The sequence below is a fragment of the Protopterus annectens genome, chromosome 14.part0 (assembly GCF_019279795.1).
Source record: "Protopterus annectens isolate FY-2018-M chromosome 14.part0, PAN1.0, whole genome shotgun sequence".
NCBI lineage: Eukaryota > Metazoa > Chordata > Ceratodontiformes > Protopteridae > Protopterus > Protopterus annectens.
The window spans coordinates 893,478,590-893,550,678 of NC_056748.1; positions in this window are offsets into that span (position 1 = coordinate 893,478,590).

The following is a 72,089-nucleotide window of genomic DNA, read 5'->3' on the forward strand; positions in this document are numbered from 1 at the left end:
CAGATGTATATGGCTCTGTTAGTTCAATGGTAGAGGAAGAGGAACAGGAGAAGCAGCAGGAGTCAAACAGAAAAGGGAGACTATTTCTGTTTAATGTTACAAGAGAAACACATTTCGAGAGGTTTTGCATGAAGATTACAGTGGTGAAAGAATAACCCAGTCCTCTCTGTGTTACACTTTATTTCTTTCTAGACTTAATGCAGTCTAGTGCCACAGAAACATCTAATTAGCTGAATTAATATGATAAAGATAACATTATTTAATTTCTGTGAGTTAATTTTTCACAGCCTTAACTCCTAAATATAATGCAAACCTATCTTTAACTGAAGTGCTTTATAACAGAATGTTTAGTATTTCCATGTTAAATTTTCATAGGTTCATAGGTAGGTACTAGGCTATCGGCCCAAGGGCCTAAGTAAGCCTAGCCAACAAGGTTCCCTGGCTTACACCACCCAAGAAAGTTAATTTCCTGTGCCCCTGTTGAGCAGAGCCACAGAAGTAATCCCCAGGGTGTATTTCCTATTTCCCATCCACTCATCAAGATTTTTCTTGAAGAGTGCTAATGAGGAACTTTGCTTGAGATAGATGAGTAGCTTGTTTCAGAGTATAGGAAGTCTCTGGGACAGGAATCTATCCCTCCAGCATGTCCTGTTTATTGTGGTGACAAGGTTTAGGTCCCTAGAGCGTGTAGCTCGGAGGGATTGGGATTTCTTTAGGTGTAGCATGTCCAACAGCTCTGGATTTAACATAGCCTTATAGGCTCACAGATTTGTAGGTAGGTACTAGGCTATCTGCCTGAGGGCATTTATAAGCCTAGACAGAGTGTGTCAGCTTTCGCCGCCCCATTGATTAATTAACTGATCCTCTGTCAAGCAGAGCCAATGAAGTGATCCCAGGGGTGTATTTTCTGTTACCCATCCACTCATCAAGGTTTGTCTTGAAGAGTGTTAGTGAGGGGCTCTGCCTGATGTAATTTGGAATTTTGTTCCAAAGCAAGGGGAGTCTCTGTGACAGGAATCTATCCCTCCAGCATGTTCTATTTATTGTTGGAGTGAGGTTTAGCTCACTAGAGCGCATGGCTCGCAGTGACTTGGATTTCTTTAGGTGGAGCATGTCCATCAGTTCTGAGTTGGACATGACTTTGTAAGTCAGGCAGAGATCACCTCTGAGTAAGCGATATGCCACTGAGTACAGCCAGAGTTTTTTCAGTTGGGCTGCATAGGACATATGTTTGAGACCAGTAATCCTCTTGGTGAGGTACTTTTGTGGTCTTTCCAGCTGTTGGAATTGTCTTGTGAGGTACATCCCAAATGAGGCATTGTACTCTATGATGGGTCTAATGAGTGACGAGTAGAGGGGTACTATAACCTCTTTATTTCTAGATGCAAACCCTTTAGTAATTAGATGGGCCACATAGAAGGATTTCCTAACTACTTTGGCAATATGATTGTCAAAGGAGAGATTACTATCTACCTGGGTCCCCAAATCTCTTATTACCTCTTCTGTATTAAGGGGGCTGCCACCTATGTGGTAATTCATGGGTGTTTTGTTTTTCATGGGTGTTTTGTTTTTCCCCAAATGGGATGACTATGCATTTTTTGGCATTTAGCTTGAGGCCATGACTTTGACATCAGGTGTCCATCTCAGTAAGGCCCTTTTGGAGGATGTCCATGTCAGCCGGAGAGTCAATTATGGCTCCCAGTTTGCAGTCATCAGCGAACTTGGTTAGCCATAGTCCTCCTGTGTTTGCCTGTACTTCTGAGAAGTATATGCCAAACAGTAGGGGTCCCAGGACCGAGCCTTGCGGGACACCACTTGTGACTGGTTTATAGTCAGACCTGGAGCCCACTATTCTTACCATGTGAGTTCTGTCTGTAAGCCAGATGGCAATCTATCTCGTGATGTAGGGGTTTATGTTCAGGCTGGTGAGTTTCTCTGTAATACCTGAGTGGGGAATGGTGTTGAAAGCCTTGGCGAGGTCAAGGTAGGCTGTGTGAACCACCTTTCCCTCGTCTATGGCCTTGGTGACTGTCTCGAAGAAGTCAACCAGGTTTAGTAGGCATGATCTTCCCTTAACAAAGCCGAACTGGGTTGGGTCAAGTGTTTGGAGGTTCCCAATGTCTTTGTTAATGAGTTCCATGATGATGCGCTCCATAGCCTTGCAGACCAGGCTAGTCAGGCTTATGGGGCGATAGTTACCAGGGTCAGTTGTGGCCCCTCCTTTGTGGAGAGGAATAACCGTTGCTGTGCACCATTCTATGGGCACGTAGCCTGTGGTGAGGCTGAGGTTGAACAGCGTGTTTAGGTGGGGGGTTAGTTCATTCTGTAGTTCTTGCAAGACACAGCCTGGGACACCACCTGGTCCCACTGATGCTGTGTTTTTGGCTTTTGAAAGGGCTGTTTTCACCTGTGCGTCTGTGATTTTTGGGACTCTACACTTTTCCGGTATTGTTGTGGGCCCTTTTGGAGGTGAGAGGGGAGTGATGTTTGCACTGAATCTATCTGCCAGGATGTTGGCGATATCAGTAGGTTCAGTATATTTTGTGCTATTTTGCACTAGTTCAGTGCATATCTGCGAGTTGCCACTTAGATTCTTAACATAGCTAAAGAGGGCTTTGTGGTTATCTTTTGAATCCTTGGCTATTTTTCTTTCAAAGTTAGCCTTGGATGATTTCATGAGGGACCTCAGTTTCTTATTGATACTGATCAGGGATGTCTTTCCTTCTTAGGATTTGCTTTTTTCCTGAACTAGTTTCCTCCTTCTATTTTATACCCTATTTATTGCAGGGGTCCACCAAACTGGTTTCCTTCTCTTAGTGGAGTGAGTCTTGGTTTTGCTAGGGATGGCATAATCTATGCTTCCTTGTAGGTGCTCATAGAGTGCATTTGTAAAGGTTTCTGCATCTTGGGCAGCGTTATCCTTTAGAGTGGCGGCTGTGAAACTTACCACCTCTTTCTTAAGTAAGGTGAAGTTTGCTTTAGAAAAGTTTTTTACTGTAGTTTCCTTGGTTGGGGGTGGTGATGGGGTGTGGACATCCAGAGTGATTAGTTTATGGTCTGATCTAACCAGTGACAGGTTGTGGAACACCTGTCACCCATGTTGGTGATGACCAGGTCCAATATGTTTTCACCTTTGGTAGGGGAGTTTACCAGCTGATCCAGGGTATTTGAGATGATGAATTCCAGGATGCGCTGGGCCTGGAAATTTGTACTCGAGTAATTTTCCCAGTGAATGGTAGGATAATTGAAATCGCCCAATATCAGGGTGTTTGGTAGGACCTTCATATTTTCCAGTGTCTCCAGGAAGGTGGAGTGGTGGTCCTGGGTCATGGAGGGTGATCTGTAGCAGGCCACAATTTGCATTTCAGATTTGCCCGATGTTAGTTGCACATGGATGATATCAGAGGTATCATGCTGCGCCACTAACCTGAAGGTGTAGGTATCCTTGATGAATATGGATACACCCCCTCCTTTTGTGTTTCGGTCCGTGTTCTGTGGCCGAAACGTGTGGTATGAGTTGTAGCCCAGTAGTGATGGGGTGCTCTCTGGAGCCTTGAACCAGGTTTCAGTTACTGCACAGATGTCGACGTTCTCCATAATAAGGAGTGCTTTGAGCGGGTGCATTTTGAGATTTAAACTCCTGGAGTTAAGTAGGATAACCCTCAGTTTTTTGTTAATTGTGCTGTTTACAGAGGTGGGTTTGACTTTTGAGCCTTGCCTAAAAAAGGCACTATGGGGGCAGCAAGAGCCTTGGCCAGTATTCGAAAGCCTAGGGGTGACAGGTGCAAGCCGTCTCTTGCAAAGCAATGCGGCTTGTCGAGCATGTCATCCCAGGCTGACAGACACTGGATCCCCTTTGAATGACACCAGAAGCTTAGCCAATTGTTGAAATTGATCATTTTATTAGGTCTGAGCAAGTGCTGGGCTGTAAGATGCCTTTTGAGTGCTTAGGTTGAGAGTTAGACTCGTTTCAAGGGAAAAACTGAAGAGGAAACTTAGTGGAGCTGGGAATAATTTAACCGTAGCTAACAGGCACTGCCCGGTGCGCAAAACCGTGCAAACACGTTTTTCATAGTAGGGAAATGAAAGAGATTGAAATTAGCCCAAAATGGCCAATAAACTACTAACTTCTGGGCTGGAACCACTCCTCCAGGGACAGATAGGTTGCTCAAAGCTCCCCTCTCTCACAGGTAAACAGAGAAACTTCCTTCTATCCAAGTAAGGTATGGGCAACTCAGAAACTAGTATCACTGCCCTGAATTCAGCACTAGCCTGAAAACTGGACTATACTAGCTTAGAAAGGCAGGAAACAAGGATTTTTTTTTTTGGGGGGGGGTTGTTTTTTGAAAAGATAAGGCAAAAACAGTAAAAAATACACTTAAAACAGCTTTAAATGACTACAAACGATCAGAAAAGGCTATCACACTTTAGTGTGTAGCCTACAACAGTTAAACAAATTATTTAAACAAAAAACAACTTTTTAAAAGTGCAGGCAGTCAAATAAGTACAATATGTAAAAAAAACAAGCTTTTAAATAACAATAAATTCTGGAAAATCTGCGTTTAGGTGGAAAACCGTTAAGTACATCAAGAAAGTACAGAAAACTGATACTTAATCTCTCCAAAGTCTCTCACCTAAGCTAGAAGGCTTGTATCAGTTTAAGGCTTTCTAGTGTTACCAGTAGGTTAGTTACAGGAAAGATGGAAAACAAGCGCAGATGTAGTCTTTTAAACCAGAAAGTTGAAAGAGACGGACAACTGTCCAAATGGTCAATAAACTACAATTTCTGGGCCAAGAACCTCTCCTCTCATGGTAGACAGGCTACTTAGTGCTTACCAATCCCACTGATAAGCTAGAAGGCTTTCCTCCAACACAGAAAGGCTTGCTTGGCTCAGAAGCTTACTAACAGTCCTGGATACAGCAACTCTGTATCTGGACTAGGCTAGTTACAGGAAAGGTGGGAAACAAGTGCAAGTGTGGCTTTTAAACCAGAACATTGAAAGAGATGGAAAAAAAACTACCCAAATAGCCAATAGCTACAATTTCTGGGCCAGGAACCACTCTTCCTGTGCAAGATAGTCTACCTAGTGCATACCACTCCCACTGATAAGCTACAAGGCTTTCCTCCAACACAGAAAGGCTTAAAGTCCTGGAATACAGCAAATTTGTACCTGGACTAGACTAGCAGCAAGTTGAAAGAGATGGTTCTGGGCCAAAACTCACTCTTCCTGTGCAAGATAGTCTACCTAGTGCATACCACTCCCACTGATAAGCTACAAGGCTTTCCTCCAACACAGAAAGGCTTGGGGGCTCAGAAGCTTACTAACAATCCTGGATACAGCAACTCTGTAACCAGATTATATGTTAGGCAGAGATCTCCTCGGAGTAGGTGATGTGCTACAGAGTAAAGCTGGAGTTTTTTTCAGATGGTCAGTGTAGGGCATCTGTTTGAGGCCAGTAATCCTCTTTGTAAGGTACTTCTGTGGCCTTTCCAGCAGCTGCAGATGTCTTGTGAGGTACACTCCAAAAGGGGCGTTGTACTCTATAATGGGTCTAATGAGTGCCGAGAAGAGGGGAACAATGACCTCTTTTTTCCTGGATGAGAACCCTTTTGTGATGAGGTGTGAAACATAGAAGGATTTTCTGACTACTGTGGCGATGTGATTATCAAAGGAAAGACTACTGTCCACCTGGGTCCCAATGTCTCTTATCACGCATTTGGATTAAGTACACTGCCGTTTATGTGGTAGTTCATGGGTACAGAGTTTTTAACAAAGGGGATGACAATGCACTTTTTGTCATTGAGCTTGAGGCCATGCCTCTGACACCAGGCATCTGTCTCAGTGAGGCCCTTCTGTAGGATGTTCACATCATTTGGGGACTCGACTATGGCTCCTAGTTTGCAGTCATCTGTGAACTTCTTTAGCCAGAGGCTTCTGTGTTAGCCTGTACGTCAGAGAAGTAGATGCCAAACAGGAGAGGTCCCAGGACTGAACCCTGTGGTACTCCACTTGTCACTGGTTTGAAGTCAGATTTGGAGTCTGCAACTTTTACAGTGTGGGTTCTGTCAGTGAGCCGGTTGGCAACCCATCTTGTGACATAGGGATTTATACCTAGTTTAGTGAGTTTAGCTATAATTCCAGAATGGGGGATGGTATCGAAAGCCTTGGCAAGGTCAAGATAGGCTGTGTGAACCACCTTACCCTTGTTTATGGCTTTGGTGACTGTCTCAAAGAAGTCAATCAGCATCAGAAGGCATGATCTGCCTTTCACAAACTCGAACTGGGTGGGATCCAGAGTTTGGAGGTTACAATGGCTTTTTCTATGATTTCCATGATGATACGTTCCATGGCCTTGTAGACCAGGCTCGTCAGGCTAATAGGCCGATGGTTCTCAGGATCAGTGGCGGCTCCCCATTTGTGGAGTGGGATAACTGTTGCTGTGTGCCATTCAGTGAGCACAAAGCCTGACGTGAGACTATGATTGAACATGGTGCTTAGGTCGGGAGCCAGTTCATTCTGAAGTTTGTGTAAAACGCAGCCTGGGATGTTGTCCGGTCCCATGGATGCTGTGTTTTTGGTTTTAGAGAGCGCAGTTTTTACATGCATAGATGTGATTACAGGGACTCTGCATTCTTCCTGTATAGATATGGGCCCTTTAGGGGGTGAGAGGGGGGTAAAGTTAGCACTGAACCTATCTGCCAGAATGTTGGTAATATCAGTTGGTTCTCTAATTTTCGTGCTGTTGTGCTGTAACTCAGAACAGATCTGGGTGTTGCCATTGAGATTCTTGACATAGCTATAGAATGCTTTGTGGCTGCCCTTAGAATCAGTGGCAATTTTGTTTTCATAGGTAGCTTTGGAGGATCTTATAAGGGATCTCAGCTTCTTACTGAGGCTGACCAGGGGGCTCCTCCACTCATAGGATTTTACTCTATTTTGCAACAGTTTCTTTCTTCTGTTGTAGAGTTTGTTTATGGCAGGGGACCACAAGATTGGCTTCCTTTTTTTGAGGATAGCGTCTTGGTTCTGTTTGGGATAGTACGATCCATGCACTTGTGTAAGTGCTTAAAGAGTGCACTTGGTAGGATTCATCAACTGTATTGTCCATCTGCATGGGTGTCATGAAATTCACCACTTCTGTCTTAAGAAGCATGAAGTTGGCTTTGGAGAAATTTTTTGCCATGGTTTTCTTAATGGTGGGTGGGGGCGGGATGCGGATATCTAGGGTAATTAGCTTATGGTCGGATCTGACTAACGAGGAGTTAACTTCAGGTGTGGAACACCAGTCACTCATGCTGGTAATGACTAGGTCTAGGATACTGTTTCCCCTGGTGGGGGGTGGGGATAACTTGATCCAGGGCATTGGAATTTATGAATTCCAGAAAGCGTTGAGCGAAGGAGTTGGTACATGAGTAGTTTTCCCAGTTAATAGTGGGGTAGTTGCAATCACCCATTATTAGTGTGTTTAGTTGAGCCCTAATATTTTCCAGTATATCAAGAAAAGAGCAGTGGGAATCCTGGGGCATGGTGGGGGGTCTGTAGCAAGCTACAATTTGGATTGCAGTTTTGCCCAGAGTTAGTTGCACTTGGATAACCTTGGATGCATTATGCTGCGCAACTGGCCTGGAGATGTGGATATCCTTAATGAATATGGACACACCTCCGCCTTTGGTGTTCTGGTCCAGGTTAGATGGCCAAAAAGTGTGGTATGAGTTATAGCCTGGTAATGCAGGGGTGCTCTCTAGAGCCTTGAACCAGGTCTCAGTCACTGCACAGATATCGATGTTCTCCATTTTAAGGAGTGCCTCGAGTGAGTGCATTTTGAGATTTAGACTTCTAGCATTGAGTAGCATTACCCTCAATTTTTGCTTGCCTGTTCCTGTTATGGTGGTGAATCAGTTTTTGCATGCCTGTTCCTGTTATGGTGGTGAATTTGTCATTTGAACCTTGCCTAAAAAAGGCACTATAGGGGCGGCAAGACCCTTAGCCAGTATCTGGAATCCCAGGGGTGACAGGTGCTGGCCATCTATGGCAAAGCATCGTGGTCTGTCAACCATGTCATCCCAGGCAGACAGATACTGGATCCCCTTAGAATGACACCAGAAGCTTAGCCAATTGTTGAAGTCAATCATTTTGCCCTTGTACTACAGTATCATTTTGGGCGATGGCAGGATGCTACTCAGGGCTAGGGTCATACCTGCCTGGGCTACAAGATCATAGAGCTCTTCCATGTCTCTTTTCATGTAGTCCAGGGAGGTACATCTCAGGTCATTCACTCCAACATGGACAATGACAGAGTCATATTTGTACTTGTTGTGGAGTGAACTGAGTGTGTGAGTTACGTGGCAGATCCTGGCACCCGACAGGCAGCTGACAGTAACCTTCTCCTTGTTTAGCCTGGTGAGTGGGACATCAGTGTGCTGAAAATAGAGTCACCTATGTCTAGTGTGTTGGGTATGTTGTTTTGCCTTATGGGCTGTGGTTTATTGGCACACTGAGTCTGTGGGCTATGTGTCATTTTGGTTGTGTTGGAGGTGGAGGTTGCTTGCATTTCTGCTTTGGAGGTCTCTGTTGCTTGAGCAGATTATTATTGAGAGCCTCTGCAAATATTTTTGTGTTTCTATGTGTGGATTTTGGTGGTGTAGGTTTAGTGGGACTATGTGATGAGTGTGGTGTGGTGCAAGTGTTTACCTTCTCCTCTTGACTGTCAAGTTCAGTCTTGATTGGAAAGAGCTTTACCTCCAGTTTGGCTAGATAAGTGCATCTCTCACAGGTTGTGGTGTTGGGTGGTAGCAGGAGAGGGTTGTCTGTGTACATGAGGCAATTGCTACATTGCCCCAAGATGCTCAGACTCATCAGATAGACAGGAGAGAACACTGGGAGCTGACACTTGGACATGACTGAATAAAAAATTACTTTCCTCTAGACAAGTGAGGAAAGTGAGTATAAGAGCTGTTTTTCCTTAAGCAAGTGAGGAAAGTAAGTACAAAAACTGTTTTCCTCTAGGTAAAGAGGAAGGTTGAGTGCTGTAGTAATTTGTAGCTTATTTAGTGCTAACAACAAGTTCTGTACAAGTGCAGAGCATGAATAAGCAAATTCAAGTGCTAAAACTAAGAATCTGTACCTGTATCTTGTGGTAGATAGACTACCTAGTGCTTACAACTCCCACTGATAAGCTAGAATGCTTCCCTCCAACACAGAAAGGCTTGGGGGGCTCAGAAGCTTACAAACAGTCCTGGATACAGTAAATCTGTATCTGGACTAGACTAGTTACAGGAAAGGTTTGAAACAAGTGCAAATGCAGGCTTTTAAACCAGAAAGTTGAAAGAGATGGAAAAACTGCTGAAACTGCCAATAAACTACGATTTCTAGGCCAGAAACAACTCTTGTGGTAGATAGGCTACCTAGTGCTTTCTACTCTCACTGATAAGCTAGAAGGCTTCCCTCCAACACAGAAAGGCTTTGGGGGCTCAGAAACTTACAAACGGTCCTGAATACAGCAAATCTGTATCTGGACTAGACTAGTTACAGGAAAGGTGGGAAACAAGTGCAAACATGGGGTTTTAAACCAGAAAGTTGAAAGAGATGGAAAAACTTCCCAAATGGCCAATAAACTACAATTTCTGGGCCAGAAAACACTCTTGTGGTAGATAGTCTATCTAGTGCTTACCACTCCCACTGATAAGCTATAAGGCTTCCCTCTAACACAGAAAGGCTTTAATGGCTCAGAAACTTACAAACAGTCCTGGATATAGCAAATCTGTATCTGGACTAGACTAGTTACAGGAAAGGTGGGAAACAAGTGCAAATGCAGGCTTTTAAACCAGAAAGTTGAAAGAGATGGAAAAACTGCTGAAACGGCCAATAAACTACAATTTCTGGGCCAGAAACCACTCTTGTGGTAGATAGGCTACCTAGTACTTACTACTCTCACTGATAAGCTAGAAGGCTTCCCTCCAACACAGAAAGGCTTTGGGGGCTCAGAAGCTTACAAACAGTCCTGGTTACAGCAAATATGCATCTGGACTAGACTAGTTACAGGAAAGGCAGGAAACAAGCTTAGAAATTTTTTTTATGGAAAGTGGGAAGGGAGAAAGGAGAAAGAGAAAATTCTAAATTAAGTGGTTTGCCCTTCATCAATGTTCTCTCTGTATTAGGTGGAATGAGCTAGTGACATTATACTGGAATAGAGCTGGGATAGAGCTGATCAGATGGGACAGGTAGGAGTGTCTGAAGTCAAAATATGATCCCACTGTGCTCGGTTGAGTGAGCAAATGAGATAGACCCAGAAGGAGTGTTCAAACACAAATTTACAGGAGGGATGAGCAATTCCAAAGCCACCAAGATTAATACCACAACAAGAACATGGAGGGGGTGGGCAGGAAACTAACTGCAGAGACAGAGAGAGACCGCAGTATTCTATGAAACAATTAAATAGGAAAATAAATAACTACAGAGAGACACAGACCACAATATTCAATGAAACAATTAAATAGACAAAAATAAAATGCAGTACTATCTTTAACAATGCATTGACAGATATTTTAATGTAAGGTGTATGTCTACTATTAAGTTAACATGAAAACATGAATATAGATTATCTTAGAGCCACAAAAACTGTTTTAAAAGTGTGAGAAACAGTAAATATTAAAAAGATTGAATACTTGGCAATTATATGATAATTACTAATATTGCTGAGAATGTAAATGACGTGGAAATGGATTCATGTATGAAAGAAATACTATTAAAAGGGAAAAGAGGGACACTACAGATACTAAAATATAAGCATCTGATTGGTAGTTAATGTATTGTAACCACTTTGGAAGTTTCAGCAAGAATGAAGATACATACTATTTGGGGGTCCTAATAGAGGGATAATGATCTATACAATGGTCTGAGGAGGAACTTTTATTAGTTAAAGGATACACAGAGACTGTTTTTCCCCAACTGGGCTGTTTCCTTCAGTTGTCAAGACCATTAAAGGGAAGCTGTCAAAGAAATTGCATGTTTGTCCTGACACCAATGGACTTCCAGATATATAATGTAAGAAGAATGTCAGATGAGACCTGTCTTTCTAGACAAGATAAGTCTTTTGATAATAGCAGTGACATGATAAACTGGCAAGTCAAGTGTTTTGAAATGAATTGATAGTGAAAATAAGCAAATCCAGTAATAATGTTCAAGTGCCATATCTTGTAGTGTTCCCCTAATGACAGTCATCTGCAATGATGTTGTATTCAGAGCTAGACCACACGTGTTCAGGTAAAATATGGTATAAAGGATCCTGGAAAACAGAAATATCAAACTCCTGTCACATTGTATGACATTTTTGGACAGGGTGATTGATAAGCAAATAAGCAGCATAGCAGAAAGTAAAATGGGAGAATTTCAGATTCAGATCAGGATGCAGCACAACTAACCCAATGTTTTCAGTGAGACAGATAGTTGAGAAAAAGCTAGAGATGAGAAGAGTCTAAATGGGCATTCCAAGACTTGGTGAAAGCATATGACAAGGTCCCAAGAAAGCTGATTTGGGCAGTCCTGCAGTGGCCCAAAGTCCCAGAAACATTGGTAGAATTAGTGCAGGCTATGTATGAGGACCCATTGACTAAAGTATGAGCAGTGTTTGGTTTCACAGAGGGGCTCCCAGTGTGAGTGGGTGTGCACTAGGGTTCAGCTCTGAGCCCACTGCTGTTCATACTGCTAATAGAGTTTAGCAAACAGGTTGGAGGGGACAGATCAGCACAGTTGCTGTATTCAGATGATGTGGCATTACAGGCAGACTGAACAAAACTTCAGCAAAGGATAAGGGAATGGAATGCAAAACTAAAGGCACATGGGATGAAACTGAGTACAGATAAGACAGTTGTAATGGCAGCAAACTGGAGAAATCAGAAGGAGCTGAGAATTGAGATAGAAGGGAAAATAGTGGAACAGGTTAATAGCTTTATGTAACTGGGAGGGTGGTTAAGAAGAAGGGAAGTCTGAATGAGGAGGTCAAAGCTAGAATCAGGGGGCTGCAGCCAACTAGCAGAGAATTTGAGGTGTAGTATATGACAGAATAATGCCAAAGAAGCTGAAAAGTAAGGTGTACAAAACAGTGGTGTGCCCAGTATTTCTGTATGGTATGGAAACCGAGACAGTAAAGACAGAGCAGTTTAGGAGGCTAGAGGTGATGGAGATGAAGTGCCAGAGATGTGTGGTAGAGTGCACACTGTGGGACAGATGAAGAAATGAGAACATGAGAATAGAAGCTACAGTAGTTACAACTGCATAAAAGATCAAAGAGAACAGATGATGGTAGTTCGGGCACATGTACAGAAAAGCAGAAGACAATCTAGTAAAGAAGATTTGGGGCAGTCAGGAAGACGGTAAGAGGAGACAAGGGGTGTCCTACAAAGAAGTGGTTGGATTGCGTGAGAGAAGACCTGCAGCAGACAGGCATGAGCACTGAAGAAGGCAGGACAGTGGCACTGAATAGAGAGAGAGAACGATGGTAACAGCTGACACAGTACCTTGACCCCTGGTAACAGCTGACACAGTACCTTGACCCCATGTAGAAAATGGGACAAAGGGGGATGATGATCCTGGAAAAAGTATGATGGAGGGCAGCACTAGCAGAGTCAGGCAAATACTTGCTGCTATATTGTGTAATGAATAAGTTGGGCATGTTTGCATGTGTGTTGTCAGGGGTCTATGAAGATATTGAACAGAAGCATCTGCTATACATAAGCATCATAATATTATGAGATATGCCAATGTGAGAAGAGAAGAGATGAGAAGAGAAGAGACGAGAAGAGAAGAGAAGAGAAGAGAAGAGAAGAGAAGAGAAGAGAAGAGAAGAGATGAGAAGAGAAGAGAAGAGACGAGAAGAGAAGAGAAGAGAAGAGACGAGATAGAATAGTTAAGACAAGATATAATACTATATTTAGCATGAATATTAATATATACAGTGCATTATTTTCCTTAATTTTACTACTATCTATATGCAGTTATTTTCTCTTACCTGTGTCTTCTTTCATCATTTAACTTCTATCCTTATACACTCAAAGCATAATTAATATATTTTATGTCTTTTGTAGGACTAAATCTCCTCTTCCAGAAATGTTCATCTCAAAACTAGAATCTAAGACTGAACTTTTATAATCTGCTTCAAATGTATCTGTCCTCATGACAAATTGTATTATGTCTAAAGATATATGTATGCTTATGTTAACTGTAAAAACTGCTAATGTTTGTATTTGTACTAGAAACCTATGTAAGTTTTAACTATAACTGTTGAATCTTTTATGTCAGTATTTGTTTTTGGACCTTTTCTCCCCGAGCCTTCACTGAAAATGGGTTTCTGACCCAGTCAGACTTTCCCTGTCACCAAGTGCCAATTAATTAATTAATTAATTAATTAATTAATTAATTGTTTAATTAATTAAATGTCTGGAAGATGCTTTTGATAGCATTAATAGAAAAAGATTATGGGAAATAATGACTAAGTAAGGATATGATGCAAACTTAATTTCATTAATTATGGAATTGTATGATAGGACTTCTATTCATGTCAGAGTATCAAAATAGGACAATATACAAATCAAATAAAAAGAAAAAAGGAGTGAAATGGGGATGTTAATTTGCCACATTTTTATTCTTGATTTATATTGATGTTGGCTTAGGAAGATATAGCTAACAAAAGCAAGATGTACCAAAAATTAAGGCCATTTTTTTTAATTATTACATGCTACGTAGATGATATTAATATTTTAAAGTTTACAATGAGAAAGTTACAGAAACACACTGAAATTTTACAGGAAGATTTAAAAAAGCTTGATCTACATATTAATTAAAACAAATGTAAATATGTGATCTTAATCATAACAAAATTAAATGTGATATTTATTTAGCAGGCAAATTAATGGAGGGTGTAACTAGAATTAAATACATAGAAATAATCTTTGAAGAGACTGGTAAATGGACATTACATGACATGTTTTTGAGCAATAATTTATTTATTTTACATTTGTTGACCGGGTTTTTCCAACTGAGCTGATAGCCCTTTTTCAGCAGAGACTGGGGAGAAAAGCTCCACAGTTATTTATATAAGTAAAGAGAGCACTTCATGTTCCAAAAAACAACATTTGGAGAAAAGCTCCAGGAATTAATTAGTTACAACATATTTATAATGTTCAAATAGCATTTATATTAAATACAGACTCTTAAAATTACGTTTTCAATAAGAAACAAGTATCAACACTGATTCAGAGATAAGATTGTGAATTTGTGATTGTAATGCAGTATAACTGAGATATTTTGGTTAAAGGAGTTACAGTAAGATAATAGTAAATAGAAGTGATATGAGAGTAGGAGTATAGTTAGGAGTAGGAAGTGAGAATGTAAAGGTAGGGCAGAACCTTAGCAGTGGATTAAGGCAGGCAAGTGTGCTGCACTAGGAATAGGAATGATAATAGGTTATGGAGGCTAAGTACAGTGGCAGGACCACTGACTGTGCAGGTATTCTTTTGTGGCCGATTTAAATTCTTTAACATTGTTGAGAGTCCTTATTTCCCATGGGAGTTTGTTCCATTATTTGGCTGGATTGTAGCTGTAAAGGTTGCAGCCACTTTTATTCTTTGGTTGGTGAATTTGTAGTAGGTCTTGGGCTGAGCTTCGAAGAGTCCTAGAAGGAGTATAGTAGGAGATAAGGGAGTATAGGCTGGGACAGAATGAAGGCTGATATAATATGGAATGAATAACCAGAAGCTGGGAGAGAAGAAGCTGATGGGGAAATTTTAGCCAATGTAATATTTTTAGTGAGAGACAGTGATGAGATTTATAATTTTGGTTTGCTGCGAATCTGGCGACTTTGCTATAGGTAGATTCTAACTTAGTAAGGAGTGATGAGTTAAGGTTTGTGAAGATTTGGGAGCTGTACATTAGGCTTGGTAGTAGATAAGCATGTGAGAGGCATATCCTTGCTTTGTTAGTGAGGAACTTTTTATTTCTATATAAGAAGCCCAGTTTTTAGTGTGTTTTACTGATACAATTGTTAACATGTAGGTCAAATTTTAATTGGTCGTCAATTATGACACCTAGAAGTTTAGTGGAAGATTTGACAGTGATAGGTGTATTGTTCATAGGTTCATAGGTAGATACTAGGCTATCTGCCCTAGGGCATTTATAAGCCTAGCCAGAGTGTATTTGGCTTCCGCCTCCCTATTAGATTAGCCTACTGTGCCTCTGTAAAGTAGGCCACAGAAGGTACCCTTTTAAGATTAGTTTACTGCGCCTCTGTCTAGCAGGGACACAGAAGAGATCCCAGGGGTGAATTTGCGATTTCCCATCCACGCGTCCAGATTTCGCTTGAAGAGGGTCAGCGAGGGGCTATGTCTAACATGAATTGGGATTTTATTCCAGAGTGAGGGGAGCCTCTGGGAAATGAATCTGTCCCTCCAGCATGTCCTATTTATTTTTGTGCTGAGGTTTAGGTCCCTGGAGCGTGTAGCTCTAAGGGACTTGGATTTTTTGAGGTGAAACATATCCATTAATTCTGGGTTTGGCATGGCTTTGTACGTCAGGCATAGATCGCCTCTGAGTAGGCGGTAAGCAACTGAGTAGAGCTGGAGTTTCTTTAGTCGAGCTGCATAGGACATCTGTTTGTAGCCCATGATCCTCTTGGTGAGGTACTTTTGGGGTCTCTCCAGTTGCTGCAGGTGTCGGGTAAGGTACATCCCAAAAGGGGCATTGTATTCAATTATGGGCCTGATGAGTGACGAGTAGAGGGGCACAATGACCTCTCTTGATCTAGATGCGAACCCATTTGTGATAAGGTGGGCTATATATAAGGTCTTTATAACCACTTTGGCAACGTGATTATCAAAGGAGAGATTACTATCTACGTTGGTCCCCAAATCTCTAATTACTTCTTCCGTACTTAATGGATTACCACCTATGTGGTAATTTGTGGGCACCTTGTTTTTCCCAAAGGGGATGACTATGCACTTTTTAGCATTTAGCTTGAGGCCGTGGCTCTGGCACCAAGCATCCGTCTCTGTGAGACCCTTTTGGAGGATGCTTATGTCAGCTGGAGATTCGATTATGGCCCCCAGTTTGCAGTCATCTGCGAACTTTGTCAGCCATAATCCCCCCGTGTTAGCCTGAACCTCAGAGAAGTATATACCGAACAAGAGAGGTCCCAGAACTGAGCCCTGTGGGATGCCACTTGTAACTGGTTTGGATTCAGACATGGCAGCTGCAATTCTGACCATGTGGGTTCTATCTCTGAGCCAGTTTGCAACCCATATTGTGATATAGGGGTTGATATTTAAGCTGGTAAGCTTATTTATGATGCCCGAGTGGGGTATTGTGTCGAAGGCTTTTGCAAGGTCCAGGTAGGCTGTGTGGACTACCTTGCCCTCATCTATGGTTTGGTAACTGTTTCAAAGAAATCAACTAGGTTTAAGAGGCAAGATCTGCCCTTAACAAAGCCGAATTGGGTAGGGTCCAGTGTCTGGAGGCTCCCAATGTCTTTGTTTATGAGTTCCATGATAATACGCTCCATAGCTTTACAGACCAGACTAGTCAGGCTTATGGGGCGATAGTTTCGAGGGTCCGTTGTGGCACCACCTTTGTGGAGTGGGACCACTGTAGCTGTACGCCATTCTTTGGGTACATATCCTGTAGTAAGGCTAAGTTTGAACAGTGACTTAATGTGAGGGTTCAGTTCTTCTTGGAGCTCATGTAAGACACAGCCTGGGACACCGTCCGGTCCCATAGATGCTGTGTTTCTTGCTTTGGAGAGGGCAGCTTTCACCTGTGCATCTGTGATGTCAGGGAGGTTACATTCAGTTGGGATAGGCATTTGCTCCTTTGGGGGGGAAGGGGGGGAGAAGTTTGCACTGAATCTGTCTGCCAGGATGTTGGCTATGTCTGTAGGTTCAGTATATTTTGTACCGTTATGCAACAATTCAGAGCATATCTGGGAGTTTCCGCCCATGTTCCTGACATAACTAAAGAAGGCCTTGTGATTATCTTTAGTGTCTAGGGCAATTTTCTTCGAAACTGGCCTTTGATGATTTTATGAGGATCAAGTTTCTTGCTAATACTGATCAGAGATGCCTTCCCTTTTTGGGATTTTGCTCTGTCATGTAGTAGCTTCCTCCTTCTGTTGTATAGCTTATTTATGGCCGGGGTCCACCAGACCGGTCTCCTGTTTTTGGAGGAGTGAGTCTTGGTTTTATTTGGGATAGCACGATCCATGCATTCCTGCAGGTGCTCATAGAATGGATTTGTAAAGGATTCTGTGGATTGGGCTGTATTATCCTCTGGCCCAGGGGCTTTGAAGGATTCCACCTCAGTCTTGAGAAGTGCAAAGTTGGCTTTTGAGAAATTCTTTACAGTGATTTCCTTGGCTGGGGGTGGGGACATAGAGTCCCCATGTTGGTGATGACCAGGTCCAATATGTTGTTCCCTCTTGTGGGAGTGGTGACCAGTTGTTCCATTGCGTTAGAGTTTATAAATTCAAGGAACCATTAGACGAGGGTGTTTGGGCTTGAGTAGTTTTCCCAGTCAATGTTTGGGTAGTTGAAGTCACCCAATAACATAGTGTTTGGAGAGACCTTCATATTCTCCAGTGTTCTTAGGAATGCCAAGTGGGGTTCCTGTAATAGGGAGGGTGTTCTGTAGCAGGCTACAAACTGAAAGGCAGTTTTGCCTGCTGTTAGTTGCACATGGATGGTCTCCGATGCTTCGTGCAGTGCCACTAACCTGGAGGTGTAGGTATCTTTGATGAATATAGATACTCCCCCTCCTTTTGTGCTTTGGTCCGAGTTTTGGGGCTGAAACGCATGGTATGAGTTATAACCTGGTAGTGCTGGGGTGCTCTCAGGAGCCTTGAACCAGGTTTCTGTTACTGCACAGACATTGATTTTCTCCATACTGAGGAGAGCCTCGAGTGCGTGCATCTTGAGGTTTAGACTTCTGGCATTGAGTAGCATTACCTTTAGTTTTTTTTATCCTTGGGTTGTCTATGGAGGTGGGTTTGTCCTTTGAGCCTTGCCTAAAAAAGGCACTGTGGGGGTGGCCAGAGCTTTGGCCAGTATACGAAAGCCTAAGGGTGACAGGTGCAAGCCGTCCCTAGCGAAGCAACATGGCTTGTCGAGCATGTCATCCCAGGCTGACAGATACTGGATCCCCTTTGAATGACACCAATACGTTAGTCAATTGTTGAAACTGATCATTTTGTCTTTATACTGTGGCATCATTCTTGGTGAGGGCAAGATGCTACTCAAGGTCAGGGTCATACCAGCCTGGGCTACATGGTCAGAGAGCTCCTCTATGTCTCTTTTCATGTAGTCCAGGGAGGTACGTCTCAGGTCATTCACACCAGCATGGACAATGACGGAGTCATACTTGTACTTGCTTTGGAGTGACCTGAGTGCTTGCATTATGTGGTGGATCCTGGCACCTGACAGGCAGCTTACAGTGACCTTCTCCTTGTTCAGTCTGGTGAGTGGGACGTCAGTGTGCCGGACAATAGAGTCCCCTATAACAAGTGTATTTGGTGTGTTGTTTGGCCTTAAGGGCTGTGACTGTGAGGCACACTGATTTTGTGAGATATGTGATTTGTGGGTATTGTTGATGGGTGGCTGTTGCTTGGATATCTGCTTAGGAGGTCTTTGCTGTTTAGGCAGATTTTTATTTAGAGCCTCTGAGTATGTTTTTGTGTGTTTATGTGTTGGGTATGCAGATGCAATAGGTCTGTGTGAGACTGGATTTGTGGTGTGGGTGGTTACCTTTTCCTCCTGACTGACTGTGCCAGTCTTGGGTTGAGAGAGCTCTGCCTCCAGTTTGGCTGTGTAACTGCATCTCTCATATGTATTAGAGTTTGTTGGAAGGAGGAAAGGGTTGTCTGTGTACATAAGGCAATTGTAACATTGCCTCAAAATTCCCAGATTCACCAGCTGGACTGGAGAGTAACCTTGAAACTGACCCTTGGACATACCAGATTAGTATAGTGAACTGGTCAGATTAGGGAAGGGAACTGATTTTTCACTTGATCAGGAAGGACCAATCGGGAGCCTAATACTTATGAGAAGTCAAGGAGGGTGTAGTGCTTTAGTTAGTTAGTGTTTCCTTATAAGAGCTGAGCAAGTGCAGGGCTTTAGAAAGAGAATAGAGTGATTACTTTGAGAGTTTGAACAGTTCTAAGGGAAAAAGTGAAGAGCAGACTTTGTGGAGCCTGGAATAGTTTAAACCTGTTTAGGCCGTGCTGCCCGACGCTGCTCAGTGTGCAAAACCATGCAAAAAGAGAGTTGTAGGGTTTTAAGAGAGAGAGATCAAGGAGTTTAGAATTGACCCAAAATGGTCAATAAAACTACAGCTTCTAGGTAGTAACCACTCATCCAGGGACAGGCAGGCTGTTCAGTGTTAACCACTCCCACTGGTGAATACAGAGACTTCCCTTTACCCCAAGCAAGCACTGGCCTTCTCGAAACTTCCAAACAGTTCAGAACAGCAAATCTGTAACTGAACTTTCTTAACTTTCAGAACGTGGGAAAAAAGCAAGATTTTTTTGTTTTTTTTTTTCTTTTTGTTGTAGTTTAAATGTAGCAGAGATACACAAGCAGCAAAATAATTACAACAGTGCAATAAATGACCTCCATACCCTCTCTTGAGAGAGGGTATGGAGAAAATGGATTTAAGATTGTTAAGATTTTGGGGAAGGAAAAGTAAGAGTTTGGTTTTATTATGATTCAGTATAAGCTGGTTATTGGAGAGCCAGGTTTTGACTGAGTTGAAGGAAGACTGAGTAAGTGAGATAAGATCAGTGGGGGTGACAGCAAACTGTAGAGTTATCAGTATATTTGGACCAGTGATGACTGAGGGCAAGGTGTATACAGTAGGTTAGTGAAGATATTAAAAAGTAATGGGCCGAGAATAGAACATTGGGGAAGACCAGTTTTTACAGGTGGGGGGGGGGGGCAGAGAGCCATTTTACAGATTGTTGTCAATCAGAGAGATAGCTAGAAAATCATTCAACAGTTGTGATAGATAAATTGAGGTTAGTCAATTTGCTTAGAAGGAGAGGGTGGGAGACTGTGTCGAAAGCTTTTGAAAGATCAAGGAATAAGCAGGAGACCAGCTTGTTGTTGCCTCTAGCTTCAGAGATAGTATTGATGAAGGATAGGAGGGCAGTAGTAGTACTGTGCTTTGGATGAAAGCTATGTTGTGTGGGGATAAGTAGATTTTATTGTAATAAGTGCAGCATGACTTGCTTGTGAATGCATTTTTCTAGGATTTTTGAGAGGAGTGAGAGGATAGCAATAGGTCTGAAGTTGGGGATTTCTGTGGAGTTACCTCCTTTATGTATAGGTAGAGTGTAGAAGTCCTTCCAGATAGAGGGAATTTTAGATTCAGAGATGGAATGGTTTACGAGAATAGATACAGGAAGAGCCAGAGAGTTTGCTGCTACTTGAAGGAAGTAGGGAGGAATGCTGTCAGCTGATGGAGAACAGGGTTTTAGTTTGCAGAGTAGAGATTTAATGTAGCTGGTGGCTACAGGTTTAAGGGAAAAAGTGGTACTAGAGTTCAGGGAGAGAGAGAATGGTTGGGAGAGATTGTATTGTTAGTAGTTGAGGAGTTAGAAGGTAACATCTTCTTGATAGATTCAATAAAGTGGGAATTGAAGATAGCTGCAGTTTCTTGTGTTGTTTTTGTAGGACAGGAGTTTGGAGAGGAGGGGTTGCCAGGGTGAAGTATTTGATTGAATGCATGCCAAAACATAGAAGGATTAGATTTTTGAGCAGTTAGTGGGTTATGATAGAATTATTTTTGTCTTTATTCATGTGATTTTTTTGTCCAGTTTCTAAGTTCTTTGTATTTTTATAGGTGGATGAGTAGTTTGGATTTTACCCTTATTTTCGGCATTCTGCCCCTAGATTTTATCAAGTTGTGAGTGGCTTTAATTAATCAAGGGGATATTTTGGATTTTATACATACAGTGTGGATGGCTGCTAGTGAGTTAAGGATATCTAGGAAAGTAGCGTTAAATGAGTGTACTGCATCATCTAGAGGCATCTGGTTCAGAAATGCCCCAGTTAATTTTGGATAGGAGGGTATTGAAAGTTTCTGAGTGGAAGTTGGACAAGTTGCGACATGTAATGTATCTGTGAGGGCTGGGGGAATGTGGAGTAAATCAGAGAACTTTTACAGGGGAGTGATCACTTAGGGAGTCTGGTAGAGTTATAGTTTTATGATATTTAAGTGGGTTGGAGACTAATATCCAATCAGTAAGGGAACCGGAATTGTGAGGTTTGTTGGCATGGGTAGGTGTGGAGATTAGCTGAGTAAAGCCCTGCAAGTTAATAGATAGGCTAGAATTTGGTGAGCATAGAGATAACCAATTTATATTAACATCACCGAGGAAGAGGATTTTGTTATGTATATGCTGAGAGTGGTAGGAGAGAAAGCTTTCAAGTATGGAGATGTTGTCCCTTGGAGGAATATAAATACTTGTTATTGTGACTGTAATATAACTGTTAAGTTTAAGGTTGGCAATCAGAATTTCAGCCAGAAGGAAGGATGGGATTTGTTTGTCTAGGAGTTTAAGAGTAAAGTGATTGGAGCAGGCAATGGCCATTCCTTCACCTTTTTTTCTTTTGGCAGTCAAGTATGTTATATCCAGGAGGGAAAATGTCTTTATCAGGAATATGAGTCTTTAGCCAAGTTTCCGTGAGGGTGATAATGTCAGGGGAGTGATTAGCTAGCCAGGCATGAAGTTCACTAACTTTATTTAGTATACTTCTAGTATTCATTGAATAAAAAGATAAGTGTTTTTTGGAGGGGTAGGTTGCCCTGAGTGTGGGGAAGTAGAGTGGTTGTTGGGTGAGGAAGGGGTTGGGCCTAGATTTGGATGGATATCTCTTTATATCAGTAGAGTTTTTGAGAGGATGTGACTTTGAAAGAGTAAGGGGTAATAGTCGGGTATTTGAGTTTACTTCTTGGGTAGTAAGTGGGGTAGGATGAAGTTTAATTTTGGGAAGTAGAGTATTCAGAAGAGAAATGGTTGAGGAGTTTATGAAACAGTGAAGTGGGTGAGGAGTGATATTTGTAGAGGTATACACCTACCCATGCTAGTAAGTTACTTATTGCCAACAATAAATCTAACAACAAAGCTGGTGACTCACTCTTTACCAATGTCATGGGCAGAATCTGGAACAACCTTCCTAAAACACTTAACTCTCTCTCATCTACTCCACTCTTTAAGAAACACCTCAAAGTTCATCTAAAAACACATTGGCTTTGTCCCTGCTCAAAGCCTGACTAAACATTACTTATCCTCCTTTCTCTTCCCCTTTTCCCCAGCCTCCTGGGATACTGCCCAACAGTTTTTAATTATTATAAGCTAACTCTTTAACACTATTTATTCCAGCCTACTCTCTTTCTCCCTCCTTGACTAAGTGATTGTTAAATTGTTTTTCAGATATTGTATAAACTTGTGATGATTGTACCAGATAATTCATGGCTTGTTGTTGCTTTAACCTATACCAAGACTCTGTTACATTGATCCCACTAATAACTTGTACTCTCATTGCAAACATTATTTGCTTATAATGTATCTTAAGCTTGTTTTTTTAAGTATTGTATGTAGTAATCTTCTCATACTTGGAGCTTTTCTCCACGGGCCTCTACTGAAAATGGATATGTATCCAGCTAGACTAGCCCGGTCAACAAATATAAAATAAAAAAATAAATAAATAAATAGTATAGCTCTGAGTGAGGTGTTTAGGAGTTTGTTGGATTTCAAACGAGGTTAGAAAGTAAAAGAATAGTAGTAGAGGCAAGTAGAAGAATGTGTAAGTTTTGTTGGTCATGTTAGTGAGGTGTTAAGTAGATGAAAATTAGGAGTGTCAGGTATTGTCTTATAAGAAAGTAATGAGATTTCAAGGAGGGGAAAAGTTAATAGCAGTAAGTGGGCAGTTCCAAGTGGAAAAACAAATGGTAGAGGTGGAGAGTAATTAGGTGGTGCTAATGGAGGAGGAGTTAATTATGTGTGTGTGGGGGTGAAGACAAGTTCTGATTTGTTTGGGGGAAGGTCAGGGTGGGGTCAGGGGGAGGGGAAATTGGGAGGTTAGCTATAAATGTAATGATATGAGGGGTGGGTGGGATTGGGGGTAGGGTAGTGGAAACTGAGTGAGCCCGAGTGTTAGCAAGCCCTAGGTGGTGAGATGCAGTCAGAAAAACTGATAAGTCATGTAGGGGAGAGTTTGTATTGTAGTCACAAGACCACTTGTGGAGAAATGAAACAGGCTGTTGTTTAGGCAGAATGGCAGAGAATCTCAAGAGGAGAATATGTGAGAGAGAAGCAGCATGTGAGTTTGTAGGCAGGGAAATGCTGGGAGATAGTTTTAAACTGAAACACTGTAAGAAGGAAATGCTAGATGACAGTGGTAGTCAGAAGTACTGCTAATGAGAAAATAAGGGTACGAGAGAAAGGTATGGTGAGGACTGAAGTCCAGTTGAGAGGTAATAGCAGAAGTGAGGAGAAGGGAGGGAGCAGGCAGCTGGTTCCAGTGGCAAGGAGGTAGCCAAGATTTTACAGTTCTACCTAACAAGTACAATATGCTGTATAAAAGGCAGGAAATACACTTAACATGTACAGTCGTAAAAACAGGCAGTTGTAATGCAACTAATTTTTCAGTAGTTTGCAGGATAGTGACTGTTGAGTGGAGACTGCATAGATTAAATGGTAGTAGAGTTGAGTTGTTGGTTGCCCAAGTGGTAATGCAAGCAGCAGATCAGTGATAAAAACAGGCAGTTGTAATGCACCTATGTCTTCAGTAGTTTGCAGGATAGTGAATGCTGAGTGGCAAACATTGAAAGAAAGATATGCAACTTATGTGGATTAGAAAAAAAATAGGAGGAAGAGGGTAAAGCCCTTGCTGACAGTAATAAATGGAAAACAACATTTCTTAAATGCTTATGACATTAAGTATGAGGATTAGATTTAAAAGAAAATTTAATGGCCAAGATTTATAGATTAATTAGAGATCTTTTTAACTTGTCATTATCATTGCCAGAAATTTATTTATAGGAGGAATTTGGAATACCGTTAGAGGAAACAATTCCAGAAATGGCTTTATTGTCAAATTAGATATGAATTATGAAACTTCCAGATCCATATCTGTTGAAAAAGTAAGGATATGAAAAGAAAGAGTGGAAAATGAATTACAAATATGACTCAGTTAATAATATGATAAAGCAAATACTGACAAAATATGGTTTAATATACTTAGAAAAACATTTAAAGACATGCAAATAAATTCTTGCACTCCATACTTAAAGGACCACTATGGGCAAAAGATGAAAAAAAAAACATATTTTATCTTGCCACGAATTACTGCACTTCCAAAAGCTGCCTGCAGCAAAATAAGTACTTATTCCTAATTTTATTTTATTTTTATTTTTTTTTATCCTCATTCCTTTGGAAAGCAAAATCTGTCCCATAATGTTCTATGAGAGTATAGATTGTGAGAATAAATATCCGTACCACTTGTTGTCAGACTACATTTCCATTCATTTAGAATGTAGAACTAAACACCTGAAAAAAAACTGTCAGGTTTGACAGTCTGCAGATCATGTTACATTGACAGGTCTACACTGAGTTTTACAAATGTTGTTCCTACTGATGTACTACACATTCTGTGAAAGAAGCTTTCAAAAGTGTCAACAAATTAATAAGATAAAAAAGACTTTTTACAAAGAGCAGTTTTGCAAGTTTCATTTCCTGGCCAAGTTACTCCTCCCATCTCCCGTCCTTCAGTGAGCTAGAGTCTCACACTTCCAGCTTGGTTAGATTCAACTAATTAGCCAACTTTGCATGATAATATATATCAAACAAATCACAACCTAGTGTGCCACTAAAACTGTTCCATCATATGTTTCTTCACTTCTGAACAGCATTTCCCAGGAATTATTTCTAAAACAAAACACACACATCAATCCAGATTTTAGCCTAATCTACCCATTTCTTAAAATTTGCACAGTAAAATATTTGATTTGAATTGCATTCTGGCTGCTCACATTGTTATCTTTGCATAGTTATTTTGTTATAGCATAACCTGAAGTATATTTAATGCCAAGGTTTACATAACAGTGAAACAGTTCTCATATTTTTTTCTTTAACAATGATCTCCAACGCCTCTGAGGTGAGCCAGTACTTTGTTACTATTGCTTTATGTGGCTTGTCTTAGTTGTGTATTTGTAGTATATCTCTCATCCTCTCATCAACAGTCTCATGGAGAAAGCTTCGAAATCAGATATGAAAATAGCAGTACTAATGTTTTAGTAAGCTCACAAAATAAGACTACGTAAATTAGCATTCATTTTCTTAGGAAAAAAGAAGTCTTTAATTGCAACGAATGTCATTATTCATTCATGAGAATCCAACACCTTTTTCAAAAAAACATTATGGATTGTAATATGTCAGAGCAAAAGTATAAGCCAAAATTAAGGACACTTGTGGGGTGCACTGAAAAGCGACCAGGCACTCCTGCTCATCTGTTCTCCATTACAAATACCTCAAATCAGACAGCAAGTACATACTTCATGACACACATATACTGAAACAGTAACAGCAGCAGTAGCAGTGATACCATACTCCAAACAGGGCACTTAAACAATTTTACTCTTAATCTCTCCACTTCACAATGCATAACATTCACACCACACTTACAGCAGCACACCTCCCCTTTTCTAACATAGTTAACTATTGTGACTTTTATCTCTACACTACTTCAAATGGGAAATATGTAAATTTATGATATAGTTCATCACTAATATGTGCATAATACATAAACATTCCATCTTGATACTGATTTGTTATTATTAGTTTAGCATGGGATTGTACGTATTCATAAATATGTGCTACAGGAAAGTTTCTCACTGGACCTCTATTGTAAATATGATCTGCCAAGTAGGACCAACCCGGTGAGCAAAGTGAATGAACACATAAATAAAGTGCAAGGTAGAAGTCAGAAGGATTCTAAAAACATAGCAGCAACTTTCAGTAATGTGATAGCATGTTAAATGGGGCACACTCCACTTTCACACTATAGTAGAAGAAAGAAAAAAATACAATTGAAGTGCACCACCAGTTCATACACTGTGATAAAACAAACTGCAATATTGCTTAAAAATCCAGAAGAAAGCAAATACCAGTAAAAACAAACAAAAAAACATAAAATGTCCTTATCACCAGAGTTATAATTATTAATATATACTATAGACTAGCATTGCCATTAGATCAACTGAGATTAGATTGCTTCTTTTAGACCATTTGTAATCTGATAAAGTGATAGACCATTTGATCACAACCCATATATATATATATATATATATATATATATATATAGATATATATATATAGATATGTGCGTGCATATATTCATTCTACAAACAACAGTTACAGAGAATGCCAATAGACCAAAGACTGCCAAAACAGTAGAGTTTTCAGTTTTCTCTTCCATTGTACAACCTTGGCATAGGTACACACACACACACACACACACCTATATATATATATATATATATATATGTGTGTGTGTGTGTGTGTGTGTGTGTGTGTAAACCATATAGATAAATAAATACATATATATATATACATATATATATATATATATATATATATATATATATATCTATATATATATATATATATATATATATATATATATATGGGTCTATATTATATCATTGAACGCTTAAAAAAGCGAACGCTGATTGATCGACCTAACTTAAGCGAAAGCTTACAATCTCGAACTTTCAGATCAGCGATTTTTTCCCAGGGAAAAAAATTGCTGATTCAAAACACATACACACAACACATGCACACCAAACAAACAGAAATCCACACACATACACTTAAAATCTGATACCTAACCCTACGCTAAACTATGCACACACCACTAACTACCCACTTACCTTAACCCTAACCCTAAGGTCCGTCACTATCACACATTCACCTCACTCGCTCCCTAACCCTAACTCACTTAAATCCGCCCTAACCCTCATGTCCATTCAATCGCACACACACCTAACCCGAGCCCTAACCCTAACTCACCTAAAGCACCCTAACACTCACATCCACACAATCGCACACTTACCTAAATCCGACCGGTAACTTTCCACCATAACACTGAAAATACCAAAGCAACAGAAACGGACAACCAAATTCTTTCCCTAGGAAAAAATTTGAGTTTCTGCTGCTTCGATATTTTGCAGTTTCGCGAAAATAAGTTTGATCAATCAGTGTTCGCTTTTTTAAGCGTTCGAGGATATAATATAGACCCTATATATATATATATATATATATATATATATATATATATATATATATATATATATATTACTCAAAAGATGTCTACTTGAGCAAGATATGTTTTATGTATACCAGAGTTTCTAACAGTCACTGCATTGTAATGAGAGAGCAATCACTAAATACAGTCTGTTGTATCCAGCAGAAAATTGGCTGAAATTGTGCTGCATGAAAACACATGGTAGTCACAGAGACAAATGTGTCCTTCATGCTTAGAACTAACTAATTTATTTCTGGAGATCCTTCCTGTCTTCCCATGTCACATACTTTTTTTAAGATAACTTCAGTTTTCTCAGGTAATTTATGGTGCTGGTATAGAAACAGTTTGGAGTGAATTTAGAAACTGTGACAATCTGACCACTTGTATAGCTTACATTTTCTTTGTGAGACTTAAAGTGAGAATATTGTATGTATTTCTAATCAATATTTGTTTTGCTAAGCAAGTGCTATGTTATCTAAAACTACATGCATTTCAGTTTGCAAAATTACTTTAACTCACTAGCTGATTTCTTGTAAGTGACAATGGGAGGTGTTAATTTATGTGTCTTATTTACATTTATATGTGGTCTGAAAATAAAACTTTATTAAGATACACTTAAGCTATAGAAGAAAATTATCTGGACTTTCTAAATTACCCAAAAAGGCATCTACAAGTTATGAAAGCTTATGCTGTATGCCTCTGCTTGCCTTTTCAAAAGATTTTAAGCAAAAACTGAACAGAATGAGATAAATGGGAATGTTTTGTCTTGTACATCTAGTAAAGTCAAATAACTTTCTGTAATTTACTTGACATTTAAATGCATGCTCTGGACATTAATATATGTTAGGAGTTCCTTCCATTACAATTTATTATTATTACTTTATTTATTTTATTTTACATTTGTTTACCGGGAAAGTCCGACTGGACATAGGTCCTTTTTCAGCAGAGGCCCGGGGAGAAAAGCTCCTAATACAGTGTATAACTTTTACATCTGACAGTTTTGTTTACAATAATTGGAAAATTGAAAACATCTTCATGGAAAATATTCAGCTAACTGAGTCAAATGGTTTTCAGTATCCAACTTGAGTACCAGGAAAGAATTATGTTTTTAGATTGATTTATTTAATAGACTATTTTTACTCTGTAATATAAACGATTCTGAGTGTGTGAGCTCCCAGTCAGAAGTGTAACCCAATACTACAAGCATCAATATATCAAAAAGTAAACTGCAGTTCAAATAAAAACAGCAAATTCCAAAACTTGTTGTTGCACCTTTAAAACAACCTCCTTGACAAGACATCTCTGCCACTTTACATATTAACACCGAGTCCACTGTTCCTTAAAGAACGAGGAATAATTCAAGATAGCATAAGCTCAGACTTCGTAAATACGTCCCACATTCACAAGTACAGTTTAGGTGTTCTGAAGAGTGAAACTGTGGTCACACTTTTTCCTTAATCCTTGCGACACCAAACTCTTCGTCTTCGTCTGCCTACTTCTACATACTCCTTTGATAGTCTATCTTCTACCTTCTTATTCTTGCTTTTTATATTTCTCTCTTCACTTCTTCTGCACGTCTTTCAGCTTTATGCAAAATGCATTCTCTTTTGTATCGTGAGAGGGTATTGTCACTCTTCTCAGTGATCTGTGCTTTACAGTTAATTTTATTTCTGGGTATACTTCTGATATTAAAGCTGCAAGTAGTTTGAAAACATAGCAAAGGTTATGACATGCTTTTTGACATTTTAGTTTCACTGTTGACTCAGCTTTTCCTTGTGAGCAGGCCCACAAATAATGTCAACTTAGATATTGACAATACTATAAATATGCTAGCAACGTATTGTGGGTAATCAAAAGCCCCTTATGTCTTTATTGAAACAGCTACTTACTTTATGGTTTCATTAACAAACCATCACATTAATTTCCAGTGTTGGGTGTTCCACTTTTCAGACATAGCTGACAATTTGTTTTCTTAGCATGCAAGTCTCTCCTGTTGCAACACTTAGGATGGAAAATAATAGTCTGTATACTAATGTACTTATTGAGACATTATGGGTTTAGCCTTTCAAGATATTATGTAAGGAGTTTTTAGTTTCAAGAAAAATTTCCAATAGATGTTCTTATCCACAGAATTAATTGCAAAATAAGTCACTGTTTGTGTTAAACACTAAAATGTGATGTTTTATGTGCTAATCTGAGATTACTCCCAATACTAAGGGTTTTTTATTATAGCAATAACCCACGCCTGGGTGTGGGTAATGCTGGATTTACCCACGGTTGGTGTGGCTTGGTCATGAGGGTGAAGCCCAAGTGGCCAAACAAAGACAACTGTGGGTAAATCCAGCATTACCCACACCTAGAAGTGGGTTATTGCTATTATACAATGACATTATTTAAGAAAAAAAAAAATTACTTTTCTTAAATAATGGCATTGTATAATGCCTCCTTGCTGCCCTTCTGCAGCTGTCTGGTATTCTGCGGCAGTTCTGATGTACTGCACATGCGTATGCTTACACAGTACCTCAGAGCTGTGGGCAAAAGCAATGGAGAAAGCAAGATCTCTGTTGCTTTTTACAAACTGTCTCGCTATGTTAAAGGAGTTTAACATAGCGAGACAGCTTTAAAAAAAGCAATGGAGAATCTCCGTTGCTTTTTTCAAAGCTGTCTCACCATTTTAAACCCATTTAACATAGCGAGACACCTTTAAAAAAAGCAACGAAGATAGGAAGATCTCCGTTACTTTTTTTAAAGGTGTCTCGCTATGTTAAACCCGTTTAACATAGCGAGACAGAGTGTAAAAAGCAACGGAGATCTTGCGTTCTCCGTTGCTTTAAAAAAAGAGTTATACCAATGGAAAAAGTCCGGGTGACTGGACCTTTTTCCATTAGTATAACTCTAATTTACAACATACACGCTGACCAATAAGCGTGCACATTTTAGAATATTAATGGGGGGTCGTTGTATAATTACATTTATTAGGGAATGTATGATGACGCACTTTAAGATCAACAACTTGTTTATATCACTGTATAACTTATCATAATAGTTCTCCTATTTTATTGTTTTCTACTTGTGCTATGTACCCAGGTCAAAGGTTAAAAAGAGGCCTGGGGCCAGTCCAACTTCCCAGCTAGCAAAGTCAAATAAATAAACAAATAAATGAATAAATAGTCCTCAGAATTTCAAAAGGCACCAACATAAGCTTCACTTGGTACCTGTCTATACTCATCTAAGAATAAAAGATTTATTTTCACTGTAAAAATGTATATCCTGTATGTATCAGTAGAATTACACAAGAAAAAGGTATCAGCTTTTCTATCTGAAATCAGTAGTGAGCTTTCATTTTCTTTACATACAGTGGAACTAAGAAGAAAAGTGTCTTAAAATTGCCTGTACCATTTCAGCATTGAGTATTTTCTGCACGCGTATTAGAGACACCACTGAGTATTTTGTGCTTGATTTTGTATATTACTAATATCCTCTGGAGCCATGACAATATGAAGGTCAGTTGCCTTATGATGTGGAAATTTTTTTTTTTCAGTCATACTTTTAAACTTAGGAAACAGTTCATATTTCATTTTTCTTTCAAAGCTAAAGCCATAAATTGTTTAATTTGCTCTTAAAAATATGCAGCAAAGCTTAGGTTATTCTATAGTTTTCCTTTGTCTTTGGTTACTTAAGACATTTCCAACAATAATTGCCATTTCACTCATAATACTGGAATTTTAATCCCGTATAAACTCATTAGTTTCTTATCTTTTGGAAATATTTCTTGCAAAACATACAGCCATCTGGTTATGATCTAACCTTATCATCTGTTTCATTTCCTTTATTGACAGTTTTGGCAACGTCTTAATATCTGGAAAGACCAATTCTAAATCACTAAACAATCATCCGTTTAAGACTGTTGAAGTAATTTGTAGTTAAATGCAACCATGGATCATCTGCTGCAGCATGGGTTTCTCTGTAACCCATAACCCTTAAATATGTTAAAGGGGGAACAAAAACATTCTAATTTTGTATTAATTTCTTTACATTGTCTAACAGTCCTATCTTCTACTGTCTGAAACTCATGAATGGCGTGAGTAGTTCTGTCAGTTTGTAGAATCTCTTTTCATGGAGATCTGTAACCACAGAATAAATGTTTCTGTGCGTATCGTGTATAACATGCTTAAAAACAGTAAAAAGAATTTGCCTGCTTACCCAGTTATGTGTGTATGCATCTGTGTAATTCAATAGTTGGAAACTGAAACACAATTATTTTCTTTTGTACTTTCTTTCATTGTCTAAATATGTTATTCTCAAGTCTTCCTAGTTGTTTTCAACTAATTATCCAAAGTCTTTACTTATTTTTGCACAGCTGTTAACCAAAGTGACAATGTCCATTTCCCAAGGACAGCTCAGGATTAGTTACTTAGCAACCCTTTATTACACCTATATATGCAGTTCAGTTTTCCATTACCTTAACATATAAAGAATAAATCTATGGTAAGGATGACCACTCTGTTTCTCTGTTCCTGAGGAAGGCTTGAGTACTGTCCCTTTGTTAGTTCCGCGATGACAGTCTGATGTAAAATGACTCATTTCCCCCTATGGGAAAGGTCAACTTACCCTATGCCTTTCATATGATACCATTCCATGCTCTTAACAGTAGTGTATAAATGTTATATATCTAGTACCGATATGCAAAATATGAAAATGATAATAACCCAAAAGGTGTCTGTTACTGGCAGTACATACTCACATGCAGGCATACCTAGCTCAGTGCCGCACACATTACCCACTGAATACATGTAATGAAGACAGTTATTCAGCATTTTACCTTATGGTGTGAGAGATTGTGTAATGCATGGAAACAACAAATAAGAAGTTCATCAAATTTAAAAACATAGTTAAGTCACTTAGTGCAATTGCAGAGTTGAAGAATTAAACTTAGTGGCATGTTCATAGCTTGAAGTGTGTTTCTGTTACATGCATGATGAAAACATGGAACAGTGCCATATACCAAAGTGTTGGAAAATATCATTTTTACACTAGAGTTTGAATTCAAGTTACCTGCCAACCAATAGCCACTCCTTCCTCGGGAGCAGTCATATAGTAAACAATCAAAGGTTTTGTGCTTAGGTCTGTACCCATGTATTCTAGTGACAAACATGAAAATTTATGTCTTTGCAGGGCATTCTATGTCCTCTAATGGTATTTGCATTTTCACACACACTCACACACACTTGCTTATAATGGCTGCCATCATCAAGCTGGAATGCCAAGCCAATATCACCTAGTCATGTGACCCTTATTATTGTGCAAGCCTTCCATTTCTGAGTGGCAATTTGGTCCAACAAGGACTACTATTTCTCTCCTTCAGATGAGTGAGCTGGCGTAAACCACTAACTTTCATCTTATCCTGGCTGACATTTTCAGCATCCTAGCCACTAGATGAACTCAAATCACCTGAGCTGTAGTCACATGTCATCCCTTAATGTCACAGCACTAGTGGTACCTGTTATTCCAGAACCTCTTTGTGTTTCTCATTTTCTATATTATTTAAGGACTAAGTCTTTAAATGTGACTTTATCATCATTATATCTAGTTACTACTTTGAATGTTGAAAAGTGATTTCCCATCATGCATCAGGTGTTTTGTGGATGCCATTCCTACAAGGCATCATTTATATCTGTGGGAATGGGTACCCACCTGGAACTGTTTGTACTTCTACTCCATCAAAAGATAGAAGAAGGAGCAGAAAAATAGATGACACCTATCCTTTCCTCCTGCCTTGTAGTGAAATGGAAGACCTTTCAGAGTCCTACCCAAGAGCAATGCCACATGATTTATTTATTTCCATTTTACTCAGTCAGACTCTCATGGGTTATAGAAAAGGATAACTGTAAATAATTTCATGATCAGTCATTCCTTTTTCATAGCACAGCAACATAGATCATGGAGAAATACTTCATCAAAAATAATATTCCATAATGAACAAAAAATAAGAAAAATAAAAAAAACATAAAATATGCAGCCTGGCACATAAGATTTTCGATATATTTGCTGATATTTGAATCCCATGGCCATCATTATGTGCCTGTCTCCTCTCTCTCCCTATCTTATACATTCAGAGACACTTAGATATGCGCGCGCGCGCGCACACACACACACACACACACACACACACACACACACACACACACACATGCACAAATGCAAATATCCCCCACACACCTACATATATGTGTATAGCACACTGCACAAACACATATTAATTGGTAGACATAACACTGCTTCAGTGGTTTATAGTCAGTAAGCTATTCACTGTTCTGCGGTCCTTATCTGAAAATGTGAGCTGTACAGTAAGTGTGTGCGTGTGTGTGTGTGTGGGGGGTGTGCTGATAAACTGCTTTCTTTATCAATGACTCTCAACTTGTGTAGTAAGACTGTCAGAAGTACTCAAAGTTGTGTAGTAAGACTGTTAGAAGTAGGAAAGCTGGCACACAAATGGTTAATGCGTTATACGCTTATCTCATTTTAATGTGAAACACAAATCCACTTGCACACAGCTGTCTCATCATGTAAAATTATAACAGTTCTATATACTATGCAACAGTTGTAAGTCATCTCATCTTGCTTTCATTCTCTCCCCCTCCCACTGTGTTCTCCTCACACACATTCACACACACACACGCGCGCGCGCACACACGCACACACACACACACACACACACACACACACACACACACACACACACACACACACACCCTATCTCAGTATCTCTTTCTCTCTGTCAGTACATACTAAGGAAGAGCTATTCTACAATTACATAAAATACTTAATTAACAAGCTTGCCTGCATTTTAAAGTTGATGTATGTGCCCTTTTATCAATCTAAGGGTTAAAGAAAGTTCACGAGGTCAGTCGCCTTTCTAAACTCATCTTTAGGAACATAACAAATCTAATAACTGCCCTAGCTGGACATAGTGTTCTTAGTTAATGCTAATAACCAACTTACTCCTTTACAACTTGTCTATTTTTAAACTGCTTGTGGTATTTTGATGGAATCAAAAATAAACTCTCTTACTCACTTGTTCATGTTTTACTAAGGCTGAAAGGTCAGAAATGCATCAACATTAAAATGCTGTTCTGTGATGCAATGAATTTCTAAATCCCAAAGAGTGAAAACAGTATGAAATGTTACCTTAAAGGACTAAGTAGTGACTAGTCATAATATTTATACTTCAGTCTTCTATGCAGCACTAATGTCCCTGCTTCACTCTAACTGGTTATTATTGTTATTAAATTATATTCCTCCCAAAATGGCCTGATGGGAGCTACCATATTGATGTGATTTTGTTTTATATCACTGACTCGTTCTTCCGCAATACACCTTGTTTTCACATTGTGCATGTAATAGTGCTGAACAGGGTGGGCAATATTTGAACATAGCAAATTGCCTGGGATTTTGTGAGGCCTATCGCCAGAGGCAGATGGCCTCCACACCCCTGGAAGGTTTGTTATTTCCTTATAATGCCCACCCTGTCTATTGCTGGCTCAGAAAATGAAATGGGCTATCTGTGAATATCTTTTTGATATGTTTTTGTAGTTATTATTAATGAAATAAGTATTATATATAGGATCTTGGTCTGTAATAGTTCCTCTGTCACAATACTTTCAATACAGCTTTTATTGTGATAGGTATATAATTATGAAAATGTAGTAGTGCCTTCTCCCCCCATTGTTGTACTCACAGACTTACACACACATTAACATATGAACACACAAACACACACACACACACACACACACACACACACACACACACACACACACACACACACACACACACACACACACACACACACATATGAATATTCAAAAAAAATACATATACGCACAGATGTAGAGGCAGATACATACACACACAAGCACACACAATAGATGGAAATCTATGTAATTATTACTGACTAGGAGCTCATGACACCCAGTAACTACTGAAACAGTAAAGTGCAGTAAATGTAATTTCTCTAGTTTCCCCTGTGCTGTGTGACCTGGACTGTTGTCATATATGTTAAAGGTATAGGAGAGCACCCTCTCTCCCCATTATAGCCAGACATTCAGGGCCAACTTTCTTATTTCTAAAACTAAAAATTCACTGTTTTGATACTTCATGTGATGCATTGAGCTTGCTCAGTACGTCATTAGGAAGCCCACAGATAGACAGAAACACACCCCATGGGCAGATGAGCAGATAGAGAGAGACCCTCACAGAGATCTGCACATATAAACACACACACACACACACACACACACACACACACACACACACACACACACACACACACACACACACACACACACACACACACACACACACACACACACACACACACACACACACACACACATACATCTTGGCCAAAATTATATTATATCACAGAGATATGCTTACACACACACACTCCCACAGAGATATGCACGTGCACAGATGCGCACACACACACACACACACACACACACACACACACACACACACACACACACACACACACACCATATCAGTTTTTGAGCACTGTTTAGCAATAACATGAAGTAACAGAAAGGCTCTCTACAGGTATGCAAGTTCTCAGACACACGTAAGTTGTGCTGTAGCTCCACTGGAGTGTAGAAGTGTTTCCATTCATGACCCTCTTAAGACACCTCATGTTCTGAATAATTATTTTGTGGCTGTATAAAACTCTGTAGCTATTCCATCTAAATCTCTCTGCATGGATTTCACTGAGTTACTGAGTCGGTAAGTTACTTTAACTACACAGAGACAATGATTCTATTCGAACAACTTTAAAGCAGGTAGAATTACATTCAGTGTAGGAATCTAACCATATTCCAGGCATATTGGTACATAATATTAATAAGCAGCTTGTGTTTATACCTGAATTTTTACATATATATATATATAAAGTCTTTTTTCTGATGGTTATGACTGGAATGGAAAAAAATCCATACGTATTCATATTTTTAAAGGGGGTGCTAATAGTGAAGTACAACATGATAGACGTATAAGTTTCACATATATCTTTATTAAATATTTTGAAAGACAGAGTATCATGATAAAATCCTACATTTACACTTCCAACTTGGATATTATCTAACATGTTTCCAGCACTCATAACTGTGATAAATTTCTCCAAGATAATAAACATTGTTAATGACTTAGGTCTGCCTTAACCTCAAAGCACTGGTACCTAACAGATTAAACCTCCCAATATATAATAAAAGAATGTTTAGTAGGCAGAACACAGAAGGTTTCAGTCTTGGGATCACCTTCTGAAAACTGACAATCTGCACAGAAGCACCTCAAGTCTCCATGTTTAAACCTACACTGTTACCATGCTTTATACTTTCCTAAAACACAGTTGTGTTAAGTATCAAAATATGCAGATGCCTGTAAAGTGAAAATTGTGATAACCTCTGATAACATTAAAAGAATATCTTGGAAGATGTTGATAAATGGGCAGACATTCAGGAATAAATTTTAATCTAAATAAATATACATAAAAACATGATTTTTGGTACATTCAAACATTCAGAAAGCATCAGTGCTGGAAAAAAAAACTCCTGGAACAAATCTTTCTTTTATACGAGACCTAGGGATTATGGTCAATGACAAATTGTCCTAATATGTAAGGTATCAGCAAGAGACCTGCATTTAATGGCTGCTCTTTTTAAAACAATGGGACTTGTCATAGAATGCAGCTCTAGCTTCCTACATGTACACCCAAATTATGGTAAACACATTGGAGTCAGTACAGTCAAACTATACTACATATATGCATGTTCTTCAGAATTAAATATGCATTGAATGCATGAAAACAGAATATCTTTACTCTCTTAATTATTGACTCATTGTAAAGCCGAAACCATATATATACCTACAATCTTGTGAAGTCTCTGCTCGTGGATGATTTTTGGGTCTGAGCACTGGAGACTGAAATTGTAAACCTGTGAAACAGAGACCTACACATTCACAAACAGACACACACACACACACACACACACACACACACACACACACACACACACACACACACACACACACACACACACACACACACACACACACCAAATGTCATTGTTCACTTCAACAAGAAAATGTTAGCATTGCAAATGTCAGCCAGCTACTAGGTCCATGCAAAAATAGAAGTAAAAAAAAATAGAAAAAAATGAGTAAGTCTCCCTGCATACCCCATGTGTGTGGGGGGGGGGGGCTGCACCTCCCACACCACCCTGGTAATTATATACTAACTCCGAAATCGCACAGTGCTGGGTAAAGGGCATATTTGCCAACTCCAAGAATTTTGCAATCTCAGTAGCTTTTAACTAGCTGTGTAGTTAACCAAATCTTAAAAGTACTGCCAGCCCAAAGTGGTGTGGTAAAAATATATTTTTAATTGTGACAATAAACAGACCGGTTTCGGCAAACAATTACATAGCTTTCCTCAGTGTAACAAAACGTCCACAAATAACCACATAATATATACAACAGTTGATTGGTAAGAGAACATGATTGATCACATTTGCTCATTGAACCCAGGGGGGAATAACCCACCCAATTTAATGATCCATTTTCTTTCTTTGGAATTTAATGTATTGTGCCAGCCAACCTTGTTCCCTTTCTTGGCCAAAATTATATCTATTACAGTAAATCTGAAATTGGCTGTAGGGTGATTCAAAACATGCTTATACGAGGCACTGCTTGCTTTCTTATTTTTGATATCACTAATATGTTCACTAATACGGAGTTTCACAGGTCTCGAGATTTGTCCTACATAAAACGCAGAACATGAGCAAGTGGCCAAGTAAATCAACCATTCACTAGAGCAATTAGCAAAAAACTTAATATCATAAACCTGGCCAGTATTCCTGCTAGTGAATTGCTTGATCTTGTCCACCCAGATGCAATGAGTACAGTTCCCACATGGGAAGCACCCAACCAGATGATCCCCCATAAGTGTTATTTGACGTTGTGGCTGAATGTCCAAGAACCCAGTTTTGTAATGAATAAAAAAAGAACCCAATGTTCTACCTTTCCTATACCCAAAAGGGCATCTGTCAGGTAACATATTGGCAAGCCTGACATCTCCCATCAAGATATTCCAATTATGTTGGATCATTTCTAAAAGATTATGTGTATTGTGCCCATAGGTAGTAATAAATCTAATATGTGATTCCTGAGTAGGGGACCTATCCTTATATCTCATCAGATCCTGTCTACCTAATGAGGATACTTCCCTACAAGCCATGGTAATGGTGCCAGATTTGTACCCCCGTGCCCTGAACCTACCCACCAGATCACGCCTTTGTTGTTCATAGGTATTAAAATCAGAGCAAATACGCTTGATTCTCATAAATTGGTATTTAGGTATGTTGCATATGATATGGGGAGGGTGATGATTAGAGGCATGAAACAAAGCATTGTATTCTGGAAATTTCCGCTATACCTGTGTGTCTGATGTGTGCTCAGGATTCCTGCTTACCAGAACATCCAAAAAAATGATCTGGTTGAGATCAAAGTTGCATGTAAAGTGAATACCCCATTTGTTGCTATTGATGTAATCCAAAAACTCATTTAGAAATGCAACATCAGCTCTCCATACTGGCCAACAGTCATCCAAATAGCGACGCCAAATGTCAGTTTCGGACAAATACAGATTGTGAAGGGGATCGTAAATCAACAGTTCTTCCATATATGCCATAAAAAGATTGGCATATATAGGGGCAAATGAAGCCCCCATAGCAGTACCTTGCATTTGTAAATAGCAACAATCTTGGTAATAGAATACATTCTTGGTTAGTACATGCTCAGTTCATCCCAAAAGAAACGTATTAAAGCCCAGTGGGTAGAGTTCAGATATTGTTAACCAGTGTTCCAATGCTGACAAGCCTGCCCAATGTGGTATATTAGTATAAAGGGCAGACACATCAAGGGTACAAAGCAACCACCCTGGCTCAATTTGGGTGTCTTGCAGGATCTGCAGGAACACCGTCATGTCTTGAATCCGGACCCTATCAAACCTAAGTAAAGGACGGAGATATTGTGTCAAATAGACTGATAGCGGCTCAGTGAGAGATCCCCTACCCGAAACAATAGGCCTACCAGGAGGGTTCTGTAGTGATTTATGGACCTTGGGAAGAAAATATATGTATTGTGGTTTGGGATCACTCACCGTTAGATGTTTTAAAATAGAAGTTGTGATTATCCCCTCCTCCACTGCCAAGTTCAAAAAGGTATCAATCTGTTTTTTGAAACCCCCAGTAGGATCCAGGGGCATACGTATATAATGCTGTATATTGTTCAATTGCCTCTTTGCTTCACTATCATAATTGACCCAGTCCATAACCACTACAGCACCCCCTTTGTCAGCCGGTATGACGACCAAATATTTATTAGACCTAAGCTGTGTTAGGGCCTCTTGTTGTATCTTTGAGAAATTATATAGCATAACGCTAGACCTATTTATCCATATTAGTGAACACATTAGTGACATCAAAAATAAGAAAGCAAGTGAAGAAACTTGTGGCGGCATGGTTCAGACAAATGACCTTGGAAATGTCTAGCACTAGAGAAGTGCTTTTATAAGAAGGGCTGGAAACCACCAATGGGAGAGATGCTTGCTTCACATACAAAATGGATTTTGGATCTATACTACAGACTCTTGGTAGGTTATTGTGTGGTGAACTATCTTGGTAGGTCATGTCCAGAAGGAGATGTGAAGTTGTGAAATGCTAGAGAAGAGGGTCCTGTGGAAGTACTCAAGATGTAACAGAAAACTGAATTCTGAAATTACCATTGCTTAAAATTGGATCGTGTGAAAGTATGCTTATCATTTTAAATTTGTTTTGGAAAGTGAACTTCAGTTTTGCATTTTACTGTAAATAAACTGCACTTAAACTAAAAAAAAAAGTGTTTCCTGTATGTTATATCTGCTACACATTATCTGTACTAATTTCCTGCACACAGTTGTTCTTCTTCTTTCGGCTTTTCCCAGTTAGAGGTTGCCACATAATCAAATTGAATTGTTTCAATGCATTTCTATGAAACAGTGAGACATCAGCCAGAATTACTGCTGGGCTGCCATTCCTAAGACGGGTCAGTGAAATTTTTATTTTTCCAAAGTTGACCCAGTGATCAAGGCATACAGGTAACAACTTGTTAACACTTAATTAATTTTGAAGATAAATATTTTTGTTGTCAGTTTCCAGCACTATATCAAAATAGTAGCTGTAAAGTTTATATAAAAAATGAATGAATGAATGAATGAATGAATGAATGAATGAATGAATGATAGTGTAAAATTCAAACTGTTTAATGGATATGAAGAATTTTTAACTGAAATGTGCCAATGTGCAGTGGCAATTATTTACTTATTTTTCTCTGTATTGAAAGGACACATGCACTACAAGGAGTGTGCTGACTGCACTCTGAAACTGTCAAAATATATTCTTGTTATGCACTGTTCTAATGCCAGAAAAGAACATAACATGTTTTGCTTATGCACCTTTCTGAATTGTTATGCTTTATTCTCAAGTTAGACCATAGTTAGCAGTCACCAAAGAGGAATATTGGAAAGCCATAACAACTATAAAGACTGTAAGGCACTTTGCGTTGCCACACAAAAAAATAAAGGTGTGACCGACTGAAGTGTGTAACAACTTTTACAGCTGTTGATCAGACAAGCACATTTTGCTTCTGGCCAGTGCCTGTGTGGCAGTGCCAGTTGTGTTACAGTGTTAAAATCTATAAAATACTGAAATGTTACACTTTTTTCTCTGTAAGTCAGAGTATATCAGAACAGCTAAAGCTCCATATACGGCATTATGTTCACATTTTTCCTATCCTAACCCACTAGTTATGAGTTCTCAGAATGAATGCAATGACTCCTGATCTTTACTTTCAAAGTATGTTTCTTGATAACAATGTCTTGAACACTGGTTTATGGTCAGAGACTAGATTATAATCCTTTGTGTCATTACTACTAAACCAGTGTTGAAAGTTGTAGAAAAATAATGTTATATCATGGCATAGGTAGTCATTAAGATAAGGGTGGTATTTTATAGTTCTAAATTATTGTTTCTATTGTACGTGTTCTAATTTTGCATATCTATCCTAGCTGAAGTATCTGCATTTCCTGCAAAAAAGGAATTAGTGTCATTGGACTGAATGTGTCTATATGGAGAGTGTCTCCCATATTAAAAATAAATAAATAAATAAATAAATAAACAAATAAAAACCCTATACTCTTTAAAGTGTTATGTTACATAAAGCTATGGATTTTACAAGGAAATTTGTTTGCTTCTTTAAAGCTATTTGACCTCAGCTTGTCTCAGGACTGTACATCTGTTTGTGATTACAGTCACAATTGGAGGCCATCCCCTAATATATGATGGATAGGAAGTTGGATGGGGAGCAGGTTGTCAGAAATAGTTTCAATGAAAGCAAAAACATCAAATTAATTTTGCCAAAACTTTCTTCAACAGTGGAGTTTGCCTTTTCCTCCACTCTTTTGTGACCCTGGAATTGGGATATGTGTATGTTTGTGGGTGTGGTAGTGTCCCACCACATGGAGTGTGCAGGAGGGCTTATCTCCCTGGAAAACAAACTTTACTCAAGATGTTCAACATAAATCCATTGGGTGGACTTTTAATCCAGATAAGAACAAGGCCTGCTTTAGCTCCAGCCTTTAGTCCAGATATAACAAGTCTAGGCCATCAGATGAAGTTTGTAGCAAGGATGTGTAGTCTCAGTGTAAGGAAAATGTCATGTATTTGGCAAATTATTGTACCAGACAGTCATCCTATTGTGATGCACACTTTAATCAAATCTAAACTGGACTACCGCATTGCTCTGTAACCTCAGCTACCTATAAACTTTAATCATTTGTATGTGGTATATAATCATAAGTATGACTTTTGCTCAGAGATTCTTGACACCATTTTATTACTCCTGCATTGTTGATTCTCTAATGGATTCCTTTTCAGTCTAGAATAATCTTTAGCTTCTATACCATGGTTTATTTAGCCCTATCTTTCCTCAACCCTGATTATGTTAAAAAAACTTCTTCCTGTTCTCATGTATAGTCAGTCTGTTCACCCATTTTGTAGATGCTGCTGGGTATCAGGATACAACTCAATTTTTCTGATTGTCAGTTGTTTGTTTATTTGTATCCACTTCTATAGAGTCTATTACTTCCCTGCCTTAGAGACTGCATAGAAGGTCCTTGAAGTCACATTTCTTTCAGAGGTATATAACCAGTGGTCTTGTGAGTCAGTGACAAGCCTCATTGACCGTTATATGCACTCTACAATTATTCATTCAAGGTAATTACAGTCTGCATATATTTATTAATATTGTTTTATTTTGTTTCATATGAATTGTGGTGCTGCGGTAGCGTTGTCGCCTCACAATAAGACGCTGTCTGGTTCGATTCTCAGCTAGAGCGTCTTCTGCGTGGAGACATGCGTGAATGGGCGTACCTTCATTGAAGGTTGTGCGTCAGGGCTGGTAACTCGGCACGTAAAAATCAACTACCAATCATTAGCGGACCGAAGTTCCGCTGTGGCGACCCCTAACTGGGAAAAGCCGAAAGACACAACAACAGCAACATGAATTTTATACATGGTACAAACATACAATTATGCTACTTAATAAATATTATTGGATTTGGCTTCAAAACTATTCGGCTTAAGTTTATGTACTCTTGATGTTTTGGTGTTGCATCAGACTTCTTTTTTTCCCTAAATTTCTCCAGTTTTTCCATCTAAGGTCTCTCTCCTGGTTGTGTAACTTTTCAACAGTTTCTAAAGCCTAAAGGATTTCATTGTTGAACTGGTATTTGAAAAGGAGACTTTCTGGAGACTTTTCTTTGCTAAGATTAGTGCAATTTACATAACCTTTCAGCATTGTAGAAGCTTGCCCCTTCTAGGAGCTCTCCTGATACTGACTATGAACATTTCTATTGCATTATTTGCCACACAGTGACCTTAGTGGAGGAATCTTCTTCTGTCACATTTCAAGATTTTGATAACAAGTTTTTAATACTGAGCACTACTATTGGTTTATTATCTGAAGTTTGATTCTTCCCAGCAATGCATATATAGAAAATATTTTTATCCAACCCTGGTATAGCTGTGCCAGCTAACATCGAGGTCTCTGGCTTTGCTACAGGTAGCATTCATCCTTTGTTACCAATATGTAATCAGATCTGTTTACATCGACATAGATATTAATGCCAATTCCCCTAACATTGCCTTATGTGCATCTCTGATATCTGCAGGAATACATTCCCAGTCTTGGTAGCATTAGATTAACATAATGTGCAGCTTTAGATAACAATTTCAGCCAGACGATCCTTGGTTGGAAATCATATCTTCTGCTGTACAGTAGCCTTTGCGTTGACTATGGGCCAAACATGGTTCATGAGTTATGTTTATTGGCCTTCTCTAAAGTGACACTGGAATGATTACTGTACTTTTTTAGCAAACATCTTCTTGCCTACACATATTTAATTTAATCTGACCATATTCAGGTGCCTTTAAAATGTTCAGCACTGGATTAACTGTGAACATTTTGCACTATTCACCTTTTCTATGTAGTTTATTCACCTTTTTTACATAGTTCCTTCATCCTTTGGTGTATTCACCTCTTGTTCTGTGTTTCACTTTTCAAGTATAGTTATGTTATTGGAACTGCACACTCATCAATGAAGTTTGCATATTTTTCAGCTAGTCTTTTAGAGTTGCATGTCTCTTTTGTTTAAAAAATTCATATAATATGCATTGCTTTTCTTATCTTTCTTGTAAGTTACCTTGAAATTGGGAAGCATTACCACAGAGCTTATCTTTCTTACATATGGGTTGTTTGAATACTGAATTGTTAAAAATTATAATCTGTCAACACCATTAAGTACTTATAATTTTCTAAACAGAAATATGGAATTATCAAACACTCATGTTATGGGTAAAGACTCCGTTTCAATTTGAGAACATCCTTTTTGACCTTTGTAAAAGATTACTTTATCTTGCATAGCAGTTTTGGTTTTGACTCACCATTATGCGTAGTCTCATGGCATTTGATATTTAATGTGAGCTGAAATGAGCTGTGAATGTTTCCAAATGTAAACGCTCTTTCAGGTCACCTAAAGCCTTCTGATGTCTTCACTCCTCTTAAAAACACAATCTTTTTTCATTAGTTCTCCCAATGGAGCAAATATGTTTTTTAAACACCTTTATTGAATTATCACTTGTGACATAGGCAAATTTACATTTATGCAAAAGTAATCAAACTTTATTAACAAATTAACATTAACAAACATCACACTTCGCATATATAGATATATATCATATAACCTAAGCAATATTACATAAATTATTCAATTAATGCACATTTTAAGACAAGAAACATCTTTATTAAACCATCACTTATGATATAAGCAATCATACATTTATATAATTGAAAACAAACCACACAGACACAATCCTGGTTACAAGCATTTTAAATCACAAACCATACTGACACACTCCCGGTTGCAAATATTATACATCACTTATAATCTACCCAATCATTTTCAGTCAAACATTACATACCTCATTTAAGTCCTGCCTTCTTTTAAACCTCATTCCTCCTCTGTATGTATTGTTCCCACAATTCCCATTTTTTTCTTTGTAGTTTGCTCCTTCCCTTTTCTAAAGATCCCAATTCCAGTTGTTTTATCTCAGTTACTATATTCAGTGCTTCTAGTATAGTTGGTTTAGATTTTGATTTGCATTTAGAGGAGTAGTCATGTTGGTGAAGATCATATGAAATGTGCACTCTAGTTTGTCATTCCAAGTAAACACATGGGATTCTTGATATTGTTTCTAGGAGCTAAACTCATGTACTGCTTTGATCTTGTCCTAATCAGGAAGATAACCTCTTGAGAGCACATGAAACCACAAAACTTTAATTTCGCTTTGCTGTTTATACACTTGTCTGTGTCTAGGGCAAGTTCTTTCCAGTACTTTAAGCTGATAACCAATGAACAAACAAAACTGTCACGGACAAGAAAAATCAACCAGGCAATTTTAATAGCAGCTTCCAAAACATATACCACACGTTAACCCAGGTTTCGTCCTCACGTTGAAGGTATCCTCACCTCTTCTGGACTTTTGACTTATGTGGGGTCAAAGATGGGGAAGACTAACCTCCTGGTCCTGACACTCACGCCACGTTCAGATTTCTATAGTTCATCCTCCACCTTTTGTCATAGATAAGAGGGGATATGTCTGTGTTGGTGTATGACATCATAGCTCTCAACCTCGTAGCACAAAAAATCTGGACAAAGCCAAAAATAAAGGTGGGATGAAGCCTCAAAGATTGGGACAATTTTTATATATTGCTTATATCTTATAAACTAAACTAGAATAAAAAGGTCTTGTGTTATTACACATTTACTGAGGGATATGAAGTCTGAAACTCAGATGACTGTCATTATTTAGTGAATTTAATTCTCAGTGAAGTGCCACCAAAAATTCAGAAAATTACAAATTTTAGGAGGAACAGACCAAAAATATGAGGCAAAAATCTGGACATTCTGCAAAAATCTGTACAGTTGAGAGGTATGCGTGACACATTTTGTTTTGTCATAGCTGAGATGGGATATGTCTGTGCTGGTGAGTGACACATTTTTGTCATAGATGATAGGAGATATGTCTGTGTTGGTGCATGACAATGTTTTTTTGTCATAGATGATAGGAGATATATCATCTGTGTTGGTGTTTGACAATTTTTCTTGTCATAGATGAGAGGGGATATGTCTGTGTTGGTGTATGACACAGTTTTTTGCCATAGATGATAGGGTATATGACTGTGTTGGTGCATGACACATTTTTTGTCATAGACGAGATATGTCTGTGTTGGTGTATGAGACTGTTTTTGTTATAGATGATAGGGGATATGTCTGTGTTGGTATATGACAGTTTTTTGTCATAGATGAGAGGGAATATGTCTGTGTTGGTGCATGACACACTTTTTGTCATAGATGAGATATGTCTGTGTTAGTGTATGACAATTTTTTGTCATAGGTGATTGATAGGGGAATATGTCTATGTTGGTATATGACACAGTTTTTTGTCATAGATGAGAGGAAATATACCTGTGTTGGTGTATGACACATTTTTCTGTCATAGATGAGAGGGGATATGTCTGTGTTGCTATATGACACATTTTTTGTCATAAATGAGATATGTCTGTGTTGGTGTATGACATCATTTTTTGTCATAGATGAGAGGAAATATGTATGTGTTGGTGTATGACAGATTTTTTGTCATAGATGATATGGGTTATGTCTGTGTTGATGTATGACACATTTTAATGAGTGAGATCTAAGGGAAGATTGCCCATTTATTTTTTAAAATCTTCTAGCTCATTCAATATTTTCACTCTTTCTGCTCAGAAGTGGATGAAACCTTGCCTTTTCGTCATAAAAAATAACTCTGCATTCTTTTGTCCAGATCTTATCTTTTGGAAGTAGGGGAACACATAATACAAGAACATTTCCATAACAGCACATGAAATGTGACAATTGAAAATTATTTCTGCATCTACAGGGGTAGAGAAATTAAATGTTCAACTGTTTGTCACTGAAGCACCATAATCTTTGCTATGTGTGGCAGACAGTTGGCATTCATTCCACTTAACTCATGCAGGGATGCAAGGTGTAACTGAACAAATCAATAAGACTGCCTTGTGTGCATGACACTTACATATCACTAAGCTTATACAGTCATGATACAGTTGGAATGCTAGGTAAGCATGCACATGCCCAGCATTGTTAGTAGCTTAGTGCCCGTTAAGTTGATGTTAAGGACAACCTTCTGAAAAGTGAATCAGTAAATCATATTTTAACAGACATATTTATTTAGCCAAATACTAGTTAAATTATAATTCGCCAACAACACTGGCATAAAATTAAACATCCCTCAAATCATGCAAGTATTGCCCATAAATCCATAGTCAAGAACATTCTTCTACCAAAACTAGACTATGGACTTCCATTAACTATTCTTCCATTCTACCTATAATATCCAGAGGTTACAAATAAATGAAAATAGAATTGTTAGATTGGACCTTCTAGCAGACACCAGAACACATTGTTGTTTCATACTTTGGGCTCTAAACTGGCTTTCAGTAGCATAGGGTTCCATATATTTAGTTTCTACATTACTGTGCAAAATCCTTCAAGAAGGTTACTGACTCCCACTTAAAACTACCCATCAGAGAATGGGCATATTCAATGAGAAATAGCGAACAGATCAGCAAATTACTTTACTAGCCATGCATTCCTCTCCAATGGTGTTTGTCCTGATTGTGATTTCTCCTAAAATCAAGGCACAGAATTCCCTGCTGGGCTTCAAGGCATCTTTTTCAGAACACCTCTTTAGTGATCTGACTGCAAATACTTTAGAGACAATGGATAACAAACAATAAGCAACTCATAACATCATAATAGCACTGCTATCATTCTTTATTATGTTATTTTTTTTTCCATTGTCAGATATTAATTTTGAATGTGCCTTCAGACCAGCCCACGTACCCAGTTAACAAATAGAAATAAGGAAATAAGGAAAATAAAAAATAATAAAAGTAACTAAATTTAACTTCTTTGTATTGGACCTTCCCTCATCCATCACTGTTCAAACAGAGTTGCAAAATGTATCCATCTTCAAAGATGACATGCCTCAGAGAAAGGAAATTATACTCATTTTCTATCAGAAGCCAAGACTTTTCCTGTATCCAAGATGTGGCTGAACTATTATCAGTGAACTGTGATTCTGCTCTGGTCATATTTCAATTAAATTAAAGCCCAATTCCATGAATCATTTGTTGATGAGTTCTCTTGCTCTGACATTCAGTAGACCACATGCAGCTCTGATCGTTTTGTCTTCCTTTATGGTGAGACAGTAATGATTGTATATGACTGTTCTGTACAGTACAAAGCTATTTAAATTAAAAACGATTCTAGAATTATTTCTGTCATTATTAAAGTTAGATTTTAGAATGTGTACCACATGAACCTATATGAAAATGTGAAGTTTGGCTTCTCCAATTATTGTTAAGAAAAAAAATCTTCATTTTAGGACACCTATGTCATACAAAGACAACTTTTTTAAAAGAACATAAGGACTGAATAGCTTTCCATTTCCTTCTGCATTGTATAGGCTGCCAAACCCGTTTAACCAACAACTTATTTTCTGCCAATTAGTAATGAATTATTTAATTGTCAGTTTAATTGTAAAGAGCCATGCACCACTCTTTCTATGACATAATATTTCCTTGTATGCGAACCAAGCAGCCTATCCTGTGAATTCAAAAATAGTGCCCTTTTCCTCTCATACTTATCTGTTTTTGAAACGTCGTACAGGATTTCATTTTTGAGAGGTTAAATAAAAACAAAAACACCATCACAGTCTGTATAGAATAAAATACATTTAGCCAAAATATTAAATATTATTTTCACCATATTACAGAATCTCAAGAATGATCCTAATCAGAAATTTATATTTAAGCCTTTGAGGTCAGACACTTTCAGTGTGTATTGGGTCTTGCCTCACTGTTCAATAAAAAGTCAGAATAATTACTACTTGATGGACTTTTAGGTACAATCTGTAAAATATAAAATATAAAACAAGTTCTGTAGTCAGTTTCAGTTATATGTCTATGGAAAGTATTATTCCAGTCTTGTCTTTCAGTTATTTGCAGGTGTTCTAAAAATCTTCATATGTAATGACCATTTGGTCTTAACTTCATCAATGCATCTGTATATAAAACCTATCATATAAATCAGGCCTTCTAAATGACAGTGACAATATATCCTGCTATAAAACACTGTTGATTTTGAGATGAACAAATGTCTCTGTACTGTCACTAGGCAGATGGGTATTACAGCAGTGATTGATGTTTAAGGGTGCATATTCTGATGAACTCCGGTATTTTTCATGTGGATGAAAGCAATGAATGATTAAATTATTGGATCCATTTGGTGGTGACTAGTGTTTTATTTTCTTCTTGGTGTCCATTGATAATAAATGTTGTGGGTCTCTAGAAATGAACTCATGTCAAGTTACTATCCTTTTAATATACAAAAATGGTGTCTCCTATTAACTAACTCAGAGAAATCAGTAGTTTCTAATAACACATGACCAATGGACTAACTAAAGAAGCAGTAGACCTGCAGCTGATGCAATTCAACCTGTCGGTACATACCTCTGGCTGTTATATTAGTACACATATAAGGTGGCATGTCTCCTCTCTGTACCTGAGAAACCATCTGATTACTAGCTTCATCAACAAGTAAACCCCTTTCCAAAATCCTAGCATGCATGTCAGACATTTCTTATTATATAGGCTGTTTCAGAAATATTCCAGGCACTGCTTACAAACTAACGTTGTAGACTGTTGTTTTTCATTTCTCTAGCGTACATGCTGCAAAGTATAAAATATTGTTTGCAGTTATAGCTCTAGCTGGAAGATATGATTTCACTAGTTCTTTTCAAACAAACAGGCTCAAGTTCATGTAATGTGTTTTATGCATGAACAAAAACTTTGAATATGCTATGACATCTGACTAGTAACCAGAGTAACAAGTTGAGAATGTGTGCAATATGAGATTAACAAGAACAACAACCTGTCACCAGCATTCTGCACATAAATCAGCTGGCATAAGTCACCTGCAGAAAGTTGCAGGTACAAGGTGTATAACAACAGTCAACTTGAAATAAGGTTAGAGCATGAACAACAATGCCTGTGCCCTTTTCAGGAATTAGATGTTTAGTTCTAGAGATATTAGGTGGAAAAGTGAGGAAATGACCTTCACACTTGATCCCAAAGAGAGCCTTCACAGTCAACCACAGTCACCATGCATGGTAATATTTCACCTCTAAGTGAGACAACAGGCTGAAGGTAAGCATGTGTAACTGTGTGTGCTGTAGGCTGAACCAGTAAAACCTCATTCTTAACTGGATTTACTCATAATCAGCTCTCAGCAGTCTAGTTTTGAATATCATCAAGGGAAGCTTCCAATGCAATGATAGCAAAGCTTGGTGAAGCATCAGATAAGAGACAATGCAGACAATTGCTGACATACTTTTGATATTTCGTATATTGTCATCATGTAATATCATGCAAGAGGAACATAATTCCAAACACAGACCCTTGAGGAGTTCCACAAGACAAGTTTGTCAAGCTAAATGCAAAAAAGCGCAGCTCGTACTCTGTCTCAAAGTTATGAAATTCTGTCCTCCTAGCCACCAGATCAATCCCAGGCCAAGCACTTGTCAAAGTCTGTTCAAAAGAACACCTAAACAACAAATGGCTCTGCACATGCACAACTCCAGGCTAAGCTCCCCTCTGCCTCAGCTACCACACCTGCTCCTTCCCTTTTTCTCCTTCTCTCCCATTTTATCTATGAAGCCCCAGCAATTACTCTCTTTCTGTCGCTCCAGTCTTAGTCTGAATTGTCTTCCTGACTCTCTAAACTCTGTGTGTTTGCAGTTTTAAAACTGATGTGCTGTTACTTTCCTTTCCAAACCAATTTAAAGTTCTTGTTGTGTGAGTTAGAGTGGGCCTTATCCCATGATATTTACTTCCATATATGACAAGCCTAGATTCACTTCATCCACTTTGCGCTGCTAACCTGAAATCTTAGTTTCTGTGTCTGCAACTCTCATGAAACTCACTATATTCTAATTGAGTGCCATATTTACCTGTTTCTAACTGGGCGGCCACAATGGTGCAGCGGTTAGGGTTGCCGTCTCACAACAAGAGGCTCTCCAGTTCGATCCTCACCTGGGATGCCTTCTGTGCGGAGTCTGCATCTCCTCCCTGTGGTCACCTGGGTTTCCTCCGGGTGCTCCAGTTTCCTCCCACATCCCAAAGACATGCTGTAGGTGGATTGGACACTCTAAATTGGCCCTAGGAATGAGTGCGTGCGTGTGTGTGTGTGCCTTCTGTGGAAGGTTGGGTGCCAGGCTGGCAACTCGACACCATAAAACACCACTGCCAATAATGAGCAGACAGGTGATCCGCTGTGGCGACCCCTAACTGGGAAAAGCCAGAAGAAGAAGTAGTGTTCAGCAAAAACACTGCTCCCACCTCATAAATTACAAGTGCTGCAGTTACAGTCATAAACAGATACAGCCATAAAAGACCTGTGTATTATTTGGACAACTCTGTCATTTGATCAATGTTCCCACTATACTCAAGAAATCCTTCTATCTGGCCTAGTTCATTTGTAAGGGAATATCTTCTAGATACAAAGAAGACATCTTATCACTGTACTTTTTTCTTTTCTTATCAGATCCATCATCAAATACAATGCCCCTATTAGGTATGTACAGATCAAAGCAATACTCACCTAGAAAAGGCCCCAGTGATTCTTAACCAAAAAATTGAAGGCCTTAAATCCTTCAACAATCTTAATCAATTAGCACAACTCAATTTATACTTAGTAGCCTATTGGCTGCTCTAAGATGACCTATGTCTTGCCTTTTTTTCCCATGAAGCAGCCAATCCTATTTACCCTTTTATTTCTTCTCAAACCAGTGGTTCTACAAGCACCGTGTACTAGGGGCCTGAATTTGCATAATGAAATAAACAAGATTCGTTGGAGGGATAGGTTCTTATCTCAGCATATTGCCAGCCTATGGAATAAGTTACCTCTACAGGTCATACAAAGTACTACTTTGTGTGCCTTTGAGGTTAGCCTTGATAACTGGATGGGTAGACACAAATTTACACCATAGTTATCATGTACAGCTCAGCTATATTTATGAGGTAGACACTATCAATTACTCAAAGTGTGGCAAGAACTTTTAAAGATGTATACAAATAGGGCTCTCATGGTTCATGTGATCACTTGCATAATAATGTTCCTATGTTCCTTTGTTGTCAGTGGCGATACCACCAGAAATCATCATCTGGAACCTGCCAGTCAAGCAGGAGTAAATGAAAACATTATAGAACTCATTGCTGAAAGCTAAAAGTTTTACTTGATGAAGAAGAATCCCACGATAAACTGAATCAGAAACAGATGAGAGACTGATAAAAATTAAGACTGAACAATGTTTACACTCTTACTCTGAGGAGATCACCCATGACCTTAATAAGGACAGCGTCTATTATGATGTTTTTAAATCCTTCCTGAAAAGGTCAAGTAATTCCTTAGTGGTTTAGTAATCATCTGGTTATATAACTCCTACCTTGTTTAATAGATTTTCTAGAAATAAAAGGTTACAACTCTGCCTATACATGAGAAAGACAGGTCCAAATAAACAGCTTATTAAAGCATGCAAAGTATATAATTGCTTGTAATTAATCCAGAAACGTAAACACGATTACTGTTATGTACAAGTCTACACATTTCTGCCCATAATAATTTCTCAGTTAAAGTAGAAATTCAACAATGATTAAAGTGATTACTTTTTACTCATATGAAATTGCAAACACTCATCAAAGAATGTCAGTAATTAAATAATTTCTTATCTTGGCACTTGTTTAGTTCAGCTTACTGATAAGCAATGGCAAAAACGCTGCACTTAGTTTCCTAATTAAATTTGTAGGAAAGTCACTGCAATGTATCTCCTATCAGAGCAGGCAGAGACGGCATTGTTTGGTCACTGCATTACAACGAAGGTAGACAGACAACTGACCTTGTTGTTTTTGTAGCCTTGCAGGTAAAACAAAATCACTGTCAGATCAGAAAGAGATAACACAATGCAACTGCCATGATATGAAGCTACTTTCATCAATGAACTTTACTTGACCTGGTGAACATTAAAACAACCTTCTGCTGCTAATAAATAACAGAAAGTGAGTACAGTAAATAATCAACCTGAATGTTGGTTAAGGTCTGCTACAGTTTAGCAAGAGGGCAACAAGAGTGCAACATGCTGTTCAAATCTTGTTTTCTTTATTCCAGTCAATAATCTTTTATAAAATTTGAAATGCACATTTATGTTTCCATTTTTTCTGCTGAATAATGCATATTTGTAAAGTAGCATAAAGCTAGCATAGTGCATTTTTATATTAATTTGATTAGTCTCATGTTTGCTGAAAATGTATATATCTATGTACACAAACACATACATAGGTTATTATTGATATCTCATATGCAGTGAATATGACCTTGTAATTTATTAGGAAATGTAAAATTGATTTCATGAAACTGTTTTTTTCAGAATTAGAATTTATATAATTTAACATCTTCTCATCTAAAATATGCTTCAGGGTCAGATCTGAGACTGTGGTATGCCCCATTCTATGTAAATAATTTTATCCATCTCACTGCAATTTACATGCTTCCGTTCTATATTGCAATCTTTTTTATGCTAGCTTTACTGAAGGTGGATGGAAACAAGTCTGCTATATGAGTGAGTGAAGATGTTACTGCAGGACAAGATGCTTTGGGAAAGGAAAATTCAAGCTCATGTATAGGGCAGCTGGATATGCTTCTTTCTTTGAATTGCAGTTGATGCCTACATCTCAGATGTGTAAGTTCTTCAAAGGAAATGTCATGTCTGATGTTACTAATACACTGGAAAGAAAACATGTGCTGTTAGTACCACTTCATATTCAAAGCAGCAGCTATTGTTCTTTTGATGAATCCAGTATCGGTCATTTAATTTGACTGTGTTCTTCAAACCTATTCCATGCTGTACAGACAGGGGCTAGATTGTGGACAGTGACTTATACAGCCAGTACAGTATTTGCTCCAGACTGGTGCATGAATGGAAAGCATGCTGCAGTCCATCACGTATAGAGCAGTATTATTGTTTATGAATGGCACTGTCTGCTATACCGCACACCAACAGTGGTGTGCACTATTAGACATGCATACAGGACAGTAATTGCTCTGCACCACAAGTGTATAGCGCACATAGCATTTATAGACAGATACATAGATATAGATATAGATATAGATATATAGATATATAGATACAGATATATCACAATGGTGCTAAAGGCAGTTGCCATAGCATTGTTGCTTTGTGTCTCATGGGATTCTGTCCTGCACTGGTGGTTCATAAAAGTTTTACTCTTATTAGCCTGGCCTGGACTAGGGAGTGGGTTGGTTTCACGTATTCATATGAACCATAGGAAGTGCAAGGCTACTGAGTCTTGCAATCATTATGCCTTGCTGGTTCTTACCCTGTACTGTACCACCTGTCTGAGCGAGGGGTAGGCCAGTTAAGGCTGGGATGGAGTCATACCCATCCAGTTATCCAGGTCCCATTTGAAGGACAATAGTGCATCACTCTGCATGATCTACAGGGGAAGTCTATTCCAGCTGTTACAAAAGGTAAGTAATGAACCTGTCTCTCCATTTATTGATCTGCTGATCTGCTGAAGCAGGTTTAGATCCCTTGTTCTGGCATTTCTGGGACTATTTGATTTGTAAAGGCACAAAAGATCCTGGACTGCTGGGACCCTGATTGCTCTTAGGGTAATGTATTGATCTCTTCTGAGGAGCCTTTAAGAAACAAAAGAGAGGGGCAGCACTTCTATAATTTTCTGGTAGCCTATAGATTTTAAGCCCATGATCCTCTTTTATGTATCTCTGGTTTTGGCATGGCTAGTGGGGTACATCCCAAATAGGACATTGCATTCTATAACTGGTCTAATCAGTGCTGAATACAAGGTGACAATAACATCTTTAAGAGATGAATGGTATTCACTTGGAGATCAGTTGCACCATGCAGACGAATTTCCTGACAATTATTACTACATGGTGATCAAAGGAGAGGGAAGTATGAACCCAGATTCCCAAGTCCCTAACTAGATTTGAATTTGGAAGTGGGGTATTGTCACTGCTTTAGTATTATATTATACTTAGCCATCCTGCAGGAAGGTTTATCCCAAATAAATAACTGGTGCCAAAATCACAGACTGTAACTAAATGCCAAAAAATGCATTATTATATCCTTCGGTACATCATCTATCTCAGAGAATTACCAAATTGACAATACACCCCTAAGAGATGACCCAATTGTTTGGGATTTGGGAACTTATATGGACAGTGACCTAACTTTTGACCATGTGCCCATTGTTGTAAGAAAGTCCTTCCATACATTGTGTCTAGATCTAGGAATGTCATTGTCCCCCTTTACTCAGCCTAAATAAGGCCAGTCATTAAATAAAATGCACTCTTTGGCATGTATCTGTCCAGACACATGCAACAAGTGGAATGCCTACAGAGACACCTTACTAAAAGGATACAAAGCCTAATTGACATGCACTACAAGGACCATCTCAAAGTCCTGACACTATAAAAACTAAAAAAAAGAAAAAAATTCTATCCGTTTGCTCATTTTTCCACCATTTGCTGTTACTAGAATACTCTGGATTCAGATTTGCTGAATTCAGGACTGTATTGGAGTTTCTGAGTTGCCCACACCTTTCTGTGATAGAGGGAAGCCTTTCTGCTTATCAGTGGGAGTGTTAAGCACTGAGCAGCCTATCTACCACTAGAGGAGTGGTTTCCAGCTCTGAAACTGTGCCTTATTGGACGTTTTGGGCTGCATTCTATCCCTTTTAACTTTCTGCCTTAAAAACACGTGTTTGCGCGGGTTTGCACTTGTTTTACCTCAGCAGATCCTGTTCTGGTGCCCTGCAGACTACAAGAGCAGCAAAAAGGAGAAAGAGAGATTTTGGTTGAATCTAAGTACCTCCGTTTACTTTTTCTTGCTTAAAACTACTTACTGCACTATATTTTAGTCGTTTTATAAATTATTGTATTTATTTCAGTTGCATTTACTGTTTGTTGGCTACATACTCAAGTGTGCTAGCCTGCTCTGTGTTTAAAGTAAATTTATTACTGTTTTAAGTGTTTTTATTACTGTTTTCCCGAAAAAAAAGAAAAAAACAAAATAATTCTATCTGCTCGTTTTCCCACCATTTTCTGTTACTAGAATAGTCCAGATTCAGATTTGCTGAATTCTGGACTGTATTGGAGTTTCTGAGTTTCTGTGATAGAGGGAAGCCTTTCTGCTTATCAGTGGGAGTGGTAAGCACTGAGCAGCCTATCTGCTGCTAAAGGAGTGGTTCCAGCTCTGAAATTGTACCTTATTGGCTGTTTTGGGCTGCATTCTATCCCTTTTAACTTTCTGCCTTAAAACTCCATGTTTGTGTGGGTTTGCATGACACACTGCGCCGCTAAGCTAGGGTAAACTATTATTGGTGACAGAAAGTCTACTATTCACATTTTCCCATAGATCTTGCTGGTTCTCTTCTTTTCTGCACTTAAATTAGCTTATTAAGTCCAGCACTTGTTCAGACTTCCTGTATCAATTACTGTAGCACACAAACTGCTACCAGCACTAAACTTTCCATAAAAGAAACAGTCTTAGTATTTAAGAAATTACACACACCTCCAGAGATGTCCAAAGGTCAGTTCCCTGTGCTTTCGTCTATTAACCTGGTAAACTTGGACATCCTGAAGCAATGTAGTAACTGTCTCATGTACACTGACAACCCTCTCCTCTTACCCCACAACACTCAGACTTGTGAGAGATGCACCTATATATCCAGACTGAAAGCCATGCACTCTCCAGCCACGACCAGAATAGCCAGTCAAGAGGAGAAGGTCAACACTAGCACCACACCACAAGGAACACATAGCCACACACCCCAACAGCTATCACATAATAACACAAAACACACATCCACCTTTGAGGAGGCTCTTAATAAAAATCTACCCAAACAGCAGAGATCTCCATGGCAGAAACGTACATAACCACTGAACCACAGCACACACCATGAGACACATAGCTCGCACAAATAGTGTGCCACACAACCAAAGCCCCTAAGGCAAAACAGCCTACCCAATACACTTGTCATAGGTGACTCAATAGTAAGGCACACTGATGTCCCACTCACTAGGTTGAACAAGGAGAAGGTAATGGGCAGCTATCTGTTGGGAGCCAGGATACGCCACACAATGCATGCACTCAGGTCACTCCACAACAGGTACAGATATGACTCGGTCATTGTCCATGTTGGTGTGAATGACCTGAGATACACCTCCCTGGACTACATGAAAAGAGACATGGAGGAGCTCTCAAATCACATAGCCCGGGAGGGTATGACCCTAGCCCTGAGAAGCATCTTACTGTCACCGAGAATGATATCCCAGTACAAACAAAAAATGATTGACTTCAATAATTGGTTAAGTTTCTGGTGTCATTTTAAGGGGATCTAGTATCTGCCTGGGATGACACAATCGACAGACCTCGATGCTTTGCCAGAGATGCCCTGCATCTGTCTCCTGGGATTCCATGTACTGGCCAAGGCTCTTGCCACCCCTATAGTGCCTTTTTTAGGCAATGTCCAGAAGACCAAAATACCACCGTAACAACTACAAGCAAAGGTAATCTAAGGGTTATGCTACTCAATGTTAGAAGTCTAAATCTCAAAATGCACTCGTTCAAAATGCTCCTTAAAATCGAGAACATCGACATTTGTATAGCAACAGACACCTGGTTCAAGGCATCTGAAAGCACCCCTGCGCTCCCAGGCTATAACTCATACCACACCTTTCGGCGCCTAAACATGGACTGAAGCCCCAAAGGCAGTGGTGTCTCCATACTCATATTCATAAAGGATATGCACACCTCAAGGCTGGTAGCCCAACATAATGCATCAGAGATACTCCGGGTACAACTAACACTGGGTAAGACTGCAATCCAGGTTGTAGCCTGCTATAGATTCCCCACCATGTCCCAAGACTCCCACTCCACATTTCTAAACACCCTGGAAAATATTAAGGTCCAAGCCAACACATTCATACTGGATGACTTTAATTACCCCTCCATTAACTGGGAAAACTACTCAAGTGCCAACACACTTGGTCAACATTTCCTGGAATTCATCAATTCCAATGCCCTGGACCATCTCATTCTTACCCCCACTAGGGGTAGTAACATCCTTGACCTGGTTATTACTAATACAGGTGACCATTGCTCTACACCAATTGTCAACTCCTCCTTGGTCAGATCTGACCACAAGCTAGTCATCATGGATATCCACATCCCACCCACACACCCCGCAAAGGTAACCACCGTAAAAAACTTTTCCAGTGCTAACTTTGGGCTTCTAAAACTGAGGTGGCTAACTTCACAATGTCCATGCAAATGGAGAATAAATGCAGGACTGCTGAATAATACGCCAATGCACTGTACAAACATGTACACAAATGCATGGAAGTGGCCATTCCCAATAGAACCAAGACGCTCTCCTCCAAAAAAGGAAGCCAATCTGGTGGTCCCCTGTCATAAATAAACTGCACAACAGAAGGAAGAAAGTGTTGCAGAACAAGGCGAAGTCCCAAGACTGGAAAAACTCCCTTGTCAGCCTCAATAAAAAGCTGAGATCCTTCATCAAATCCTCTAAAGCTAGCTACAAAAACAAAATTGCAGTAGATAGTAAAGACAACCACAAGGCCTTCTATAATTATGTCAAAAATCTACAAGGCAACTCTCAGATCTGCTCAGAGCTACTACACAATGGTAACTCCTATACTGAGCCAACAGACATTGCCAATATGCTGGCCAATAGATTCAGTGCCAACTTTACACCTCCTAAAGAGACAATCACAATACCTGAAGAATGCCTAGTACCCAGTACTACAGCTGCACAGGTTAAAATCACACTGTCCAAGGCAAAGAATACAGATTTCATAGGACCTGACAATATCCCTGGCTGTGTTCTACATGAATTGCAAAATGAACTGGCACCACACCTGAGTGCCCTATTCAATCATAGCCTCATTTCAGGCTTTGTCCCCACCAAATGGCACACTGCTACAGTCATCCCACTCCACAAATTGGATGCGACTACAGACCTTGGGAACTACCACCCCATTAGCCTGACAAGTCTGGTATGTAAGGCTATGGAGCACATCATCATGGATCTAATAAATAAGGACATATGGAATCTCCAGACTCTGGACCCCACGCAGTTTGGATTTGTTAAGGGTAGATCATATCTGCTCAACCCGATAGACTTCTTCGAGTCTGTCACCAGAGCTGTGGACAAAGGCAAGGTAGTTCATACAGCCTACCTTGATCTGTTCAAGACCTTCGATACAATTCCTCACCCAGGAATCATAGATAAACTCACTAAATTAGGCATCAACCCCTATGTCACAAGGTGGGTTGCAAACTGGTTTACTGACAGAACTCACACTGTGAAAATACCAGACTCCAAGTCAGACTACCGACCAGTCACGAGTGGAGTCCCACAAGGATCGGTCCTGAGTCCTCTTCTGTTTGGCATCTGCTTTTCTGAAGTTCAGGCCAAAACCAAGGGACTCTGTCTGACCAAGTTCACAGATGACTGCAAACTGGGAGCCATTATTAGCTCCACAAATGATGTTGACATTCTACAGAAAGGACTCACGGAGACCAATGACTGGTGTCAGAACCACGGCCTTAAGCTCAATGCCAAACAATGCATTGTCATTCCCTTTTGGAAGAACACAGTACCCATGAACTACCACATCAATGGTAGCCCACTCTAAAGTTGTTATAAGAGATCTGGATACACAAGCTGATAGCAACCTCTCCTTTGTTAATCACATTGCCACTGTGGTCAGAAAATCCTTCTATGTGGCACATCTCATTACAAAGGGTTTAGCATCCAGGAAGAAAGAGGTCATTGTCTCTCTCTACTCTTCCCTCATTAGACCAATCATAGAGTACAATGCCCCATTTGGCATGTATCTCACTAGACACATGCAACAACTAGAAAGACCACAAAAATACCTCACTAAGAGGATCCTAGGCCTTAAACACTTGCCCTATGCGGATAGACTAAAAAAAAAAAACAACTCTTCTCGGTATCATATCGTCTACTTAGAGGTGATCTTTGCCTGACCTACAAAGCTATGTCAGACTTAGCGCTACTAGATATGCTACATCTAAAGAAATCCCAATCCCTCCATGCTACACATGACAGAGACCTCAACCTCATTACCACAATCAACAGAACTTCCTGGAGGGACAGGTTCCTAACCCAGAGACTGCCCATGCTCTGGAAAAGACTTCCCTTACGCATCAAGCAGAGCACCTCACTGGCCCTCTTCAAGAGAAATCTTGACAAGTGGATGGGAAATAGAAAGTTCACCCCGGGGATCATTTCAGTGGCCCTGCTGGACAAAGGCACTGGGAAATAACGTTGGGCGGCATGTTGCCAGGGAGTCCTTTGGGCTAGGCTTGTAAAGGCTCAAGGGGCATTAGCCTAGTACACCCCTATCAACCTATATTCAGTATCCTACAGACTATTAAGAGATGACCTATGTCTGGCATACAAGGCATCTGACCCAGTACTGATAGATTTACTGCACGTTAGCAAGTCCAATGGCATCAGAAATACTTGGCCTAGGGATCTAAACTTCTTCTGCAACATCAACAGAATGGTTTGGAGAGACATGTATATCTCACAGGGGATACTGCTGTTCTGGAATAGACTCCCCGTATTAAATAAAGTTCATCCCTGTCTATATTCAAGTGTAACTTGGATCCATGGATGGGAAACAGAAAATCTACTGCAGGACTGCCCCCCCCCCCATACTACTAATGGACAGAGGTATCTCCTAAATGCTTTATCCCATGCATGGGTCCCCTCAAATTATCTATGGTATGATCCTAGTTATTCCCATTAGGGGTAATATGTAATTATCGATCATGAGATGGGTAGGGTCAATCTCTAGTCAAATAGGATAGGTTAATTCGAGCACAAAAGGGGAATTTGTCTAGGCTTAAAATGGCCCACAATGGCAGCTAGCCTAGTACTTACCTATGAACCTATAAACTATGGGGAGGAGGTAGTCTGCCAAATGCAACAATGTTTTATTTTTCAGCATTTAATTTAAGCCCATTTTTCAATAAACCAGGCATTTATAAGTGTTTGTTCCTACTGGGGGGCTTCTGTGTCAGAGGAGGATTTGACAAAGACTCTCAGTTTGAAGTTATCCACAAACTTGATTAGCCACAGGTCCTAGATTTTAACCTGTAGATCAGAGATGTAAATAACAAACAAAAGTAATATCAGAACTGAGCTCTGAGAGACCCCACTGGTGACCCTCATATTCAGTGATTCTGCACCTTCCACATGTACTGTGTGGGGTCTGTTTTTTAGACAATTAGCTATCCATCTTATCACATAGAGGTATATTTGTAATGCCTTTAGTTTATTAATTATGCTAACATGGGGGATGGTGTCAAATACCTTAATTAAATCAAGGTAGGCAACATGTACAAAGTGACTGCTACTGAAAGCCTGATTTTCCTTATTGAAGATGTTTACTAGGTTCATTAGACAAGATCTGCCTTTTACAAAAACAAACTTCTGTGGATCTAGCCTTATGATATTTGTTAATCAAGTCAAATATAAGCTGCTTCATTTGATGGCCCTGTAGTTTCAGAGGTCAGTAGTAGGGTCACCAGTTCTGTATGCCTTACTTCTTGGACTCAGCCTATAGCCAAGCTCAGGTTAAATAGCAGTTGGACCAGGTTATGTTTATTTCAAACAGTCCCGGTATGTTATCCCATCCTATGGAGAAAGAGTTGTTAGTCTTGGGCAGCAGTTTCAGTAATAATTCTTTGTGATGAAGAAAGATTTGAGAGACACAAGTATCACAGGGCCTTAAACAGTCAACACAGGAGTTCAATTTGCACTAAATGTATTTGTTAATATATTGACAATGCCCAGCAGGTTGGTGTAGGTTTCGCATTATATATGACTCTAAATGGGACTGCCAACTTTATAGATTTGTTTATGTGGCTATAAAACTCCTTTGCAATCTGTAAAGGTGCTGTCTAAGAGGGTGTTGTTTATAAGTGAATCTTGAGACTTCATTAATTTGAGGAGATTTGTAATCTTTTAAAGTGTTTGAATTCCGATATATTTGTTTCATGAGGGTTAGACAATTTGAGGGAAAAGGTTACCAGCTTACAATCTGACTTACTAAGAGAGGGAGTTAGTAGTGGTGTTGTGATAGATTTTTAAGCATCCAGTTAACAATATTTTCTCCTCTATTTGGGCTAGTAACAGATCTAAAATCTTCTCTGCATATCCTATGCTGGAGGTGTAGGTACTCTGGTCAGTTGAAGGGTAGTTAAGTCTTCTTGAATGATAAACTTACTATTTACAGAGAGTTCTCCCATGGCATTTAGGAACCTGACATGAACATCTGGGGTCATGGAAGATGCACTGTAACAGGTGATAAACTGATAGTTGATTTTGTTTAGTGTGATTTGAAGTTCAATGACCTCCAATTGTGGTCTCTGGGAATCTGTCTGGAGGTGACATAGTTTCTGACAAATATGGACAAGCGTCATTGTTGCCATTGGGTCTGGTGCCATGTAAGTCACTAAACTGAGGTATGGAGGGAGTGATTCCTGGGCATTTAAACCTGTTTCATATATGAATGCCTTACAAATGCAGGAGTGCCTCAAAGTTGGGCAGCGTGCTGTTTAGACTTCTGGCATTTAGTAGACCCAACTTAATTTGATCTCATTTTGATATTGATACATTTGATGCACTAGAATGTTTATTAACTAAACTTTGCCAAAAAAAGGCACTATAAGGGGCAGGGAAGACTTTAGCCAGTATGCTTTAAACAAGACATGCAGACCATCTCTTGCAAAGCAAGTAGGACTGCCAAGCATCTCAATCCATGCTCACACATGCTTGATCCCCCAAGAATGGCACCAATCATTTAGCCAGTTGTTGAAACCAACCAACCTTTTTGTACCTAGGCATCATTTGTTGTCTGCGTTTGTGACATATATATAGACCTCATACATGTTTCTCTGCATCTGCCTCAGGATGCTTCATCCCAAATCATTCACTTTCCACACACACACAACTGCCATCTCATAGTTAAGTTTGTCTGGTGCAAAGATCCTAAGGGCTCTTAAAACCCTGAGATCCTGGCACCTGAAAAACAACTCACTGTTGCCCTGTCTTTCTGCAGCCTAGTGAGTGGGGAATTTGTGTGTCACTATGAGTCACCAATCAATAAAACATTTTTGTTTGTAGAGCACACCTCTCAATCTCTTAGTGCAGAAACCCTGGACAAACCCAAAAATAATTGGAGACAAAAGTCTAAAATCGGGGACAGGTTTTAATCATTGCCCTTACAAAACTTAGAAAGTTGCTAGAATAACAGGTTTTGCATTAGCATTCATTTTCTAAAGGATAAGAAGTCTGAAATGCCTTTCATTATTTATTGACATTAATCCACAATGATTAGCCAGAAAACAGCAAAATGTATGAGGAACACATCAAAGCTATGAGACAGAAATCTGGACAAATGAGAGGTTTGTTGTGGAGTGGTCTGGTGTGCCAGAACTGAAGCCCTTTGTCTCATGGTGGCTGTCTGTTAAAGGTGATATATTATGTTGTGCAGTGTTTGTTTTTGATTTTTGCTGAGACTTAATCATTATGAGTCTAAGAGGCTTAGGTAAGGATTTCTTTACAACATCAACATATGACATTGTATTATGTGTCAGGTGGAGTACATAGTATGTGATGTGTTACTACAGTGCTCACAGTCAGTGTCTTTTGTGAGAGTGAGGCCAACATCTCTTAAATATATACACCTCTCACAGAATTATTTATGTTTAGTAAAAGTTCATTATCTGTGTGCATAAAACAATTGCTATACTGCTTTGGTATACCTAATGCTATGAGGATGGCAACAGAGGGGAGTCAAGTAGGCTGACCATCCATTTTGTCCAGCGTGATGTAAAACTTGATTTGATTTACACAGTTGCAGAGCTTAAAGGATGGCGCAGTGGTGCAGTGGTTTGCATTGTTGCATCACAGCAAGAGGTTCTCCGGTTCAATTCTCGGCTCAGGTGCCTTCTGTCTAGAGTCTACATTTCCTCCCTGCATTTGTGGGGGTATCCTCCAGGTGCTCCAGTTTGTTTCCAAGCTACGAAGACATTCATCTGGAGCATTTCTCCCTGAGTCTCCACTGAAAACTGGTTTGCTCCAAGTCAGACTTTCCCAGTAAGCAAATGTTAAATAAATAATTAAATAAACTAGAGATCTATGGTATACTGTGATATTTATCAGTGAAGGGGTAGGTAGTGTAGTTACACATTAATGTCTGTTTAAGTGAATAAATAACTTGGGTTGAAATATGATAAAAAACAGCTTGGGAGCCAGCAGTGCTGACCTTATTTGCCATGGCTGTGAACTAAGGTTTGCGATGTAGAGCTACAGTATATTGTGAGAGAATCTATTCATGGTGATGCTTCCATTACATGGGTGGTACAATATGTTGGTATACCTTCATACTTACATGCATTGTACTAAGGTACAGAATGCATTAGTGCATTCCTTTATTTTTACTGTTGAAATTAACATAAACAGATCACATTCAGTGACAGTGATTGGAAAAGTCTTGGGCTAACCAATAGACTGGGGGAGCAGCCCATATTTTATGCACAACAAACATTTCAAAGCATTATTTGAATCCAATGGAAGCTGTATAAGTAAATTTACCAAGAATTGGGGGATGAAACAGTGTGGAGCATGCAAGCAGTGTAGTTTCATTGTAGAAGGCAATAGTTTCCCTGTACATGTTTTTTCAAGATTAATTACAGTCAAAGGCAAATTTGATTGTAACACAAAAGGGGTAGTGTATATTGCCTTTTGTTCATCTTGTCCAGTATTTTATGTTGGGAAGACTGTTGGACCTTTAAAGACAAGAATTTGCTAGCATGTATGTGCAATCAGTAAGGCACATCAATTCAATGCTCTTTATAGACATTTGCTGCAGTGTGGTGATTTCAAAAAGTTTTCTTTCACTATTTTGGAGAAAGTAGAACACCCCAAAACAGGTGGTGACTGGAAAACATTTGTTGAAAAGAGAGAACTCCACTGGCAAATTTTACTGAATGCCACCACCCCCTCAGGCATCAGTGATTTAATATCCATTAAGCCTGTTTTGAAAATCAAATCTAATTGCCTGTCATAATATTGCAAGGTCAATGATATTTGCAATTTTAGTACCTTTACATGAACATTTTATGACAGATTATTTTTATGACATCCACCAACTTTTTCTTACTTATTTTTATGAAAGCTTTTAAACAACTTTTTACAGTTAAATTATTTGAAGAAATATTTATTGACATATATTTAATTCATGCAACATAGTTCATGCAAGCGTATTCTATGCAAGTATTTTTTAGTGTATATTTTTTGTTTTACTTTTAAGTGTGCATTTACAAGTGTGTGTTCCTTTAAATGCTGCTGATCTGGGCATGGTGCCTCTTTACGAGGTTTAAAAAGGAAAGGAAGTTACTTTTTTACAGTTACTGATGAAGTTCCCGTGTTATAGAATGAAAGCACTAAAACTATGGTGAATAAATGTTTGGCTGGGACTACTGATGTGGCATTTTTATTATTTTTAAGGTGAAGACTGTATTAGTGCATCCCTTTATTTTCACTGTTGAAATTAACGTAAACAGATGGCATTCAGTTACCGTGATTGGAAAATTCATGTTCCAGTCACTGTCACTGAATGTGATCTGCTTATGTGCTCTTGCATTATTGCCTTCATTGTCATTTTCATGGCTTTTTTATGGTAAATTGAAAAGTATATTACTTGTTACTTACATGTATAACTTAGATCTGATGAAGGTCTGACAAGAGGGAAAGCACTCATATTTTGTTTGTACTTAATAAACCATGGGCTAAATAAGCAATGCCAGCTTGAATCCTGTTTGCTTGTTTTTAATAAGAATGGAAGGTGATCTTTTACACTGATCTTACATTAGTATTTATGACAGCAGTTTATTTGAGCATGTCATATGCTGTTATCGTTCCTGTACAACCAGGATTGCCACCTTTTAAGTGGGCCAAAGTGGGACATGGGAATATGGCCAGTATGATACTGGCCACATCCTCTACCATGACATCACCATAGGAGTGGTAAAGGAGATGCAGTTATGGGTACAACAACTGGTTGGCTGCTGGAGTGGCTAGCTGGCTGGTTGGCTGCTGGAGTGGCTGACTGCTTGAGTGGCTAGCTGGCTGGCTGCTGGAATGACTAGCTGGTTGGCTAGCTGGCTGCTGGAGTGGCTAGGTGCTGGCTGCTGGAGTGGCTAGCTGACTGGCTGGCTGCTGGAGTGGCTAACTGGCTGGTGGGAAGCTGGCTAGCAGTCTGGTTGGCTACTGGAGTGGCTAGCTGGCTGGGTGGCTGGCTGCTAGAGTGGCTAGCTGCTGGCTGGCTGCTGGAGTGGCTAGCTGGCTGGTTGGCTGCCTGCTAGAGTGGCTAGTTGCCAGCTGGTTGGCTGCTGGAGTGGTTGGTTGGCTTGCTGCTAGAGTGGTTAGCTTGCTGGCTAGCTGCTAGAGTGGTTAGCTGGCTGGCTGACTGCTGGAGTGGCTAGCTGAGTGATGGGAGGCTGGCTAGCTGGCTGGGTGGCTGCTGGAGTGGTTAGCTGGCTGACTGCTGGCATAGCAAGCTGGCTGGCTGACTGCTGGAGTGGCTAGCTTGCCAGTGGGAGTGGCTAGCTGGATGGATGAATGGCTGGACTGATGGATGGATGGATGGATGGATGGATGGATGGATGGATGGATGGATGGATGGATTGCTGGCTCACTGGCTGGATTACTGACTGGATGGATGAATGAATGGCTGGCTGGATGAATGGATGGATGGATGAATGAATGAATGAATGAATGAATGAATGAATGAATGAATGAATGGATGGCTAGCTGACTGGCTTTCTGGATGAATGGATGGCTGGATTACTGGTGGTTGGCTCGATGGAGGAATGAATGGCTGGCTGGCTGGCTGGCTGGCTGGAGGAATGAATTGGTGGATGGTTGGCTGGCTGGATGATTGGATGAATGGCTGGATGAATGGCTGGCTTGCTGGATGGATGGCTAGCTTGCTGGATGAATGGCTGGATAACTGGCCAGATGGATGAATGAATGGATGGCTGCCTCGACTGTTAGAAAGAAGAAAAAAATCTTGGTATTTCTTTAGCGACTGCAGAAGTGCTAAAAACAAACCGCTTTACAGCCACGATCTTTGTACGTCTCTTCCTGCTCCAATCCCAACCCCCCTTCATGGATTGCAGCCAATTGCTGCATGAATGAAAGCACCCAGACCTAACAGGGAATAGCTCTGCTTGCATGTCTGGGTTGGTGCCATAACTGAACTGCCATGGAAAAGCCAGAAGTAATTGTAGCTTTTCCACAGCAATTCAGTGTGATGGAAAAGAGGAACTTTTTAAGTCCCACTACTTTGTACAGAGGGCAACGGGATGAGGCAGCTCAACCCATGAGTGTCCCGCTGATAACAGGATGGGTGGCAATATAAATATATATATATATATATATATATATATATATATATATATTCACACACACACACACATTATATTATATATATATATATATATATATATATATATATATACACACACACACACACACACATTATATTTTATATATATATATATATATATATATATATATATATATATACACACACACACACACACACACACACACACACACACATATATATATATATATATATATGTGTGTGTGTGTGTGTGTGTGTGTGTGAGAGTGCGTATGCGTTGAAGCACACGATGGTCTCACATGAGCAATAATACCATGGGTCCTTAGAAATAAAAATCTTTGTTCTGCATAGCATATGATTATGACAGTTACAGTGGCAGATCCAGTAATTTGCATGTGGGGAGGGGTGCAGTCTGAAAGTCAACCAGCAGGGTGGGGTGGTAGGAAAATAAAACAATGGGAATGGGGATCTGAAATGCTCATTTTACAATATTCTGACAGCACATGTGAAAAGGCAGCAATATTCACTCAGATACGTATCATTGTGATGTGGCTTTGGTAGGAGAGGCAGGAAACTCCTGCCCAGCACATAGTTATTTCAAGGCATGCCTAGAAGTCATGTTTGGTTGCCCATGCCAAGTCATGGTCCCTTTTCATCGAATACCTGGCACATGTATATACATATAACAAAGAATCCCACTTAAGGTGACAACACCACAGCAAGTACCGTAGCAAAGTATTTTGTGTAAGTATATAATGATTTATGTGAGACCAGTGAAGTTCAGTCAATTAAAAGCAACATAGCAATATACAGAACTACATGTTATGAAAAAAGTCCCAAAAGGCAATTACTGTACTTAGCTTAGTTATATGGAAAAAAAAACAAATGTCATCATTTGTAGCATTTCACAGTGGACTGTAACGCAAAATTTACTTTAATGCTATACAACATGAAATGCAAGCCACAGGCATAACCTTTTGGATGAAACAGCAAAGATTTCATTTAATTTGTGAAACAAATAACTGAACACAGAAGATTTCCTCGGCAGAGTATAAAATGCCTTTTACAGTTCACTGTTCTTTCACTGGTTTTAAGCACAATTCTCTTTCTGTTACAAGTCTCTTGATCAAAAAGAAGTCTTACTGTATTTTTTCTCTTTGTGCTAACAAGTCCTAGAAGGGTGGGGGTACTGCTTGTCTCCAGGAGGTCAGGAATGCTAATGCTGGTTGGCTGCCTTTTCCCAAGTTATGGAACACTGAGATCCAAAACTGTTTTCTATAAATTCAACATTATGATATTATGGCCTCAGTCATATATTTCAAGTTGTTGCTGTCATAAATATATACAACATATCACCTCACTCACTCCTCCCTCAGAAGACAGCCATCTTCTATGTTGCCCTCTGATGTCAGACTAGGATAAAAGTTAACAAATAAGAAAAATGCCAAAAAAGACATATTTCAGCTTGATACTGTCTAACTGTCTACACAACATGCCCCCTTATCACATTAACAAAAGATAAATACCTGTATTCATGTCATTATAAAATGGAAAACAAAAACATTGATCACAGAAATGCAGCACTTTGCTGCAAGACAGTACCTCCAGACAAGCTCTAATGATCTCTGTAAACTTTTGAGATCTGATTGCGATGAAAGTTAAAGAAATAATGACCACACTTGTCCTCATCCCCCACATACACTGTAGCAACCTTCTTTGCACACCTCTGAACAGGTCAGTGTTTGTAGATGAGTCTCTGCTAACACTGTGCCAAAACCCCTTATATAATTGAGAGCTCCATCATACACCAAGAATGTCTGAAGGTCTAAATGCTCTGTGATACATTTACTACTTTATTTTTGAATGATAATGTTTTCACTGCTGTCCAGAAGCGTTATGTATGTGCACCTCAATAGTCAAAGTCAAATAAACTTTATTGTCATTCAGAAATCACACAACTGCAAAAACTGAACGAAATTCCATGTCTCTGGACTCAATGTGCAGACAACATAGAAGCTATTTTCATAGACATTTACACATATAACACCTAGCTATTACATCACAGACATGCAGGTAGACAGACTAATATTGCACATAATTAGAAACATATTTTAACACTTTTCGAACTAAACACATATTTGATGAGACTTTAGTATTGCACAGGTACTTGATTAATACATTACATTGATCCTTGCACAGAAAGAGAAATTTGAGTATTCAACTTTCAACATTAGAGTATTGCACTATGGACCTTAGAGTATTGCACTATGGTTAATTTACAAATTTGAAACATGTATTGCACTGAAAGAAGATATATTTTACTGCATTGCTACTTCCCTAGATGGCCTATAAGTTTCAGTCATGGTGAATATTGTACTAAGTATTAGATGAGACTGGTAACCAGATTAATGCACAATTTGAGACAGTTTCTACTGACCTAGTCGGACATCATGGAGTGTAGTGTTTACTAGAGTTCAGCAGCCTGATGACATCAGGGAAGAAGCTGTTCCTGAATCTCATGGTTCTGCAACGTATGCTTCAGAAGCACTTTCCAGATGATAGATGCAGGAACAGTCTGTAAGCAGGGTGAGTGCAGTCTTTAATTATTCCCATGGCCATGCTGAGACATCTGGATAAGTACAAGTGGATAGGTGGTAAGATGGTCTTAATGATCCTCTCGGCTGTCTTCACCACTCTCTGGAGGGATTTGTGCTCAAAGGTAGAGCAGCTTCCATACGATACCACAAGGTTGTTTGTCAAGATGCTTTCTATTGTATCTCTGTAGAAGGTAGTGAGAACTGTCAATGGGAGATTTCAGTCTCCTCAGCTTTCTTAAAAAGGACAATCTCTGGTGTGTTTTCTTGACTATGGTATTTATATTGATGTTCCAAGACAAGTCCTCATGAATGTGCACTCCCAGAAACTTCGTGCTTCTCACTCTTTCCACTTTTTCCCCATTGATGGTAAGGGGGGAATGCTCATTGTGCACTCCCAGAAACTTTGTGCTTCTCACTCTTTCCACTGTTTCCCCATTGATGGTAAGGGGGGAATGTTCCTTGTGCACTCCCAGAAACTTCATGCTTCTCACTCTTTCCACTGTTTCCCCATTGATGGCAAAGGGGAATGTTCCTTGTGCACTCCCAGAAACTTCATGCTTCTCACTCTTTCCACTGTTTCCCCATTGATGGTAAAGGGGAATGTTCCTTGTGCACTCCCAGAAACTTCGTGCTTCTCACTCTTTCCACTGTTTCCCCATTGATGGTAAGGGAGAATGCTCATTGTGCACTCCCAGAAACTTCGTGCTTCTCACTCTTTCCACTGTTTCCCCATTGATGGTAAGAGGGGAATGTTCCTTGTGCACTCCCAGAAACTTCATGCTTCTCACTTTTTCCACTGTTTCCCCATTGATAGTAAGGGGGGAATGTTCCTTGTGCACTCCCAGAAACTTTGTGCTTCTCACTCTTTCCACTGTTTCCCCATTGATGGTAAGGGGGGAATGTTCCTTGTGCACTCCCAGAAACTTTGTGCTTCTCACTCTTTCCACTATTTCCCCATTGATGGTAAGGTGAAAATGTTCCTTGTGCACTCCCAGAAACTTCATGCTTCTCGCTCTTTCCACTGTTTCCCCATTGATGGTAAGGGAGGAATGTTCCTTGTGCACTCCCAGAAACTTCATGCTTTTCACTCTTTCCACTGTTTCCCCATTGATGGTGAAGGGAGAATGTTCCTTGTGCACTCCCAGAAACATTGTGTTTCTCACTCTTTCCACAGTTTCCCCATTGATGGTGAGGGGGAAATGTTCCTTGTGCACTCCCAGAAACGTCATGCTTCTCATTCTTTCCACTGTTTCCCCATTGATGGTAAGGGGGGAATGTTCCTTGTGCACTCCCAGAAACTTCGTGCTTCTCACTCTTTCCATTGTTTTCCCATTGATGGTAAGGGAGGAATGTTCCTTGTGCACTCCCAGAAACTTCGTGTTTCTCACTCTTTCCACTGTTTCCTCATTGATGTTGAAGGGGGAATGTTCCTTGTGCACTCTCAGAAACTTCGTGCTTCTCACTCTTTCCACTGTTTCCCCATTGATGGTAAGGGAGAATGCTCATTGTGCACTCCCAGAAACTTCATGCTTCTCACTCTTTCCACTGTTTCCCCATTGATGGTAAGGGGGGAATGTTCCTTGTGCACTCCCAGAAACTTCGTGCTTCTCACTTTTTCCACTGTTTCCCCATTGATAGTAAGGGGGGAATGTTCCTTGTGCACTACCAGAAACTTTGTGCTTCTCACTCTTTCCACTGTTTCCCCATTGATGGTAAGGGGGGAATGTTCCTTGTG